At 41.9% G+C, this 72,089-nt stretch overlaps 1 protein-coding gene across 1 annotated transcript; it reads right to left on the bottom strand.

Moving 5' to 3' along the window:
• Positions 1-21,722: 21,722 nt before the first annotated feature.
• Positions 21,723-65,759, bottom strand: LOC142143440 (alcohol dehydrogenase 1-like). Its single transcript, XM_075201287.1, has 11 exons — positions 65,656-65,759; positions 46,635-46,801; positions 42,371-42,404; positions 39,055-39,156; positions 34,582-34,723; positions 32,097-32,184; positions 28,805-29,024; positions 26,646-26,906; positions 25,252-25,387; positions 24,049-24,187; positions 21,723-22,099 (listed from the first exon to the last, which is right to left on the bottom strand). The coding sequence occupies exons 3-11, from the start codon at positions 42,386-42,388 to the stop codon at positions 22,075-22,077; spliced, it is 1,131 nt and encodes a 376-aa protein (XP_075057388.1). The 5' UTR covers positions 42,389-42,404; positions 46,635-46,801; positions 65,656-65,759; the 3' UTR covers positions 21,723-22,074.
• Between the last annotated feature and the right edge of the window lie 6,330 nt (positions 65,760-72,089).

Genomic DNA, 72,089 nt, shown 5'->3' with positions numbered 1-72,089 from the left:
AGTCTTCTTAGGTACAGTTAGAACAAAGCAGACGTATGCAGATCTGTAGTGTGCTTAAGAAGCAAGTGATTTGTAATAGTCTACAATACAACGTAAATTGGATAACCTGCATAAGAGAATTTATGCTAACCTTTATGAACATAATCTATTTGTAATCTATTTGTACTTCTATAAACCTATGTTCCCATCATACTGTTTTTGAAATATAGCCTTGCAGCTATAGCAATAAACCAATGATAAGGACCAAAGTACAGCTCTCTAGATGTGTAATAAAGATTGTGGCGGTCCAGTGATATGATGTCCTATTTCTCTGTGCTATTAAGGATCCTACTCCTTCCACCATCAAACTCTCAATCTTGGACTTCCTATCATTCCCCTCCACACATCAAGATACTGCCCTTGTCAAATGCAGCCCTGTCCTCACTAACCTAAATGCTTGTCCACAAATGTGCATTGCTAGGGTTATATGAAATCTAAAACATTAGGGTGTCATAATTCAGCCAAATCTGATTGATTCCGCACAAATTTAGCTTGGATTTTAAAGGGGAAAAAAATAAAATAAAATGAAACCCCAGACATCAGCCTCATTTGTGATTTCCCAGGACCATTGCTACTTAGACTGCATTATAAAAAAAATAAAAAATGAAAGGCCTATACTTTTAATGGGACATGTTAGGCATAGCAGTGCACTTCCTACTCTGCATTGTGTAGAAGAGAGATGTCCAAGCTCAGTCCTCAAGGGTTACCAACAGTTAGGTTGGATTTCCAATGTAGCAGTAAGACCATGGGGTAAATGTATGAACCTCCGGATTCTTCAACTCTGGCGAGTTCAGCGTCTTCAGCGCTTAAATTTAAAGCGGCGCTGCCTTGTAAAGGGAAGTTTCCATTTACCCCCATGTGTCAGAGGAACTCCTACTTTGGTGAAAACCAGACACTTTTTTTTTTGCACAAAAAGACATTCAAGTGTCAGCAATTAATCATGGGACCTGGGCTTAAGTGAGTTATCTTTTATGGCCCAACAAATAGGTGACCACTGTTCTCCTTCAGTGTTAACCAGACTTCCTAGAGACTCTCTCTGTACTCTGCTGTAACCCGAGGTTGTGGTGGATTTAAAGTTACTGTCCCCCATGATGTAGGTACCCAATTCAGTTAGGGATTATTATCTGGAACCAGCCCCACAAAGGTCACACTACCAATTAAAAGAGAGAGCCCAGGCATCCACTCTTTGCTGTAATACCTACTTTGGCAGGCTGACTAAGGGGTACAGCTCCTGCTGGACTGGTCTGTGAACATTTTGAGCATTGAATCTGCTAACCTGTCGCAGACTTTGCTTCTTTGAGAACCTGAAAAACATTGGGCTTGGTACTAACATTGCAGCAGAGGGGTGAATGGCGTGGGTTGGTGGCCAGGACAGTGTTCCAGAGAAGTGGTGACTATAGTCCATTTAGGGTTAGTTAATCTAGCAGGCGCTCTGTGCAGTGAACCTCTTGGTTGTTATTAACTGTTCCCTTTTCCTGTGTGATTTTGTAAATACCGGCAACTATTTTTTTTATATAAAATAAAGGTACATTTGTATCTTTACACATTTTTTTGTGCACATGCATAATACGGAAATACACAGTACAGAAATGCATATATGTCCAAATGTAAATGAAACCAGTGTGTGTGTGTGTGTGTGTGTGTGTGTGCACACCGCAATACAACGAAAAGTAAGTGAATGTAAGGGGGTAGGAAATCACCAGCCAATATTAGGGTGGAATTGGGAGTACAGGTCCAGGGGCGCACGCAGGGGGGTTTCTGGGTCCCCAGAAACCCCTCCCCTCCGCTAACGAAGTGCCCCACATAGCAGCACTGTATTATACAGCAGCCGCGGCGCTGTCAAAGAAGCGTCTGCGGCGGTGCTGTATTGTATACAGCACCGCTGCGGATGCTTCTTTGACAGCGCCGCGGCTGCTGTATAGTACAGTGCTGCCGAAACGGAGCTGCGCATGCGCAGTAGCTCTCTCGCTTCTTTTTTTGGGGGGGGGGGAGAAACCCCCCCTAAAAATCCTGCGTGCTGAGGGTCAGTTCTGCCAAGTTCACAGTAATTCTTTATACAGTATATACTGTATATAAACCAGCTACAGTGGAACATGCCCCAGAATTTCATACCAGCCACAACTATAGGATACTGGGACATGTGAGAAAAAGATTATGATGTTACAGATATGTTTAGTAGATTTTACTTTTTTTTTTTTAGTAGACTTCACATCCAATGTCCAAAGTAACAAAGTAATTCTATATCTAGTATCTATAATTCAGTAAAAAAATAACTCATAAAAATCATATACTTAAAGCACTTTGAGGCTCATTTAGATTCAGAAATAAGCCCATTTTTTTAGCATAAAATACACATTTTTGACTTGCACAAGCCCATGGAAAATGTGTATGCATATGGTATTTTTTTGTATCCCTGATTTGTGTCTCTTTGTGTCAGGACAGACAGTACAAGGGTAGGAAGGGATGTGCAATTGCAGGACAAGCAGAGTATAACTCAGTCCCAGCCATAAACTGCGTGGGTATGCTGAGATTTGTAGAACTGGGAAAAATATTGTTAAAAAGTAGCACACACGGTAGTTAACCACTTTTAGGTTTTATTGATGAACCTCAATGCAATAATGATTTAAAAGGAAAAAGAAGAAAGAAGTGGATCCCTTTGGAATAAAGAGTACAATAAAGTGATATATTGGTATATACTAACCTACTAATGTTAATAAAAGATTATGCAAACGTTATCAATCCGAGATAAATATGAAATATCATAAAAACAAAACATGTAATAATAGACAACGTTGTTTTCACATGTCAAGCAATGAGGAACAAGTTGGTTACTATCACCTTATTGCAGGCAAGAAAGGCTTGTTCACAGATAAAAGGATGCACCCCTGGTGCGCCCCCAGAGGAGCTGTGCCCCCGTACTTCCCTACACTTAGGGCGCCTAGTCGTAGTGCTGACCCTGACAGTGTACTACTTAAAATATAAATATTTTGCTAAACAAACATATATTACTCAAAAAATGCCACTTTATAAATAAATTACAGTCAAAGTGGCTCCAGGAAAAATAGTTGTCTTTAACATAAAAATTGTTTGAGCAAATGAAAAATCAGGCAAGTGTTCATGCACGCTGTCCACAAGCAGAGTAAACTGTTAATATGTAACCAGCATTTATGTGTTATTGTTGCAGTCACTGAACACTCCAAATATGGCAAATGTAAATAATGAATGATAGTGTTGCACAGTTCTGTATCAAACACTGTATGACGTTGCTCAGTAGTTGAAAATACTGAGCACAAGTATCATACACAAAGGAATGTTCAGCAATTAATCATCCTTATTATAAAAGACCTAACAATAAAATATATAATTTAACTCATTATTAAGGCCATTAGGATCAAGTTAATGTGAAAATAACATTGCCTACATTTAATAGTCTTGGATCATGACATCTCTTTTATATTGGATTAATAAAGCTTACATTGTCTTGTTGCAGCCTTTTAGCACAAATGCAATGTTCTGGCATAATGTGCCTGCTTTGTATGAATGTGCCCAGTTATGTAAGTAAGCACGTGAGTTACTGAGCCAAAATTTCAGCAAAAGTAGCAACGCAAAACATCATTTTATCATGTCCTTGGTGGTGATAGAGTGCAGGAATTGGCCTGTATTTTTCACCAACCAGACACCTTTTATGTGAAATAGTACATTAATGCAGCAAAACCACTGATATAAAAACATTCCAATGAGAAACGTGACACATGTAATAAACACAATCTCAATATTCCCTAACTTTTAAATATACTGTACTTTACTAGTGCTAGGCCAAAAAGTAGGCACATTTCATAATAATTGAATGTGCTTGCCCTCTGCATATTAATAACTGATTCTTAGAACCTAATCATTTAATGCATTACAAACATATAAAAAAACATTATAATCAGTAATTAGATGGTTTTCCCTGCCTTCATAACCAGGCAGTTTATGACCGGGTAGGCCCCCACAGATTTAGGGATTTTCATAGAGTGAAATTCATTTTAGATGCATTTTAGCATTCTATAGTATAAAATAAAACATAGTAAATGATGCATGTTTCACTAGTAGCCTTTGGTTTTAAGTGTTCCCAATTCTACCCCAACCACTCCCCACAGCAGAATTAGTTGTCCTTTGTCGTCTCAGCTCAATTTATTCTACAAATTGAGAATTTTAATAATACAATGTGGAAATGTCATTGCACGGACTGGGAAAGCAAACATAAAACTTTGATTGTACCAGAAGATCATTGTTCCTCTGTAAATTGTCCAGTACTGTGACTCCCAGTTTGCACATAATTCTGCCTCACTTGCACTCATCACTAATTGAACCTAATCAAAAGAGTGTATTGTCAGTGGTGCAGTCAGTACTCTGCTAACGAGACAGGGATATCAAATTGTGTGAATAATTTGGTGTAAACTTAATTGTATTTTGTGGCCCCTTCGCTAGTTAAAGACTGACAAAAACCAAGGTAGGTGCTGGACGAGCAGGGGTTTTATTTTTTATGTTGCTTTGTTTAAACCCCGGTAAATTGCCCCCTGTGAATAAAATCATTTGTGAGCTTTTTGCACTAGATGTTTCAGAATGTGGTGTGTCTGCTGCTGTGTACCACAGGGGATGGCGATGAAGTTAATCCTTCTTCTTAGTAGAAACGATCTGACTAAAAGATACAGCAGTTAAGTTATTTCCATAAAAAACATTTAAAGGGTCTGACACTCAATTCATTATTCCTGCTGATATAAAATGAAGAATATTATTAATGGGGTTATTCCCCTTCAAGTGACTGTAATTTACTAGCTTATACATATTACTAAATACGCTGCTTTTTCTTCTTAGCTTTCGCCTGTACTATTCATCAACAAGCAGATATGTTTATTTTATTTTATAACAAAAAACAAATTCTCTTGGTAAAACGATTGCCATAGCAGAGCTGTTACAGTATATTCATCATCATCTATTTATTTATATTGCGCCACTAATTCCACAGCGCTGTACAGAGAACTCATTCACATCAGTTCCTGCCCCATTGGAGCTTACAATCTAAATTCCCTAACATACACACACACAGACCGAGAGAAACTTAGGGCAATTTAATAGCAGCCAATTAACCTACCAGTATGTTTTTGGAGTGTGGAAGGAAACCGGAACACCCGGAGGAATCCCACGCAAACACAGGTGAACATACAAGCTCCACATAGATAAGGCCATGGTCAGGATTCGAACTCATGACCCCAGTTCTGTGAGGCAGAAGTGCTAACCACTAAGCCACAGTGCATATTCCAAGGCAACAGAAGTCTGTATTGCCACCTTACGACATAACTACACAGTGTAAAAGGAACAAGAAAGAAAGAAATATAAGTATGAATTTCTTTCCTAAAAGTATTTTTAGGTACAGTTAGAACAAAGCAGAACTAATGCAGATCTTTAGTGTGGTTAGGAAACAAATGGTTTGTAATAGTGTACAATACAATGTAAAGTGGATAATCTGCATAATCTAAACTAACCTTTATGAACATAATCTATTTGTACCTCTGTAAACATGTGTTCCCATCATACTGTTTTTGAAATATAACCTTGCAGCTATAGCAATAAACCATTGACATTGGCAAAAGGACCAAAGTGCAGCTGCTCTAGATGTGTAATAAAGATTGTGGCGGTCCAGTGATATGATGTTTTATTTAACTTATAGCATATATTTGACTGTTGGCTGTTTACCAAAGAATCATAGTCATAGTTTAACATGGAACTAAAGTTTTAAAATTGAATAAGGACATTGCTTAACTTGTTTCCATAAATTTGAATGTTTATGATTGCCTACATTGAAGTCACACGAAAGTCTTTAAACATCAAGTTTTTGTTTCACCATTTCTGGAAATGCTATTCCACACTGTAATTTTACATTTGAATTTAGCTGAAATTTGTTGAAGTAAATTTTAACGAAACTAACAGAAATATATATGAATTCACATAGAACACTAATATATAGAACCAATGTATTATTAAGACCTGTGCTTTTAAGAAGACGAACTTTATCCTAGTTTTAGCTGAAAAACAACTAATGTAATATTACTAATGAAACACAGGTTTTAGTAATTTTCCAGTTCTGCACACTTCAGAAAGAAAAACAGATTAGATCATGGTCATATGATTTGTATTGAGCAACCATCTCCAGATATGTCCATATGCTGATCATCCAATAGAACATGTTATTTTAAAGATAAAGTGCCAGCAGTGATGTAAGCTGGAAAGGTGTGTTTTAAAGTAAGAAGGCGTTGCATATCCTATAAAAAGAATAAGTTGATCAAATATAGGGGTCAATTGGCATTTTTTTTGAGACCCTGGATGTATTGCTTCGTCCAGTATGGCTGTATCTATGTATTATATCTTTTTAATAAATTATAGAAATATTATATTTTGGAAACCTGCGCATCTCATTTATTATTTAAAGAGACGGAAAAAAAATAACTTATACAAATTCTAGTCTATGAATATTGATGGGTCAACAGTAGTTAATTCATTGTGCTATGTGATGTTATTTGGATAGGAATAGGAATGGAAAAATTCAGTCAGCTTGTCACGTGCCGCACATTCGGCTTCCATAACTGAAGTCCCTGACTGACGCCCCTGACTGAACTGCGGGACGAGACTGGCACCCCCAGGAAGGGGAAGGAGGGCATCATGGGAGTCGTCACAGGCAAACTCTACTCCCCTAAGACTACAGATGGTGATGCGGCTGAATCCTTCCTGTCAGGTATCACTAACCCTATTGATCCTACAGGTAGAGCAGCCATGGACGCCCCACTCACCTTGGGGGAGCTGCACTCTGCCGCTAAATCCTTTAGGCCGGGCAGGACCCCGGACAGTGATGGCCTCCCAGCGGAGCTCTATGTAGCGCTGTGGGACCTCATTGGCCCGGACCTGCTAGAGCTGTATGAGGAGATGGTGGTGGAGGGCAGAATGCCTCCGACTCTGAGAGAGTGCTTAATCACGATTTTGTATAAGCGCAAGGGAGAGAGATGCGACCTCAAAAATTGGAGGCCCATCTCCCTCCTGAACGTGGACTACAAGATCCTGGCCAAGGCACTAGCCAACAGGCTAAAGGTTGTCATTGGGCGAATTGTTCATCCTGACCAGACTTGTGGCATTCCTGGTCGCAGGATTGCAGACAGCCTTGCGCTGCTGAGGGACACGGTTCATTACATTAAAGACCGCCATGCACATGTGGGCCTGGTCAGTCTTGATCAGGAGAAGGCCTTTGATCGTGTTTCTTATGGTTTTATGCGTAAGGTTCTGTGCAGGTTTGGATTGGGTGATATGTTTTGTTCTTATGTTAACCTGATGCACCTTTTTACAGCTCGCTGTTGGTGAATGGCTGGAAGACTGACCCCTTCTCCATCATGTCTGGGGTCAGACAAGGCTGCCCTCTTTCACCTCTTCTTTTTGTCTGTTGTATAGAGCTCTTCGCGATGTCCATCAGGCGGAATCCAGAGATCAGATGCATCACCGCACCGGGTCCAGACCATCTAGAGGCCAAGTGTTCGCTCTACATGGACGACGTCACTGTCTTCTGCGTCTTGGAGTTTGGTTTACTGGAGAGGAGGCGGCCCTAAAGTGTTGGGAAGAGAGACTGGCAACAGTCAGACAAAAGATTGGACTGTGGAGCATCAGAGACCTTACCATCGAAGGGAAAGCATTGGTGCTGCGCAACGAGATCCTTCCCGTTCTGCAGTACACGGCCCAAGCTTGGCCACCTCTCGCTGCTGTCTGTAAGACCATCACGAGGACAGTCTTTCACTTCATCTGGGGCTCCAAGATGGACAGAGTGAAGCGGTCAGTTATGTACAAGGACCCCCTCAAAGGTGGGAAAGGGATCCCCGATATCCCCACCATGCTTTGTTTGCAACTGCATCCGCAGGACACTCCTTGAAAAGAACATTTGCTCTGCTGGGAAGTCCATGTCCAGCTTTTTCCTGCTGCCTCTTTGGAGGAACCTTGGTTGGGACAAGTGGGACAGCTCCTTCCCTTACAACTGGACTACACCTTGGTTTTACCTGGATGTTGGACAATTTGTGAGGGAGCACCATCTGGAGGGACTTAAACCAGACTTGTGGAAATCCAAAACTATCCACAAGCTCATCAGAGCAAAGGACGTTATGGAGTCTGTTCCAGGGCTCCCTGTGGCTACGGCCAAACACGTCTGGGAGAATGTGGCCTCTAAGAGGTTGACTAATAGACATAAGGACATTGCATGGATGGCTATTCAGGGGGGTTGCCTCTCAGGACATTCATGCACTCCCGGAACCTGTGCAGATATGTTCACTGCCCCTTTTGTATCACCAGAAGGGAGACTGCTCAGCATATCTTTTGGGACTGCCCCACTGCACAGGCATTGTTGGATGCCCGGGAACATGAACTTAAGGACAGTGAGCCCAGGACTTGACTTTCATACCATTCGGTATTTTATAGATTATTTCCTGGGACACACACCGTTGGGGCAATCCAGGAGGCCTGGTGCCTTATGAACTGTTTAATGATGCTATGTGGCTTGCCAGGAATCGCCTCATCTTGAAGCGGGAGAAGATGACCATCCAGGACTGTCGCAGGCTGATCCACAGCCTGCTAAGAGACTATAACACCCTTGACAGTCCTGAGGAAGATGAAGACGACGATTGATTGTTATTGATTGTTGTCTCCCTCTTCTCCTTCTCCCCACTGTGTCTATTTATCAATAAAATCTTTGGTTTGTGCTTCCCCTACCTTACCCCCTCCAACCCACTCCCCTTTCACAGCATGAAGTATGTCACTCACCGGACCGTGAGTGCCTCTTCCCGGACATTTAGGAACCGTGGCCGTCCACCATCCTGAGGGTCTGCGCATGCGCAGCCCTTTTCTATACTTCAGTGTATACCCCTTTAACTTAATTGGCAGATCAGGCAACCTCCCTATATTAAGCACCTGTGGTCACTACCACGTTGCCTGATCTTGGAGTCTCATTCCTCATGAGTCTCTGAAGGTGTTCCTGTATTACTTGTGTATTCAGTGCTGCTGATTCCTGTGGTTTCCTAACCACTACTACTACTGTGGTTCCATACCACTTCTACCATCAACTGTATCATCATGACTGTTTGCTGATTCCTATCCGCTGCCTCCGTGCACTACAGTCTTCTACACCACTTCATCGTTATTTTATATCTAAGTGACTGTTTACTCGTTGCTATCCGCTGCCTCCGTGCACTCCAGCTTATACCTCACTCACCTGCTTCTCATCAAGTCTGTTTGCTGATTTCTATCCGCTGCCTCCGTGCACTACAGTCTCCTGCTTGCAACTCGCCTGTGTTCAACATCGTGACTGCCAGCTGACTACTATCAGCTGCCTCTGTGCACTACAGTCTCCTGCTTGCAACTCGCCTGTGTTCAGCATCGTGACTGCCAGCTGACTACTATCCGCTGCCTCTGTGCACTACAGTCTCCTGCTTGCAACTCGCCTGTGTTCAACATCGTGACTGCCAGCTGATTACTATCCGCTGCCTCCGTGCACTACACTCTCATCTCATCTTTGCTGTGTCTTCCTCGAGACTGCCGCTTTTCATTACCATCTGCTACACTTCGTGATCTACAGCTCCTGCCCTGCGCTGCACTCCTGTTTCCCATCGCTGTTGGTTCCTGTGGTTGCTACTGGTTACCTCCGTGTGCCGCTGAGTCCTGCCGCTGTGGTCAGCGCTATCGTCCATCTCCTGCTGATCCACTCTCCACGCCTTCACGTGTTCCACTGGCCTCTACCCTCCTGTCAGCATTGGATTTGTATCTCTTCTACTACCCTCTGCTGGATCATCTCCATTCTCCTGGGTTTCCTATGAGTCCAGTTCCACGTGTTGCTGATTCCTGTGGATTCGTGTCCCTGTCGGTCTACTCTCCTGTGCGCTGCACCTGCTAGACCGCTGCTTCTCCTATCCAGGGACTTCCTATCCAGTCGGTCTCCAGCCGCTCAGGTACCGCTGCAATCCCATCTGACTGCTACTACTGAACCACGGTATGCATACTTCTCATTGACTGTGCTGTGTATTGCATATCTTGCTGGACTGTGTTTGGTTCTCTCTGGAGTCTGCTATCCGCTGAGTCTATTGTCATCATTGACTGTGTTATCATTGTGCTGGACTACTTCAAGAGACTTTCTAGATTGCAGACCTGATCAGTCATTTACATATATATATACCTATATTGTGCATATTACTGTGGATCGTGTATAAGGTGCCTGTGTATATCCTGTGTTGCAGTCTTCCCCCGTGCACCTCCTCACATATATATGCAGTGGTACAACTTGCTGATGTCAGACCACTGATCCCTGTTTCCGGTATCACCTGTTCCATTATCCTCTCACATAGCAGTGGTACAACTTGCTACCGCAGACCACTGACTACCTGGATACCTCCACTTGGATTCCATTCCTTCACTCAGACAGCGGTACAACTTGCTACCCGCAGACCGCTGACTCTCATCACCTCCTTGTCTCTGTTGGACATTCCTCCTCACTATAGCAGTGGTACAACTTGCTATCGCAGACCACTGACTACCTACACGTGTCCTTGTCCATACAGTTCCTTGTGTATCATTACCTCATTATTACCAGTGTTGCTAGTCATAGACTTTCCTGAGCATCTCATCGGTCATCATTTCATGTTCCGTGATCACCCAGCTACCAGAGTACCCTATTACCATCTACATTGCTCTGGTAAGCCTACCATCTGGTGATCCCTGGGTAAAGACTCCTAGTGCCCGTGACAGTAAGATCAGGCCATGACAGACCCAGATGTGGAACCTACCGCCAAAGAGATGCTGCAACATCTGGTTAGCCGTGTGGAGCAACAGGATGCCCGCCAACAGCTGTTACTTCAGTGTTATCAGTCATTAACCTCCCAAGGAACATCTGGACAGACTGTGACAGCTACTACTGAAGCTCCTGTGCTTTCCTCCGTTTCCCCATTGCCATCCCAGGTGTCTATAGCTTCCACGCTTCACCTGCCTACTCCGTCAAAGTACGATGGAGACCCCAAAACTTGTAGGGGTTTCCTTAACCAATGTTCAGTCCATTTTGAGCTCCAACCTCAAAATTTTTCTACCCATCGTTCCAGAGTGGCCTATCTTATCTCTTTGTTTTCAGGACAAGCCCTGGCTTGGGCCTCCCCTCTGTGGGAGAGGAACGATCCAATATTACAAGATAGTGCCAAATTCATTTCTACATTCCGAAGTGTGTTCGATGAACCAGGTCGTGTGACCTCCGCTGCTTCCAGCATCCTCCGTCTGCGACAAGGATCTCATACTGTAGGCCAGTACGTCATTCAATTTAGGATCTTAGCCTCTGAACTTCAGTGGAACACTGAAGCCCTAGTTGCCGCCTTCTGGCAGGGGCTTTCCGATAAAATTAAAGATGCACTGACTACCCAAGAGCTTCCTTCGTCACTTGAAGATTTGATCTCGCTATGCCATCGTGTTGATATGAGATTTCGTGAAAGAGAGGCTGAGAAAACGACTTCTGCTAAAGCACCTTTTCGCTCTAACCCTCAATTTCGTCCAGTGTCACCCGCTGTGATTCCCATGGAGATTGGACGTTCCAAGTTATCTTCTGAGGAGAGGAGACGAAGAGTCAAGAATAGACTCTGTATCTATTGTGCTGATTCCACTCATGTCCTCAGCTCCTGCCCTAAGAGATCGGGAAATGCCAGGCCCTAACTAGTTCTGGAGAGGTGAAGTTAGGGTCCCTGGAGTCCTCTCCATCGTCTATGAAATCTAAAGTCTGCGCTTTTGATGTGACTATTTCCTTTGCTACCAAGACCTTTGAGTCACAGGCATTGATTGATTCCGGAGCAGCAGGAAATTTTATTTCCAAATCGTTAGTTAATCAATGGTCTCTACCAATGATTACCTTAAAAACTCCCATTACTGTGACGGCTATCGATGGATCACGTCTCATCAACGGTCTCATCACCCAGAGTACGTCTCCAGTAACCCTTCAGATTGGTGCTCTGCATCATGAAGAGATATCGTTTTTAATTCTTCCTGTTACGACAAGTCCGATTGTCCTAGGCCTTCCATGGCTTCAGTGTCACTCTCCCCAGATTGACTGGCGCACCCCTCAAGTCACGTCTTGGGGGCCTGAATGTCACCATCATTGCCTTTCCCAAGTCATTCCTCTCAAGGTACAGCAAGCTTCCATTTCAGCTATTTCACCGGGACTCCCTCCTCAATATGCTTCATTTACCGATGTTTTTGATAAAGCTCAGTCTGAACGTCTTCCTCCTCATCGTTCTTGGGATTGTCCGATTGATCTTCTTCCTGGCAAGACTCCTCCCAGAGGCCGGGTCTATCCACTCTCGTTACCTGAAACTCAAGCTACATCTGAATATATACGGGAGAACCTCCAGCGTGGGTTCATTCGACCTTCCACCTCGCCCGCTGGAGCTGGGTTCTTCTTTGTCAAAAAGAAGGATGGATCATTACGCCCTTGTATAGATTTTCGTGGACTCAATGCCATTACTATCAAGAACCGGTATCCCATTCCGTTGATCACTGAGCTATTTGACCGCATCAAGGGAGCCCGTATTTTTACTAAGTTGGATCTTCGTGGTGCTTACAATTTAATCAGAATCCGTTCCGGTGACGAATGGAAGACGGCGTTTAACACCAGAGACGGGCATTACGAATATCTGGTAATGCCTTTCGGGCTATGTAATGCCCCCGCTGTTTTTCAGGGCTTCATTAATGAGATTTTTCGGGACTTATTATATGTATGTGTCGTCGTCTACCTGGACGACATATTGATTTTTTCACAGGACCTGCCTTCTCACCACCAACATGTGGCAGAAGTCCTTTCCAGGCTACGGAAAAATTCATTGTTCTGTAAATTAGAAAAATGTTCATTCGAATTACCCCAGATTCCATTCTTGGGGTATATTGTTTCCGGAGTTGGTCTGAAGATGGATCCTGACAAAGTAAATGCTGTACTACATTGGCCCCAGCCAACTACTCTTCGTGCCATCCAGCGTTTTTTAGGTTTTGCCAATTACTATAGACGCTTCATTCAAGATTTTTCTTCCATTGCATCTCCTATTGTGGCCCTGACTCGTAAAGGGGCTAATCCTAAGCAATGGTCTACTGAGGCTATTCAAGCCTTTCAAACATTAAAAGAGTCCTTCTCTTCGGCTCCAATCCTTCGTCAGCCTGATGTGACACTCCCTTTTTTCCTAGAAGTAGATGCCTCTAATGTGGGCTTAGGAGCTATTCTCTCCCAACGCTCGGAACAGCAAAAATTCCACCCTTGTGCCTTCTATTCTCGGGGTCTCCTACCCGCAGAGAAGAATTATACCATCGGAGACAAGGAATTACTGGCTATCAAAGCCGCATTAGAGGAATGGAGATACTTGTTGGAGGGAGCTCGCCATCCGGTGACGATCTTCACGGATCATAAGAACTTGTCATATCTCCAGTCTGCCCAATGCTTGAACCCTCGTCAAGCAAGATGGTCTCTTTTCTTTTCCCGTTTTGAATTAATAATTACCTTCAAACCAGCTGCCAAGAACAAAAAAGATGATGCCTTATCTAGAGCCTTTGCTACGTCCTCTGATATAGAAGAGGTTTCCAACCATACCATTCTAGACCCCAAATGTATCTCACTGGCTGCTTCATCCACCAAAACGCTACCATTTGGGAAGACCCTCGTGCCTTCTACTCTAAGGAGGAAAATCCTTTCGTGGTTCCATGCCTCTCGGTTTTCTGGACACGCCGGTGAACACAAGACTTTTGAGATCCTCTCTCGAAGTTACTGGTGGCCTTCAATGAGGAGAGACGTCAAAGAGTTCATTGCTTCCTGTGAATTATGTTCGCAATTCAAATCCTCCCGCAGAACCCCAGCAGGGTTGCTGCGACCACTACCCATTCCGTCCAAACCATGGACCCATATTAGTATGGATTTCGTTACTGACTTACCACCTAGTAAGAACCATAACACTATTTGGGTGGTAGTGGACAGATTTTCGAAGATGGCTCATTTCATTCCTCTGTCTGGTTTGCCTTCCTCGTCTATCCTGGCTGAACATTTCATTAAAGAGATCTTCCGTATCCATGGATGTCCATCTGAGATTGTGTCTGATAGAGGAGTACAATTCGTGTCCAGATTCTGGCGAGCCCTTTGTAAAACCTTGGGCATACGATTAGCACTCTCATCTTCTTACCATCCACAATCCAATGGACAAACCGAACGTGTCAATCAAGATCTTGAGACTTTTATAAGGATATTTTCATCAGCCAATCAAGACAACTGGGTAGAGTTACTCCCTTGGGCTGAGTTCGCCCATAACAACATGTACCATGAGTCATCATCCAAAACTCCATTCTTTGTGGTTTACGGTCACCATCCGTCTTTTCCGGAATTTCCTGCCCTCCCGCCCACCCAAGTTCCTGCGGTGGAGACTGTTTGTCAGACCTTTAAAAATATCTGGTCTCAGGTTAGAACCTGTTTAAAGAAGACATCTGTCAAATATAAATCTTTCGCTGATAAGAAGAGGCGGGCTATTCCACCACTAAAAATTGGAGATCGTGTCTGGTTATCCACAAAAAATATTCGTTTGAAGGTTCCATCCATGAAATTCGCCCCTCGTTTTATTGGTCCATATAGGATCATTCAAGTTATCAATCCAGTATGTGTGAAACTCCTTCTTCCTAAGAGTCTTCGGATTTCTAATGCCTTCCATGTATCTTTGCTCAAACCTCTTATTATCAACCGTTTTTCAACTCCTCCCTCAGTTCCGCAGCCAGTTCAAGTCCATCAGGAGGAGGATTTTGAGATTACCGAGGTACTAGATGCAAAAATTTCGCGAGGAGTCCTCCACTTCCTCGTTCACTGGAAGGGCTTTGGTCCTGAGGAGCGCTCTTGGATCAAAGCTGAAGATCTTAATGCTCCTGCCCTTTTGAAGAAGTTTTACTCCAAAAATCCGGACAAGCCCGGTTCCAGGCGTTCTGTGCCCACCTTTAAAAGGGGGGGTACTGTCACTCACCGGACCGTGAGTGCCTCTTCCCGGACATTTAGGAACCGTGGCCGTCCACCATCCTGAGGGTCTGCGCATGCGCAGCCCTTTTCTATACTTCAGTGTATACCCCTTTAACTTAATTGGCAGATCAGGCAACCTCCCTATATTAAGCACCTGTGGTCACTACCACGTTGCCTGATCTTGGAGTCTCATTCCTCATGAGTCTCTGAAGGTGTTCCTGTATTACTTGTGTATTCAGTGCTGCTGATTCCTGTGGTTTCCTAACCACTACTACTACTGTGGTTCCATACCACTTCTACCATCAACTGTATCATCATGACTGTTTGCTGATTCCTATCCGCTGCCTCCGTGCACTACAGTCTTCTACACCACTTCATCGTTATTTTATATCTAAGTGACTGTTTACTCGTTGCTATCCGCTGCCTCCGTGCACTCCAGCTTATACCTCACTCACCTGCTTCTCATCAAGTCTGTTTGCTGATTTCTATCCGCTGCCTCCGTGCACTACAGTCTCCTGCTTGCAACTCGCCTGTGTTCAACATCGTGACTGCCAGCTGACTACTATCAGCTGCCTCTGTGCACTACAGTCTCCTGCTTGCAACTCGCCTGTGTTCAGCATCGTGACTGCCAGCTGACTACTATCCGCTGCCTCTGTGCACTACAGTCTCCTGCTTGCAACTCGCCTGTGTTCAACATCGTGACTGCCAGCTGATTACTATCCGCTGCCTCCGTGCACTACACTCTCATCTCATCTTTGCTGTGTCTTCCTCGAGACTGCCGCTTTTCATTACCATCTGCTACACTTCGTGATCTACAGCTCCTGCCCTGCGCTGCACTCCTGTTTCCCATCGCTGTTGGTTCCTGTGGTTGCTACTGGTTACCTCCGTGTGCCGCTGAGTCCTGCCGCTGTGGTCAGCGCTATCGTCCATCTCCTGCTGATCCACTCTCCACGCCTTCACGTGTTCCACTGGCCTCTACCCTCCTGTCAGCATTGGATTTGTATCTCTTCTACTACCCTCTGCTGGATCATCTCCATTCTCCTGGGTTTCCTATGAGTCCAGTTCCACGTGTTGCTGATTCCTGTGGATTCGTGTCCCTGTCGGTCTACTCTCCTGTGCGCTGCACCTGCTAGACCGCTGCTTCTCCTATCCAGGGACTTCCTATCCAGTCGGTCTCCAGCCGCTCAGGTACCGCTGCAATCCCATCTGACTGCTACTACTGAACCACGGTATGCATACTTCTCATTGACTGTGCTGTGTATTGCATATCTTGCTGGACTGTGTTTGGTTCTCTCTGGAGTCTGCTATCCGCTGAGTCTATTGTCATCATTGACTGTGTTATCATTGTGCTGGACTACTTCAAGAGACTTTCTAGATTGCAGACCTGATCAGTCATTTACATATATATATACCTATATTGTGCATATTACTGTGGATCGTGTATAAGGTGCCTGTGTATATCCTGTGTTGCAGTCTTCCCCCGTGCACCTCCTCACATATATATGCAGTGGTACAACTTGCTGATGTCAGACCACTGATCCCTGTTTCCGGTATCACCTGTTCCATTATCCTCTCACATAGCAGTGGTACAACTTGCTACCGCAGACCACTGACTACCTGGATACCTCCACTTGGATTCCATTCCTTCACTCAGACAGCGGTACAACTTGCTACCCGCAGACCGCTGACTCTCATCACCTCCTTGTCTCTGTTGGACATTCCTCCTCACTATAGCAGTGGTACAACTTGCTATCGCAGACCACTGACTACCTACACGTGTCCTTGTCCATACAGTTCCTTGTGTATCATTACCTCATTATTACCAGTGTTGCTAGTCATAGACTTTCCTGAGCATCTCATCGGTCATCATTTCATGTTCCGTGATCACCCAGCTACCAGAGTACCCTATTACCATCTACATTGCTCTGGTAAGCCTACCATCTGGTGATCCCTGGGTAAAGACTCCTAGTGCCCGTGACAAAGTATTATTGAATGTCATGTCTATTTATGCACCCTTCCCTTTGTGTCTGTCCTCAATAAAAACTTTTTGCTCGTGACTCCACCACCCTACCCCTCTCACCTACCCCCCCCCCTCACATCCAATGTATTTTTATTGCAATGCGATATTGGTTAATGTTTGAATGGTTAGTGCAGTACTTGATGTATATAGTGTAGGATGTCATGTCTTGTACTTTATGCCCTGTATTGTACTAAAATGTATGCATCATCATGTCTTACAGTGTACTGTGTACACTTGAATGAAATGTATGAACTGTGTTTTTTGTACTTTATACAAATAAAGCTACTTTTTCAATCAAAACTGAAGCCTGGAGCACTTACCTGCTCCCCGCTGACAGCCACGCTCCGTTCCGGTCGGCCACCATCTTCCTTTCGGGTCTATGAATGCGCAGACCCGATCTCTTTATGTCCTCTGCTATTCCATTGGCTGCTCAATTTGGCTCCAAATTTAAAAGGCACTTCCCCCAGCTGCTCAGTGCCTGTTCTTCAAGTTTCTTGCTAGGTGCTAGACATGGCTCCATTTCTCCTGCTGTGCATTTCTCTCCCTGTGGATTGTATCTTGCAGTAACCTGTTATCCGCAGAGCTGACTCTTCATGGTGTACAACGCCACCATTCCAGCAGTAATCTGCTGTCCGCAGAGCTGACACTTCTTCCTGTACTAGCACCACTATTCCAGTGGTAACCTGGTGTCTGCAGAGCTGACACTTCATCGTGTACAACGCCACCATTCCAGTGGTAACCTGCTGTCCGCAGAGCTGACACTACATTGTGTACAACGCTACCATTCTGGTGGTAAACCTGCTATGTTTAAACAGATTCACCTCTCTGTATTCCCCTATAGATCTCGCCTGATACTCCCAGTATGGACCGTTGCGGAGCAGACGCAGTTAAGACCAAAAAACCTTGCGGCGGTCCCTGGTGAATACCTTCTGCCCGTTAGATTCCGTGCCTTACTGGAAGTAGTGCTAACTCGGGCAGATCTAGGATCCAAACCTTCAGAACCATGACACAGCTAAATGGGCAAAATTATACGGCCAAATGCTGAATGAGGCAATACTGAACACTGAACAGTTTTGAAAATTTTGCTTAAAGTTGTTCAGCTGCATTACCATCTAATGTGGTAAACATTTTCGTTCACCAGTTTAAACTGGATGCAGAAAGTGGTTTCAGAAGGAGTACCAATCAGAAGCCGCGCTGTTGGTGATTGTGGCTTAGGATAGGTCCTCACACTCCTCACTCCCCCCTCCACAGCAATTCAGAGCACCGTTTTACAGCCCGATCTGTAAAACGGACCACAGAGCCCCATGAAACGTTTCATGGAGCAGTGCCCAGGTCTCCAGGGAGGGGGTGGAGGAGCTAAAAATAGACTATGCATATATAGTGATTAGTATTTTGAAAAATAATCTCAAAAAGTCACAAATGGAAATGCAACTAACATTATTAAGCCATCAATTCAAAAATAAGCACTGAACTGCAATAGTTAAAACACCATACTAAAGCAAGTGTTCATATCTCTACCAGTTTATAACTTTACACTTTTTTGTTGCCTTACTTAATAAGCGCTGTATGTGTACAAATAACAATGTATGTATTTGCAAGAACTGCCACAGGCAGTCTTTGGGATACTGTGTTACAGGAGTGTGGCTATTTCATCTTAAAGATTGTATATACATTTTCAAACACATGGTGTAGCGCCCATTGATGTGTATTCAAGGGCCGGCTGGGGGGAGGGGGGCATCTGCCACCCGGGCCTGTCCCATAGAGGGCTACCTTGGGCTGGGTCACTTCAAAAAATTTTTCCTTTAAAATGTTCCTAATAGGCTGCTGAGTCGAGTCTAAAATTTGCCAGACGATCCTGTGTGTATTACACTTAGAGGGAATAATGAAGACCCATAGACAGAATGTAGGCTTCTATACTCATTTCAGAGCACTCCATGATTGTTACTTGTTTCACTTTATTAAACATGCTTGGGAAAATAAAAACTGGACAGAGTCAATGGTCCACGTGGTTCTCATCTGCAGCATTATTCAATAGTGGATGTACCAGTATATCAAGCAACGTACTAATGTGTATGCAAAGCAATCAGTAATGGAAACACAGTCCTGCAGGATACAAATAAGTAAGTAAAATGGGTTGGCCATGTTTGTTCGGCTGCAATAATCTCAACAAGAGTTAGCCCGGAATAAATATTCCAAATAGTATCAACCCAACAAGGTTTAAATATACTACATAATTACTATATAACTGACATAGAACTTTTCCTACATGCTTAATTGCTGCCAGATATAAAATGCAGCTGTGTAAAATCTCTGCATGAGGAAATAATGTCAGTTACAATGGCCAGAGTGAGATTGCCGGGATTATTACAGCCGAAAAAGTGAGTACCACCAAATTTTGGTTTCCCTCCACACCCATGGGGTGACCTAGGGACCACAAAGAATAACAAGCACAGTAAGCGTAACACACTTTTAGTTTGATGTGCACTCTGGCTAATCTATGACATGTATACTACGTAAAGTAGAATACAGTATTGGTAATAGAGAATTTAAGGGGGATATTCAATTGTTCGGAAATCCCGCAGTGTAAAAAAGTTAGCTGGATTTCAGCTTGCGGCTCAGGGAGCTACGAGCTGAAATCCAGCAAGAAAATTACCTTAGTAACGGTTTTTCCACGCACTATTTCTGTAATAACGGCAATAGTGCGCGGACCGCGAGATTTTCGGCGTTTCCGCCGACAATTGAATACCCCCCTAAGTGTGGTTACCCGCAAGGATTTTGTGTATTAAGAGCCATAAAGGAATGGTGTAAAAAGCACAATGAAATTACTTTAACATCATATGAACACAATTATATATTTCATATACATATTACATTACTCTCTTTTGTCAGACAGCTAACAAACTGATGTATGTAGCAAGCCTATAATAAGATAAATTAAGATAGTTATATAAGAAGAGGCAGGCCATTTAATAGGCACAAAAGGCACCTGTCTCAGGCTTACTTAGGTGTTGTCACATCTGCATCCTGCAGCTCCTGTCTGCAGGTACTTTATTGGACCTTTGCATATATTTGTATCCTATCTGTAGTACCACTGTCCACCAAATTGGCCACTGTGGTACTTAGACTGCTCTTACCTGCCTTGTTATTGCTGGAAGCTTAAACACCTGCTTCTGGCCTATATAAGCCTGCCTGTCCCAAGCAACCTTTGCCAGATCATCTGTTGCATTTACCTGTGTTGCTGTTCCTGTTCCCTGGATCCTGTTCTCTCAGTTTCCAGCACGCCTATCTGCAGATCATCTCAGTCACTGTGTCTTCTCCAGTATCCTGTGGTGCCGCCTTGCATATTATTGCTACCTGTTCTCTGAATCTTCAGTGCCTTGCTCCACAGACCGTCACACCTCGTGTGCCATCCCCACTACTTTGTGGTAAAGTTCTGTGGACCACCGCATTCTGCATCTGTTATCCACTGTGTTCTTTAGCTATTTCTGCCATACCCTACCGTACTGCACCTGAAACCTGTGCAACCGGTGTTAATAAAAACCACTTAATTTCACTACGTTCTCTGTGGTTTTTATTGGGAGTCCTGAAAGGTGTGAATGGAGAAATTATTTTTTTCTTATTGTGCCACTGGAGCTGCTAGACACATCTGAGTGACTGCTGTACTTGGGTGGTTAGACTTTTCTTTCCAATGCACTCCATGAGACAGACACAGAAGGTGTTGCCTGTAGCACAGTCAGCAAGTTCTGGCCTGTGTAGTGCAGCCAGGCTGTCAGCATTGAGTCATATAGACTTGGTTATGTATTGCACATTGGCCAACAGGGAATGGGCTCTATATTGCTAACTGATCACCAGGGAATGAGATATGGGTGGCACGATGGTACAGTAGTTAGCATTGCTGCATCACAGGCCTGGGGCCATGGGTTTCATTCTGACCAGGACACTATAGGTGGGGAGTTTGTATGTTCTCTCTGGAAGCTCCAAAGGGGCAGTGACTGATATGAATGGTTCAATATTCTCAGTAAAGCGTAACATAATGTGGTGGCACTATACAAATAAATGATAAAAAAAAAATAATAATTCAACTATATTATATGATAGCCCCAGAACAATGTCCCTGTATTATACACTAGCCAATAGACTTTTAGCTCTGTATTGGGTTGTACACAAGAGTCTAATATATGGGCTGTGTTTTGTATAGTAATTACCAGACAATTGGTTTCCTATTGTATATTAGGGCATTATTGTAAACTAGCCACCAAATAATAAGCTCTGTATTGTCAATTAGTTCTGTATTATGTACTAACCAATAGGCAATGGGATTTTTACTGGTACTGTATATTATGTGGGGCAGAATACTGTTCTGGTATATTGTATGGAGTCACTTCTGGTTTAATGCTCATTGTCTCCGTTGGGTTTAGTAATTGGTGTATAGTAATGGTGAGAATGTTAAATGGGGGCTCTTTTGCAGTGAGATGACCCATTTTACTTTTGTCGTCAAAGCACTGTGTAAAAGGCAGGAGGGTTACGATTTATAAAACAATATTTTATTATTGACATTTGTGTACAAAGTGCAGAAATAATTTCACAATAAAGGGTAACTGTCTTATCATTGTTTCTTTATTGTATGAAAAATATTTATTTCTGAATTTCACACAGGCCTTGGTCTCGTACAGGTATAGATCTGCAGCACTGCAATTAGGGTTTCTATAGCTTTCAAGTGAAAAAAAGATGTTGCTGTGACATGATGTTTGGACAATCTATGAATCACATGATTCCTTTTTGGCACCACATAAAGCAAACAAGTTGTAGAAATCTAACTCAACTTCTGCAATTATTCCATGCGTATCACAAAACTGATTGAAAATAATACAATTTGAGGACTTCCAGTGGCAAAATCATAAAATGTCCTGAAAAGGCCAGTACACATAGGAGCTTCATCTTTGAATGTAAACTACAATGTCAAAATGGTCCGAATGCTGAAAAAAAGACATAAAAGAGTCAGCATGAGAATAGATATGCTTTATAACATAGAACACCACTTACATTTATTGCATACAGTAAATTGTAATATTTACAGAAATTTAAGGCAATTTGTATTTTACATCACACAACCTTGCAAGAAATACCTCAGGAGGAAGTTAGGAGAGCAGTTTAATTACTTTTATATTAGTCTTTCTGTATACAGGTGCAAGTTGTGATATTTGTAAATAAAACCAAATATAAGAGTGCAAAACAAATTCAACCTGCTAGACTTTTTTCATCCTGAACATGCTTCAAAAAAATCTAAGAGCACATGTTTCACAACAATGTATTTCCAGTAGTGATAACTGCTAGTTATGCATATAAACACACATTTCATATACAGTACATACTTGCTTAAACATTACTCCATCAAAGAGGGGGATTATACAGACCAATCTTTGAAACATGCCCATTCTCACTCATGCTATTCAACCATTGTCCTCCACCATGGTTTTAACTGTCTTGTCTATTCCATGATGCACTCTCCCACCCCATTGTGTTCCCCCATCCCTTTCTTCGCCCATGTGTGCAGTCAAGTTCAGGTGCTGTTTGGTAAAAATGTGGCCAATTAGTGACAGAGCCAATGTCATCACCAGATAAGAATGAAAACCTTCAGATATGCAGCTCTCTTCCAGCCGACCTCAGGCTCTTGGCTCCCTTGCTAAGAACCACAGAAAGCAAGAACTTGACTCAAGTTCCCATAAAACAAGACCTGATATGTCAACAACTGAGTGTTTAAAACATTAAACCTAGCAGGGCCACCTGCAGTGTTTTCAAAACCTCTGCTCCTGTATATTCATATTTTTATTATTTTTATATTAAAATATAAAAGACACCTTCCTACCATTAAAATCTGTCTGTAAAAGTTAAAAGATTAGGAGTTTCTTTCCCAAATGAGTGTCGCTTTGCATATTATCTCTTACATCCCACTGAATCACTAAAACACTCACCCATTAAGTACCAATGCACAAACTGTACACATGATTGCAAGCACTTCCCCTTTCTCATTGGGTACCCTAACGAAAGTATGGTCCCACTATAAGCGACAATCAGCACCAGGTTATTCCAGGCTGGGCTGGTCTCACTATAAAAGGTAGACACACAGGGTAGGGTCCCCCATCATAATGTGAATACAGCCTCAGCCCTGTCAACACAGGGAAGAATTCCCTAAGCGATTGTGGTCAAAGAAAATAAAAAGGTGTGGGGCAAACCACTCATCATCAGCTAATTATATAGTGCCACTAATTCTGTAGCGCTGTACAGAAAACTAACTGACATCAGTCCCTGCCCAACTGGATCTTACAATTACAATCCCTAACACACACATACATCAATTTAATAGCAGTCAATTAACCTACCAGTATGATTTTGGAGTGTGGGAGGAAACCGGAGCATCCGGCGGAAACCCACGCAAACACGGAGAGAACATACAAACTCTACACAGATAAGGCCATTAAGCCACCATGCTGCTTGAAGAGCACTGGGGCTCTTCCTGGCACCGTTAGGGTAGTGGTTGCAATGGTGTATAGTCAAAAAAAGTACTGTTGTAGAACAGCAAGTCCCAGCAAGCCCTGGCAGTCCTTGACAGCTGGGGCATGCTGGTGCTTGTAGAATTACATGTACAAGCATAAAATACCCAAGGAACAGCGTAAAATCCGCAGATGCACCTAAATCTCAGCCAAGGTACATCGGTTTGTAGAGCAATATGACAGTGTTTGCAGGGGAGATGAAGTTTGCACTGGCTGGTGGGAGGAGTTGGGAACCAAAATCTAGGTGCATCTGCAGTTTTCTCACTGTGCCTCGAACATTTTGTGCGTATAAATCAGTTTCATTTACTTAATAATCATTCAGTAGTACACACATAATTTAATCTGTCAGGAAATATTACAGAAACAGTAAATACCTTTTTCCAGTGCGCATGAGCTCAAATCCTTCATTGATTTGATCAAAGGGCAACTTATGTGTCACCAGTTTATCCAAGTCAAACTTTTTCGCATTGAAATCTGAAACCAGCTTCGGGACACTGTCTTTACTCTTCATACCTGAAAATCACTCTGATTTAATTAAAGAATCATAGAATAGGTGTAAAACATTCAACTGTTCTGCTGCCTATACGGCAATTACAAATGTAGTTTGCATTGCCAGGTGAAACCAGCTAAGTTAAATAATTGAACTATGAGGACTGTTACATAACATTAGGATTACCATGTGTTCTAGTTTTCCCAGGACAGTGCCCTTTTTTCCACCAAAATTGTTTAAACACTTCGAGACCACTCACTGTCTTTCTAATTCATTTTGGTGCCGCTATTAATAAACTTTGGCTCTGAAAGACAGCCCAGTGGTCTAGGTGTCACAAGATGCTGTGCAGCTGGGTCTGTGTTTGGAAGCCTGGTCCTCTGCTCCAGTCCTCCTTGCCAGTGAGACTCCTGCACGCTGTGCTACATTTCTTGTGGATTGCTGCTGGATTTCTGCCTTGCCTGCTGTCTGTTACCTGTCCTCCCTACGTTTTACTGGAATACGCTTGTCTGCTACCTGTCCTGATCTTTGGGTTTTACTAGAAAACATATTTATGGTACCTTTGGCTAGTATCTGGTTCTTTTGCTCCTGTTTGTATTGGTCTCTGTCTCCGTGTTGTTTGCTACATGCAAAATGATCCGGCCTTCAGAGCATAAGAGTAAAGTAAACTGGTTCGGTCTCCTTTCATTCAATATGTTCTGAGATCTTGTGTATTACAGGGCAGGATAGGGCTCATAGATGCCAGCTCTGAAAGTGCTTGAGAAGTCATAATATTTGTATTGCCGCTAACCATGTCCAACCAAGCATTTTTCAGTCATATGGGGAAAAGGGTAAAACGAGCAACCCGATAATTTTTAAAAGTTGGCTGCTATGATAGAGCTAGATGCCTGTTGTTATTCTTAACAGTAAGTAGGTACCAGACATTGATCATGTGAGTGCTTGGTTGTTATTTGTTTAGTTATAGCTCACAAGAGATGTATGAGAGTGTACAGTCAGAAGTATCAAAGCTAAATATGGTTTGAAAAACACTGTTGCTCAATGTTAGCATCTAAGAGCTGAATGAAGTTCATACCAATTAATACTACTATACCTCCAAAGATTGCGCCTTTCACTGTGCGTCCAGTTATCAGCAACATAGGATCAAAGGTGATGGTTTTTGATACTCCTGAAATTCCAACTAGTACTGTAGTTCCATATGCAACATGACTTGAACATATGGCAGAAACCTGTATAACACAAGCAGTGTACTGAAAGACAGACTTTCCCAAGAAATGTCACATTTTACAAACACTTATGTTGTGAATTTATCAGTCAGTCTATATTCAAGCATTAAGCAGCCCATAAGTGAATAAGACAATTGCAACATTTCATTACATTAATGTGCTTGCTATTATATATGACAGCTGTAAAACTATTTTTTAAAAAGATGAGTGGTTACTTTAGAATTTAAAAATTTAACCAGTAGCATGATGATTGTATTTATTTAAACATTATATTTTCTGTCCTGTTAAAAACACAGTTATCAAAGGGTCTTGTATGAAGTGATTAAGGTTACAAACATAATCCGTAAACATTTAGCAGTGAGAGTTGGTACTTTATCTGGAGTAATTGTTATGTCTTGTAGGGGAACTAGTGTTGAAGATTTAAAAATAATAAATTCCTTTTTGCTGTGTTTTATGCAACAAAATGGGAGACAGTTGCATTTGAACCAGTTAGAGAAGTCAGAAGAGATGGGATAGAGATAGAAGAGAGATTTGCGTATTCACACTAATGATTTAGAGTTAGGAGGACGTCCAACTAGAAGGTGCAATTTTGCAGCTTGACAAATCTATCTTGTGCTGCGGGAACGGGGTGGGAGGGACACATATATAAAATATGAAGACAGATTTAGAGTTGGAAGGGGGGGCATTGTTTAGCTCAACTCTAAATCAAAATGTTATAATAAAGCTGCCCAGACAGGCAGTATTTTCTCTACATGCAAAAACTAATTTGCATTTGCAGTGCAACATGATTAGTCTAGGTGAAAATTTGTACCCTTACCTACATTTGCTCCTAGCTCTAAATGAGACCCTAAACCTCAAAGGGATTAATCAGTTGACCTAAACCAGATGAATAGAGGGAAAAATGAATTTCCAAACACAGAGTCCAGTGGAAACCAACAGACAAGAGATGACGAGGTAGCTGTAAAGTAGGAGACACAGAAGGTCCACTAAATAATAAAGGAATGGATCCAGGATAGTGCAATCCAAATGTTGAAAGAGTACAGAATGGCAAACTTTGATCACTATTCAACAGATGCAAATGGATCAACAAGAATCAGTAGGAAGAAGTGACCTGTGAATATTGTTTATTTGTAACAAATATAAACATATATTATTGTAATAACTTTTAGAAGTGAATTGCAGAGACTAGATATTGTGTATCTTGTGGTGTTTTAGTGGAACAATAATGCCATATAGAATTGCGAACCTGATATTTACTTACTATAGTATCAGTATTGCCAATGCATTCAAATACATAGTCTACTCCACCGCCAGTTTGTTCAAGCAGCAGCTGGGCGATATGTTTATCAGAATCTTTGGGGTTAATACACTCAGTTGCTCCAATTTCTTTAGCTTTCTCAAACTTATCTTTGTTGACATCTATTCCAATGATGCGTGATGCACCTGATAACTTACAGGCCATGATAACTGCAAGGCCAACACCACCTAACCCAAACACAGCACATGAGGATCCTGGTTTTACCTGTACAGAAATACAACACATGGTTTATAAAATATTGCAGTGCGGGGGGTGAAATCAGGAGCTCAAAAGAGTGCAGGCAGAAGATTGTGCTTCAGCTTATAAGACCAGTTTTGCCCTCACATTGGATATCTTAATTAACCCTTTCTCAATGAACCCTTTCGTGCATGTTGACATTCATAAATGATATGTTATAAATATAAATTTTCAGTATGGCATTTGTAAATGTAAGGCTAATCATGGCAACTGTAGACTCTTCAGTGTACTGTCCAATCTCTAAATGCTCTGCACAAGCAGTCCAAATATTGTTCCAGAAACCATCCACATTTTAATATGGCAGTCTCTGTGACGTCACCATCAACTCTCTCATATAATTAGGCAGCCACAGATGAAACCTGACTTTGGTCACCTATGCAAGGCATTACTTATATATGCAAAGTGAAATGACTCTAAATATAACTACTGTATTAGATTTTGTTTAGTGTGCATACCTATCAACATACCGGATTGCCAAATCAGGATATTTTAGGTCACTCCCTAACCCACTTAAACTATGCTCTGAACCACCCAAACCACACCCAATTCTTGGTAGGCCACACCCATTTATCTATAGGCCACACCCCTTCAAGATTGTTCTGTTGAAATCAGGACTTTCAGCATGTATAAGCATGAAACTATTAGAGGTAAATGTGGAGAAAAAGAAATGTAAAATTCTTAGTAAAGTACACATATTTAGTATTCCTATGAAGTAGTTTACATTTTGGGGTAGTTTTATGAGTATGCTATAAGTGCATAAAAGTAACCAGTGAAGAATAGAGAAAACATGTTATTTTTGTCGGTTTCTCACTATCCTGAGCATAGTATTGGACAGGGCAGAGAGTACATTTGCCCTGTTCCCAAGAATTTATAGGGCCCTGTTGAACAGCATTTTTTATGAACCCTGTATAAGCTCAATATAGTTAGATTTTACTGTATGTAATTGGAATACTAACTACTATTTGTCATTTAATCCCTGAGTGCTGTAATTTGTAGGTCCCCCTTGTGCCGCCAAAACTGTTCTGACCTGTCAAGGCACAGACTCCACAAGACCTCTGAAGGTGTCTTGTGGTATCTGGCACCAAGACGGTAGCAGCAGATCCTTTAAGTCCTCTAAGTTGTGAGATGCTGCTTCCATGTTTCGGACTGCTTTTCCTAGGACATCCCACAGATGCTCAATTGGATTGCGTTCTGAGGAATTTGGAGGCCAAGTCAACACCTTCAACTCTTTGTCATGTTCCTCAAACAATTTCTGAACAATTTTTGCAGTGTGACAGGTTGCATTATCCTGCTGAAAAAGGCCACTGCCATCAGGCATGACCATTGCCATGAATGGGTTTACTTGGTCTGCAACACATGACAGCATACTTTCCTTCAATCTGCTGTTCACTGGATGACCAGAGTCCCTAATGGTACTCACAGCACTCTGCTGTCTAAGCTTACCATTTGTTCCAATTCAGACAGGCTGAGCATCTCCCCTGTGAAATTACGTCTCTCATCAAAAGGAGGTTCATGGGGAGGGGTATCAACCCTTACTCCTGTTTGATACAGACAGAGCAGTAAGCTTAGAGACGAATGTGCTTTAGAACTGTTAGAGCCTTCAGGAACTCCAGCAGATTCAGTTCACGATCGTGCTTCCAAGGTAAGCATGGTTTTGTTTTTTTATATTAACATTTATGTATATTTAACTCCACAGTAAACTAAAGTTTTCAATTTTCAGTTTTTCTTATAATAAATGTTTCATTAAAATGGATGTGCAGTGCACTGAGTCACTGTCTAAAAACTGTTCAGATCCACCTAATTAGTTTGCTTGCTTTATGCTAGAACATTCAAATAGACACATATTTACAATACATATATTGTACCTCTGCAGTCTTTACAACAGATCCATATCCAGTGGTGAAGCTACATCCTATAAGGCAGACACTATCCAGAGGTGTATTGTCTTCGATTTTAGCACAATTATTTTCATTAACAACCGTGTATTCAGTGAATGTGCCTGTGTTTGTGAATTGATTAATTTTCTTCCCTTTGCAAGTAAATCTTGTGGATCCATCCGACATCATGCCGACAGCTCTGCCTGCTCTAGTTTAAAATAAAAAAAAATATATATATATATATATATAAGGAAAGCAACATATTCAGAACTATTGCTAATCCTGTGGCTAATATGTACTTACTACAACATTGCACCAGTTGTAACACAAAATTTCATGACGGCATCAAACTTGCATTTTTGCATTGACCCTTTTTTTTTTTTTTTTAAAATGTGGGACTGATTTTTCCATGACCTAATAGGATTGAAGGTGAGCGAGCAAACGTTTTTCTATAAATCCTGTTGAAACAATGCTAAGAGAACAAGCCATACTTGACAACTTGTTAAGTGGCGCCTTAAATATTGTCCATGAAGCAATACCACAATTGCATTATTTTTCAAAGGCATGGGCCTAAATTAAGCAATCTGCAGAAAATTGCGTCATGGAGGCCCCCATCCCATCCACTTCACTAGGAAGTGGCCAGGGTGCAGGAGAATGGCCTGTTCTGGGAGATCTAACCAGACTTCGGGAGTCTTCAGGACATTCCGGGAGAGTGGGAAAGTATGGAACAAGCCACTGCCATTCATAAATGTAACTTTTGAGTATAGTAATTTACATTTAGAACATAATATGGGCTTGTGCCTCCACAGAATGGCCACTTGCTAGCATTTTCCTGAAAATTTTAATCTACAAATCCTATGCAACTGTACTGTTGGTGATTTTTATTAATCTTTATTTATAGGGCGCCACAAAATTTCCGCAGCGCTGTACAGAAAACAGACAGTGGACCGTACAGGGTAAAACAGTGCAGAACAGTGAACAAAAATACCAGTACTTCAATAGTTCCAAACATAGCTAGCATAGTGGAGTTGGGGGAGAGAAAAGGTAGGGGGACAGGAGGGAAGAGGACCCTGCTCGCAAGAGCTTACACCCTAAAGGGAGGGTAAACAGACAGGCGGCACAATGGGGTATCAGAGGAATGAGGAGAGAGTAGCGGGACAGGGGATGATAGGAGAGGAGATAAGGAGTAAGGGTGGTATGCTTTAAAAAAAAATTATATAGCTATGACACAAAGCTATTTGAGCAAATCTTCACATTTGTAGAATACTTATTTTAATGTCATAGCCTGAAACTATCATTGTTTCCATTACTATTTATGGAGAGATCTAGTCATTTGACAAATGCATTCCATAGACAGCAACTCTGTGGAGTACAACTGCAGTCTAAAAGAAGATACTGTGCTCCATTTTAAAAAAAGAACTATATTAAGGAGGTGTAAATAAACACATAATGACAAGTATGCATAGAAATCCATTTCAAATGTATATTACATTTAACTATACACAACATTTAAATAAACATAATTTCATATAACAGTAACCGTATGGTGCAAACAGACTAATAATTCACTGTAACCATTTTCAAGGGGTAAAGAAGGGTTGACCACAATACTTCTTATGAGAATGCTCAAACAAAGGGCTTGAGTCATTAAGGAGAGCAAAGCATAAAAAAGTAGTAACTTTGCATCTGGGCAAAACCATGTTGCATTGGAGAGGGAGGCAAATTTAAAATGTGGGGACAGATTTATAGTTGGGGCAGGGCATGTCTTAGATTAACTATAAATTTCAGTGTAAGAATAAAGCTATCAAGTATTTGTGTGCTACATGATAAAGCAGCCAGTATTTTTCTTACGTGCAAAATAATGAACTAATTTGCACCCCTTGCATTATAACATGGTTTGCCCAGGAGCAAACTTACTCTTTTTTTTGCTTTGCTCTCCTTAATGACTCAGGCCCAAAATGTTTAAATGACTGCTTTGGATGTAATTACTTGAGGAAAGCTTGAATTTCATCTTTTAACTGTGAATCACAGCAACTAGACATTTTGTACTATATAATAGTAATAAAACTCACAGGACCTAATTTATGAAGGCAGCACACCGCAAAATGCCTTGGTTTTGAACCGGTATGTCTAGATGGTTTACCTGTTGCAAAGTGCATTTTTATTCACTGCTCCCGAGAGTTCTCCTCAGTAAGGAGCTTACAGCGTGCCGCGGAAGGAGGACTGCACTGACAGGTAAGTGCTTGGGGGGGACCTCACGGGGGGCGGCGGGCGGCTCACATTGGGGGCCTCATGGGGGAATGGAGGCCCCCTTAGCCCAGGGGCCTCCATTCCCTTAATTCGGCCCTGCTCTTGAGAGATGCTTTGTATACTCTAAATGTACCTAGGTTTGCGGGGAGGTGGGAAAACTTTGATAGATGCACTGTACAAAAGTGCAAATCTTACAACATCCTACCACTTTAGAAGCATCCCTTTAATTAAAATGAAATATTTCTGTTTTTAGCCTAAAAAATTCTGTTTATCCTAATTTATGGCTTAAATGAATCATAAGAGTGAGGGTGTATCGGGCCTGTCTTTATAACATGTGGCACTTGCGTGTTTGAATTTTTTTTTTATTACATTGGGAAAAGTGCAGCTAGAAATTTGCTTCTCCACCAAAGTGAAACTAGAAGATACCTAATGTGTCCCATGAACATTATAGGCTGAGACCTGACCTCCGCCAACTCAAAGCTGCTGGAAAAAACATGATATTGCAGAGTGAAAATGGCTGTGCTCCCTTCCTTAAAAAAAGCAAACTCTCAATCCCGTTATCTAACCTCACAAGTCTCAGGTCACAAGATCAAATATAATGTTTGATATATCTCTGCACCATATTATTAAATAAATTTACAAAGCATCAATCTTTTTATATAACTTTATATTGTGGTCCATCAACATTGTTGAGGAGTATTGTTTTTGTTGAAAGATGGAACATTATTCAAAGTTATACACAAATCCATAAATATTTTGATTTCTTTATTTACGCTCTCAACAGCTAATGTTGTGTATGTAATAATTACTATAGAGGCAGTAAAAACAATATGCACACTTACAGACTATATGCAGATGTTATACTTCATCTACAACAAAAAAGGGATTTAATTATATAACTAAACATTAAAAAATTGTAACATTCTAAAAATTTTAATTTTACATGGGCTATTAAAATAGATTTTATGGATTGTCCTACTTGTCATTGTTCTTTTACAAAGATTTTCTTAAACATGATTATATGACTTACTTTTCTGCAAAACAGATATTGCTTCTAGGGTCTTTGCAAGTGGGACACTGGTTACACTGAGTTGCAAATAGTGGAATTACCTTATCACCTGGAAAGTAAGACAAGATCCTTAAATATCACATTGACAAGGGTATTACTACCATTTTTGCTGCCTGAACCCTCTGGCATTGTAGCTCCTCTCATCTTTGCTCAAACTCATCAATCCATCCAATCTGAATCAATTTTACAAGCAAAATAAATATTTTATTATCAGTATCACTTTTAAGTACAGCAGTTGATTCTCAATGCTTCCCAACATTCCCCTCTCTCACCTGTACGGTGTGATTTCTCCCCCTGTAACCTCAGTCATCATACATTGACTGCAGGAGGAAGTTCAAGATGATTTTCAGTGTGTGACTTAACTACAGTGCACTCAAACCCACAAGCAGCACTGTTACTGTGAAAGGCCTAGAGCAGTGCTGCATAGCTCACAGCATTCCAAATTGGAAAATAGGGACAAAGTATCACATGTCCGGATCTTCCAATGCCTCACCTATTACCTGTGATGTCATGCTTCTTTTCAATTAGGCCATACCAATTAAATCTATTAAAATCAGGGATAATGGGAGGTTGTCTGCTGGGAGCCAGCAGTGAAAGAATAGGTTTTTTATATGCAACAATTCATTGTTTCATAGGAGGGAATTCAATTGGCCGTATTATTGCCAAAAGTAACGCTATTACCGATATTCTAAAAAAGCGAGCAGAAATCAGGGTTAAAATTACCATAATAGCGGTAATAGATTTAGCCACGTGTTAATTTTGCCGCGAGTAACGCGCCGTTAATATGGTAATTTTAATCCTGATTTCGGGAGCCGCGAGCAGAAACTAGCGTTAAAGATTACCGGTAATTATGCGTAACGTCGGTAATAGTGCGCAGGCAGCCAATTGAATTTCCCCCCTTAGTGTTAAAATTTTGCTATCGGAGACAAGGGTCTCACTTCCCTACTGCACCCTGAAGTTTTACATTTTAAACACCTACCTCAATGTCAGTCAATAATATGATAATAATACTAATCAAATATGATGCTACTGTTAAAATAATTTTTATTAAAAATAAACCAAGATGTTTGGTAAAAATATCATTACTAATGAAGGTGTGGCTTGCAGTTTAAAGGGTATCTGTATTCCTTTTACTGTGTACAGGGCAAAAACTATGTGATTTTCATATGACGTGACATTTTCTCGCATTTTAAATTCCAATGTAGGCTTTATATAAGGGATATAAGTGCAATGGAACAGATTTAGGTGTGTTCGTCTCACTATAATCCTGTAAATGAGGCTGCACCAGGAGTTTCAATTTTATTCAAAGGAGCATCCTGACTAAAAGATTCCAGTGGTAAAAACTAAAACTACCCTAAAAATCTAACTTTCTATCGAGTACACTTGTGAAATGGAGGCTGTGATTGACCTCAAAGCAATCACCCAGTTCTCTACATAGTGTGGGTACAGAACTGATCATCACAAGTATTAAATTATGGATGCTGTTAATTACTTTGATATTATACACCGACAAAATCTCTAGGTCAAAAATTGTCACCTATGTATATCATCATCATCAACATTTATTTATATAGCGCCAGCAAATTCCGGAGCGCTTTACAATTGGGAACAAACACTGATAAGACAATACTGGATAATACATACAGACAGAGAGGTAAGAGAACCCTGCTTGCAAGCTTACAATCTATAGGACAATGGGAGTTTGAAACACAAGGGCATGTGCTACATCATATTGCACAATGGACCAGCTAGAACGCAAAGGTAAAAGTACTGAGTGGGCTGTGTGTGTTGCAATGTTGGTCAGAGGGTTGTTGTCTTGTGTTAGCAGTGCAGAGGATGGTAATAGGGTGATCTAGGGAAATTAAGATGGTGGTTGAGGAATATCATAACCTTGTCTGAAGAGGTGGGTTTTCAGTGAACGCTTGAAGGTTTGAAGACTAGAGGAAAGTCTTATTGTGCGTGGAAGGAAATTCCACAAATTGGGTGCAGCCCGGAAAAAAAGATGTATATCATACATGCCAACTCTAATTCCGGGTCGGTCTCCCGAATCCCGGGATAGCTGGCAATTCTCCTGCATCTGCCCACTTCAGAGCCAGTATGGAGGGATGTGTGGGTGGAGGGGGTGGGACTTAGAGAATTGCAGCATTTTGGCCCCGCCCCAGTGATGTAATGCCTGCTTTGGGTCTTTTTACAGTGGAGGCATTACATTACTGGGGGTGGGGCTAAAATGATGTTATTCATGAAGCCCCGCCCCTTACACCCTCCCCCCCTCTTTAGGGATATCGCCAGGCAAAAGTAGGCAAGTATGATGTATAAACTCTACATAAACTTTATACTGACCAGGTACTGTCATTCTCTCAATATGTAACAGAGACAACTGCAGGTAATCAAAAGATGACAAATGCCACTGTAAGTACCTTACTTAAGTCAAAGTAAATTCTCGTACCTGGTTTGAACTCTGTGACACCCTCTCCAACACTTTCCACAATGCCTACACCTTCATGACCAAGAATAATTGGAAATTGCACTTCTTTGAGCTCTCCGGTGACTCCATGTTCATCTGAACGACATATTCCTGTAGCCACAATCTGAAACAAGAGATGTGGATGAGTACAAAAAAATCATTATCAATACTTACAGGTGTACCTTTCCTTTAAAAAATATGTATATACCGTTATTGTTAATTATGTGATTTCACCCTCAACTAATTTAGAGTTGGACGCATGAACGTGCATATATTGGGTTGCATGCATCTGAAGATACGCTAGAATTTGTATCAGACGTTCGTCAGGAGTAACACTATAGTGAATAGATGTGACAGTGTTAGTAGTAAATGCTAAAGTCATATTACCCTATTTGTACACAATATAATGTAGTGAAGTGTCATATATACAAGAGAAAATAGTGTTTTGACAGTTATTAATATAATGTGAAAGTTATATTTTCAATATAAAATGTAATTAAAACAAACCCACATCTGTTGTTTTCCCTTTCAAATGTCAATTAAGTAATGAGAATAGATGGTCATGGTGTAATATAATATAGCTGCGATGTTAATGATTTAAATACTTTCAGCTTTAGGGGTCAATATGTAATGAGTCAGTTAGTGCTGCTGATCATCATTATCATTCATTCATGGCTTATCATTGCACCAGGCCTCCAGTACCCACAAGAGATAAACCTTCTAAAAGACATGTCTATTGATGTGTCCACATCTAATTGTGTTGCAACTATGTGAACATGCTTTCACTGTACTCAACCTAGGCTTGCTGCCCTTGCCTGCCCACGTTCCACCTCTCCAGGTGTTAGGGTATATAAATGGATATATGCATACAGATTTTTGGTGCAGATGCGCCATACAGAGATGCTGATAACAGATGATTGATAATTATCATGTTTTTAGATGATATTAGTGAATTCCTTTACTTCCTCTGAAGAAATCACCTATAGCGCGATGAAACGCATGTACATGTGGAGAGGTCTGACAGCAGGGTCATAACGAGGACGTTAGGGGCGGTGTGACCGCTCAGGGCGCAAGGCCAAGAGGGGTGCCACATCTGCTAGCCTGTTACATGCCAAATCCCTACCAATGTAGCGGCACTTTAGTCCTGCAGCTGAAGCACCGCAGGACTACACTGCTTTTGAAAGAGGGCCGGCGCAAGGAGAAGGGTGATGACCCCTTGTTCCTGCAGCATTCTGGCATGCAAATAATGACGTCAGGACAGTGTCAGAATACAGGAGACGAGTAGCCGGCACAGAAGGAAGAAGTAGGATTAAGAGGACACAGAAAAAAGATACAGAAAGAAGAATGAGAGAAGCTCAGGAAATTAAATTACTACAGGAGTGAGAAGAGGGGGCTGGAAAGAATGAGGTGAGGAGTCTAGGGAGAACAGGATGCAGGGCTGGAGTGAATGGGGGGTCTGTATAGAAGGGGTGAGGAGTCTGGAGAGAACAGGAGGGATAGCTGAAGAGGGGGTTGTCGGGAATGAATGGAGGGTCTAGAGAGAATAGAGGGTGGTTTAGAGGACAGGAGGATGGAGAGGAGGGGGAGGTTTCTTTGGAGTACATACATATATGATACATATTATGAAAACATAAGTAATATTAAAAAAAATCTGTAAAATATTCATTAGCAATAATGAATAATATTAAATGTGGGGAAGTTTGTAAGCCATAATTTGACTGTGGGGCTGGTGGGTGCTATAGACGTGTATTAAACAGAAATGTTAATAATTTAATGTTGGGGCTGGTGAGGGTCTGTTTGTTAAATATGGAGGTTATTAATTTAATGCTGGGTTTGATGAGGAATAATATGGTCTATTAATTTAATGGTGGGGTCTAGTGAAGTAGGTCTATTAATTAAGTGGGAATGCTACTAATTTACTTAATGTCTGGGCTGATGGGGAGTATGTCTGTTTATTAAATGGGAATATTATTAATTTAATGTCGGGCTGGTTAGGGAAAGGTGGTCTATTTATTAAATGTTGTTGCTGTGTTGGAGGTAAATGAAGGGAAATAGACATTAAATGTCAATGTTATTAATTTGATTCTGGAGCAGATTGGGTGAAAGGAGGTCTGTTTCTAAACTGAAAAAAGTTACTGACTTAATATCTGTCTGGTTGTGGGGAGAGAGACCTAAATCTTCACTCACTGCTCAACTTTCCAGGAGGTGAATAATAACTATCTTTTTTCCTAACAGGACACTAATATTCCATGATCCAGCAAAGCAGCAACAGAGCATAACATACCATCAGGCAGAAGACACTGTCATGAAAGCCAGATAATGGGAATGGTCCTGACCTCTGCTCGAGTGACAGTCTACCCTCAGAGAGGTGCGGAGTCTAATGGAGGAGAGCTCACCAGGGATTCCCGCAAGGGAATATGTTCTTAGCTGCTCTCAACTGCAGGTCGTAGTCCTGTAGGGGGCGCAGAGCAGATAACGTGCGGGACCACCGAGCCATTGTAAGGCAGAGGAGAGGTAGTAGTGAGGAGATGAACTGCAGAGAGCTGGAGCTCTGAGATCCACACAGGTGTATAACTCTGGAAATGGACCGATGATGAGCGATGCTCTGCAGTGAAGTCACTGGTCTTGACTGTGAGGTAACCTGAACCAATAAGGCGGTGAAGTGATGAGCTGCAGAGAGCAATAGCACTGAGATCCACACAGGTGTATAACTCTGGAACTGGTCTGAGAATGAACGATGCTCTGCAGTGATGTTGCTGGGAAGCGATGAGCTGTACAGGTAATGCTGGGCAGGGATGAGCCGCACAGGTAATGCTGAAAAGCAAAGAGCTGCATCGGTAAAGGCTGAGAAGCGTTGAGCTGCACAAGTATAGCTGGAAACAATGAGCTGCACAGGTTATGCTGCGAAGAGCTGCACCGCTATAGGCTGAGAAGCTGTGAGCTGCACAGGTATAGCTGGAAACAATGAGCTGCACAGGTTATGCTGCGAAGCGAAAAGCTGCACCGCTATAGGCTGAGAAGCAGTGAGCTGCACAGGTATAGCTGGAAGCAATGAGCTGCACAGGTAATAATGCGAAGCGGAGAGCTGCACCGCTATAGGCTGAGAAGCGGTGAGCTGCACAGGTATAGCAGGGAGCGATGAGCTGCACAGGTAACGCTGAGAAGCGGTGAGCTGCACAGGTATAGCTGGAAACAATGAGCTGCACAGGTTATGCTGCGAAGCGAAAAGCTGCACCGCTATAGGCTGAGAAGCAGTGAGCTGCACAGGTATAGCTGGAAGCAATGAGCTGCACAGGTAATAATGCGAAGCGGAGAGCTGCACCGCTATAGGCTGAGAAGCGGTGAGCTGCACAGGTATAGCAGGGAGCGATGAGCTGCACAGGTAACGCTGAGAAGCGGTGAGCTGCATAGGTATAGGCCACGATTTAGGAACAACAGGAGTAGCTAAACAGGAGTCAGAGGAAATGCTTCCTATCAGGTAGGGAGTCTTGATGATCTGACACGCATTAAATGGAGGAGGGTCCTTATAAAGGGAACTGGCTGCAGATGATCCAATCACCGCTGAGTAGAGGTTTGAAGGATCCCGGGGTAGCGCCTACGCAGTACACTAGGCAAGATGACGTCCGATGAGAGAGGAACACTGGGATGAGTAACTGCTGAGAGGCAGCCTCTACTTCCAGAAATGTACACTGTTGGGAAGAGGGGGGAGGGCACCAGTGTCCAGTTTTGCTCAGGGCACTAAAATGTCTAGATACAGCTCTGTCTGATGGGCATGTGAGGGGCATGTTAGGAGGTCTGAGAAGCTTATGCGGAGGTCTGACTGGCATGTGTGGAGGCTGGAGTGGCATGGAGGGCTGAGTTGCATGTGGGAGAATTTTGGAGTACATTTGGGACCTGAGTGCTTGTGGGGGTCTGAGTGCATGCGCCTGCATTTAGTGGTAAGTGGGAGTTTAAGAGTATATGAGGCTATTTTGCAGCAAGTGGGAGATTTGAGTGGCATGTGGAGGAAGTGGGGGGAATGTCATTTTGAGATGAGTAATGTGGGTCTGCTGTTGGTGTTTCCAGGCTGTTTTTTCATTCTTGAACTTTAAGACAATGTTCTTCTCTTTTGAAGTTTGGAGGAAGGCACATGAGGTCCTTGAAGTACATTGAGTTGCCCATCACTGCTCTAAGTGCAAGCTTTTTCCTGAATTGTTTTGATTTAAATGCTAATAAGTTTCTTTCTAATTTTGTAGGAAATGTGAATGTTTTCTTTCCTAAAATGCTTACTATATTATATACATTGTGAAACATTTTGCTATATTTTTCCACCACAACCTATTTAGAGGATATATCATATAAGAACAAAAAGAAAAACATTGGCCCAATAATATCTGTTTTATAATTTTTCATTTATAGGTGAAAAATGTAACTACATCTTAGATCTTATGTATCAGGAGAATGATAAAAACTTACTTTGATGCGTATCTCATGAGCTTTAGGTGGATCCACTTCAATTTCTTCAATAGAAAATGGTTGATTTGCTTCCCATGTCACAGCTGCCTTGCATTTGATCACCTATAACAATGTCATGAAAACTCTTTAGCTTTAATATTTTAATCAGTGATCACAATATGTATTATATTATCTATTGTTTCAAATATAACAATTAAATCACTTTTTGTAAGATAAATAAGTTTAGAAAAGGCTAACATGATCCATTTATTGTAACAATCCTACCTGTGTTTGTTACCTTTCCCTGTACCTCTGCATTCCTGTGTGGATCACATTCACTTGGCGGGTCATTCAAGCCTGCTCTATTTAAACCTGATGCTGACACCTGTTCAGTATCAGTGCAACTTGTTTGCTAGCCTGACTCCATGGACTCCTGTGTATTCTTCTCTGATCCTTGTGTATTCCTGAACTCTCCTGTTGGATTACCTGTGGGTGACCCTGCTTCATCAAACAAGTGCTGGTAGCACTATCTTTGGGACTCTTCTGTTTGCAAGTATCTCTATACATCATTTTACAAGACTTTGTTTATTATGCGAAGTATACTACTGTACAAGAACTTATTTGATACCTTCCGGGCTGTTCCGCTGACGCTGCTATTCCTACACACTGTGGTGATCAGACCCTTACATTGCATATATGTTGTAGTGCTAATCTCTACTAATTACTGGACCCCTGTGGTATCTTGAACATCGTTACTCACCATCCCTACTGTATACAGAACTTTGCTAGTCCTTGTGATTTCGTTGCATTTGTCTTCCATTACTGCAGTGTGTAATGCTTAACCATTCCTTGTAATGTTATATATGACAATCTGCTTTCCCCAACAACTCATTACAGTTGTGCTTCATTGTTTATCATGTGGTGATATGTACTAATGTTCATATTCATTGAAGTACTTATTAAACAGAACCATTGTCTTGTGTTCTTATTCTCTAAGCATTGTATCCTGACTCAGCTGAGTCACGTGAACAGGTCTTTGTGGGACCTGCCCACTAGGCCTGATATTATTCCAGTCCGTAACATTTATTTAGACAAATTGACCATTTTGCAACCATCTAATCAGCTTTTTCATAAGTATGGATAAATCAGACCCAAAAATGGAAAGAAAGAGCGCTAGGTAGGACTTCAGTCCAAAAGGGAGTTTATACCTTTATAAGATGAACACCTAGTGGTGCCTTATAAATAAAAATTAATAATAATAATAATAATGAACAGTTGGTAGATACAGAACATGCATTTTACCTCCTTTTTGGATAACCATAGGGTGGCAATCCAAAACATGTTTTCAATTAATAATGACTAATCATTTAGAAATATTTTTCTGAGTTTGTTTACAACAGTTAGCAAAAGTCCTTATTGTACTATATTCAATATATACTTTATTATTCCCCCACATATTTTATTTACATTTTTCAGATAACTAGAAAGGGGAAATACATTGTGAAAACAAAATAAATACACTGTCTATAAAAACAAAAAGCATTTAGTTGCAACTACTTTCCTTATAAAAAAAAAAATATATCACAATAAGACATGAGCTCTAAATGTTGCTATAGAGACAGGTTAACAGAGGAGGAGATTAACAACACCTTCAGTTATTAGTCTCAAAAGTTAATGCTTTCTCAATATTGTCTTTGGATCAGGAGAATCTGAGGTTAGTAATCACTTATTGGTATGCTCTTTACCAGGGGCTGGCTGGCGGATTTTAGCCCCAGGGCATACCTCATACTTGCCTACTCTCCCGGAATTCCCGGGAGGCTCCCGAATTTTTTGGGGAGTCTTAACGGACTCCCAGAAGAGTAGGCAAAGCTCCCACATTTGCGGAAATTCACGGCATTGAATGGAGGGGGTGGGACTTAATCGCGTCATTAAGCCCGGCCCCGCTATTCAATGCCGTGAATTTCGGCATCTTATGGTGATGCAATGATGCAACAATGTCACCACGCCCCCCTCTTACCCTTGTCGCATGACTTCTCCCCCGGATCTCCTGGGGGAGAAATCTTAAAAGTTGGCATGTATGGCATACCTTTGTCCCTGGCAGCAGGACAAGGAGTGTTGCGTGGATATGGTGCAACTGGGGCATGACCACCAATGGGACAAACCTGTCTTCGGGTAGGACAGTGGGACAGAGCCCTAGAAACAGGACTGACCCCTGAAATCAGGACAGTTGGGAGGTATGCTGGGGAGGAGGAGACTTGGATAAACAGCCTATTAGTAACATTTAAAAAAAAAAATGCAGGTAGCCCAGTGACCCAGCTCAAGGCCCCCCTGCCCCCCATCCCAGCCAGACACTAATTTTTACCGCGCCATTAATTCACTGCTAATATTGGAGGACTAACTTCATTGCAGTTTAGATCCACTCATTAAGTCTCTCTGGTTCTACAAGCAAGTTCCTGATATTTGTGTAGGGAAGAATCTGCACAAAGTGGATTTTTTTTCCTCACTAACTTGAATCTGAGAATGTGTGTTCCTAAAATATAGAGTTCAAGCTTCCTCATAAGAGGACTTTTTCAGCACTTTAATACCTCTATGAACTTAATATTTATTGTCTTTATCATTGTACTAATTGTAACACTTGCAGCTGACTACTCATATGCCTATGAAAAGTCCTTTGTTTTGTATTTTTTGTATTATGTTTATGATATTTCTGTACCAGGTGATTTTATTCATCTAGATTTCCTAGATTATGTATAGATGTATTTAGTTATATGACGCATTAACTTATTTTGACAATTATATAACCCATCCTTTCAAAAGCATCAGTTGATTACATGCATCAGCAATAGTAGCCCCAATTATTTTTCTGGTTTAGCCATCAATGTCTCCAGGTGTGTAACTTTAATTGTTTTCTCAGAAATATTTTGTATTGTTTTGTTTGTTTTTTATACTTATCTGGAATATTTTAATTTAAGTGGGGTTTTTAGTCATTTTTTAATGTACCTATTATATTTTGAAACAGTAGTAAATTATCATAATTCAGATATCATTAAATCATGTAGATGATAGAAATAGGCTTAAAAACAAATATTTACTGTACAATTTATCCATCATTGTTGACAGTGCACCATAACATTATAAACAATTTACTAGAAGTGAAATAGTAAGATTGGTAGAGCTAGGTTTATCGTTTGAGATATAATTGTTTAGTCATTAAAAAAGTGTAGTGAGTAGTCTGAAAACATATGCTATGCATGAAAACAAACACATAAATATAATAATGGTATAATAAACGGCGGTATACCTAATATGTTAATAAATAGACCACATATGTACTTACCTTGCCTGCTGTCTCCATCTCTGTTAATGCTAACCTAAAGAAGTAAATGATCAAATCAGTGGGTTAAACTAGTGCTAAATGTATCACAGTGACCTACATGTGTGTGAATATATAAACACATATGGTTAATCATTCTACTATGCAGTTCAACTTCATATCCAAAGTTGTTCAAGGGTCATGAAACCACTGTTTACAGTTTGTAAAACATTCTTATCTTTGAGGTTTTGCAGTTACATTTTGTATTGAACTGTCATAAAACTGTGCAAAGTATTACTTGCTGACAGTACTAAAATAAATTCTTAAAAATGTCTGATTATGGGAAGCTAGATGACAGTCACCTTTCAAGTACAATTGTTAAACAAGTTATTTAGTTAGATTTATATTTATGATTAGATTTAGATATTTTCAAGTAGAAGGAAAGGTGTGGTAAGGGGTATGAATCAGAACAAAAAGTACCCATCATTGTTAAAAAGGAATATAAGTTAGAATGCTCAATAAAATCCTTATATCGTATGCATGTTTTTCTGTACTGCTACTAAAAATGTGTTTTGCTTTTATGTTAAGCGTTTGTGTCATGGTAACAATAAGAAAATTACTTTTCCTTTGGTTGGATTCCAAAGTCTGGGTCTCTTTTATAATACCTGTAGGTGCATCTTGATGACCTCAGCAGGAAAGAATGAATTAGAATGTCTGCGCATGCGCAGAATCACTGGCAAGGCTGCTAAGCAACAAAGGGGGCTGGATGTGACTTCCATCAGAGAGCCTGAGGAGACAGGCGAAGACAGAAGGGCAGTAGCGGAGGACAAGCTGCAAGAGGTGGTTTGACCTAACAAGTAAGATGCGGCATGTCTGGAGCAGGGATGGACATGTCGCAGCTGCAGACCTCACTGACCCTTACAGTATTCCTTTCCTCAATAAGCAACCTCCAGGCACTCCAGGCTTGGTTGAATGTTGAAAAAAAACAAACATTCATACCAATTTGGGAGCATTAACATTTATATGTATACATGTTTGTGTCGTTGCTCTGTCGCTTAACATCCAGCCAGCTCGCTGCAGTATTTAGCTGAAAGTGTATGAAAAGCATATTGTGACCTGTGAGATGGTAAAAATTTACTGGAAATGACTGGAAATTAGTGTTAGTGAGGTTAATAATAATGTAGGTACAAAATAATACCTAAATTATGTGATTTTAGCCCAAAAAATGGAATAGCAAGACAAAACCAAAACACGCAAGGGCGGTTTTGGCAAAACCAAAACCCGAAGGTAATCCAGATCCAAAATCAAAACACGGGGGTCAGTGAACATCTCTAGTTGCAATATGGTTTTGCCAACAATCAAAGTTACAATTTTTTTTTGCTTTCCTTTCCTTAATGAATCAGGCCTATAGAGTCTAACATCTCTTGGAAAGTTGTGGCCACAAATAGTATCTTGAAATTAAACTTATAGGGGCATATTCAATTAGCTTTTGGATTCGCGGTAACGCGCCGGAACAGCCGCGAAACGTAATACACGGTACCGCAATAACGTGGATTTTCGTTCGCAGCCCATAGGGTTGCGAACGAAAATCCGCGTTAATGCGGTACCGTAATACCCGCAAGAACGCGCACTTTTCGCGGCAACGCGCGTTACCGCGAATCAAAAAGCTAATTGAATATGCCCCATAGTCTTATGAATTCCAAGGTGACCCACTATTTTGGAGTCATGACATAATTTTAAGATTTATTGACTTAAAACAGAGGTTGATACAAAAATCCTAAGAAATTGAGTAAGGTATCCATCTGTGGGCTTTTGTAACTCAGGGTATTTTACCTTTTATGGCCTGAGGGTAAACAACAGCTAGAACCTTTTCCATGTGTAGGAAAGGCAAGTCTTTTTGCAAATGCTCTGAAGATCTTTCAAACAGGGCATCTGCTTTACCATTACGAGAACCCAGCCTATAGCTTACTACAAAGTTAAATCGAGTAACAAAGAGGCTTGTTGGGATTGGAATTGAGTCTTTTTGCGATTTTTAGATATTCAAGACTTCTGTGGTCAGTGTAAATTGTGATGGGAATGTTAGTGCCTTCCAGAAGATGATGTGACTGGCAAGTAGTTCCTTATCTCCTATGGAATATCCCCAGCACACTGCTATAACCAGCAAAGGAGATGCTATTTCTACTTGTACATAAAAATGCAGAAATATTAGTATTGCCATTTGGAGTTTTTTTGGGGTACCTCCTGATAAGTTAGCTCTCAATTTAAAAACACATATTTAGGGCCCAAATATAGGAACTCACTTTGTTTAGAGTTAGGACCACCCTATTATCAGAAGTGCCTTGATGAGGCAGGTGGCTTACCATGCATTGGCAAATATGTGCAACTGAGATTTTTGCATTTTTATGTGCAAGTATAAATAGCAGTTCCTTTGCTGGTTATAGCAGTGTGCTGGGGGGATTTTTCTCTGTTTGTCCCTTTCAGGTTATGAGATGTAAGACTGCTGTCAAGGTAAATGACAATAAATTGCTGTAGAAATGTCTCAAAAAATGTTGCTAACAAAGTGTTGTAATGTACCTGGAGCATTTGCAAGCCCAAAATGACTGTAATGGGTACGGAAAGCAGTCTTCCACACGTCCCCTGAGCGAATCCTAACCAATTGTAAGCATCTCTTAGATCTAGTTTAGTACAAATATGAGTGGAAAGTCTTTTGAATAATTCAGGGATCAGAAGTAATGGATAGCAGTTTTGAATGGTAATAGCATTTAGTGCTCTCTAGTAAACCTCCGTCTTTTTTTCTACAAAGAATATAGAAGCACTGGCTGATGAGGAGGTAATATTTCTGTTTGTTTTTTTTAGCAAAGACATTGGTAAAATCTAGATATGAATCAGGGATCCCTAACTGAACCATCTCAATTGAGTTACATGCCTGAGTGACTAAGCAATGAGAATTGCAAAACTCGGAAAAAAATATCAACTATAAGGTTAAGGTAATGATTTTGATTAACTTTAAGTTGTTCGGGTACTTTTACCTTGTTGACGGGATCTGAAGTGATAAGGCAACCATCAATGGTTTCCCAAGGTATAACAGTGGACTTAGTGTTAGTAAGGATGTTGTGGAAATTAACTAGGCCACCATCAATATAATTACCTTGGAACTGGTATTAACTACGGCTACAGTTTTGAGTAGATTATTTTCGGAAATGTATTCCAGCTGGAGAAATATATAACAATAGAGACTGGTCTTAGTAAACCTAGACTGATTGATGGTAAGATGGTAGTGAAGAGAATGACCCAGAACTGGTGTCTGGAAGTTTCCCTAAGACAGCAGGGTTCTACCCCAAATCAGACACTCTGTCGAGAAATGCTTAGGAATGGCACAAAAAAGACAAAGTTTGAATTCCCTACTTGTCCATTCTTGAGGAGAGAACTGACCGCTAACACTCCCTTTTTGCATTGGCTAATCAGATTTAGTAACTAAAGGCCATGATGAAGTGGTCAAGAGAGTTACTACTGAACAAGGACACTGGATTCTGTGTCTTTCTCTTCACCATTCCGTGAGACGGTTTTTAATAGACATGCATCTATCCATGAATTTTTCTAGATCTTGAGGAGAGTCTATACGGGCCAATTCCTCTTAAATTTCGTTAAGTCCCTTGAGTTCCTGATATCATTTGACTGCAACATTTCAATCAGTGTCCTCAAACCACTGACGGAATTCAATGGTATAGTCTAAGACTGACCATGGGCCTTGCTGCAGGTTTGATAAAATTGATTCAACAGTGTCACCGTATGTGGGTCACCAAAGGTTTTACTGAAAGATTGAAGAAATGACGTAAGGGAATCCAACATAGGATTCTGTCTTTCAAAGAAAGGAGTGGCCCAGGCTAATACTTCACCTTTAAGCAAAATGAGCATTAGCCCTACTATTAAAGAGTCAGTAGAATAACTTCAAGATGCATTTGAAAAACTAAACAACGTGAAGCCATAAAGGAACGATACTAGTTGCGATCTCATCCAAATTTTTCAGGCAATTTGACCAGTGACTCGGGATCAAAATTGGCTGTGGAGGGCAATAGTCCCATTGCAGGAGCTGAATGGGCTGTAAGTAAGGCTTGGGCAGCTTGCATTTCGTCAATGCGTATCTGCATTACTGTCAGTTGTCCCTGGAGGGAATGTATGGCTTGAATCAAGGCCACTTCTGGAGACTGAAAAAGGGCCCCAGTGAAATCCTTATATTTTTGGGCTACGTAATTCTGTCATGATAACAATAAGAAAAGAGTCCAGTTACCTTCTCCAGTGGTTGGATTCCAATGGCTGGCAGCAGGCGGATTTGGAAGGTAGACAGATGGAGTTACAGGAGGGTCAAATATTTGCCTGCAGCATGTTAGGTGTGTAGAAAGAGGATCCAGAGTGGTGCTGAGATGAAGAGGTCCAGAAGCGTGGTTCCTGATGAAGCTGGATAATGAAAACAGGGTAAGAATAAGTAGGATTTAGCTTCACAGTTTATAATAACACAGTTCAGACAATTGGCCAGGTAGGCACACGATGCAGCAATATGAAGCAAGCGGAGTCCCAAAGGTTTATACAGTAACAAGTCCAATAAACCAGAGCCAGGGCGGTACAAAATATAGCAAAAGTCAGTAAACAAGGTTCCAATGGTTTAAACGAGTCAATACACAGAAGAATTAAACAATACAGAGGCTGGATAGAGCTAACATAATTACAATGTTTGTATGAAGAAGGGTCCCTTTTATAATACCTGTAGGTGCATCTTGATGACATCAGCAGAAAACTTCAAAGAATGAATTAGAATCAAAGAATGAATTAGAAGGTCTGTGCATGTGCAGAATGTCTGGCAAGGTTGCTAAGCAACATGGTACTGATGTGACTTCGGTCAGAGATTCTGAGCAAGACAGGCGAAAACAGAAGAGCAGTAGTGGAGGGCAAGCTGTGAGAAGTGGTAATGTAAGATGAAGCATATCCGGAGCAGGGATGGACATACAGCAGCTGCAGACCCCACTTGCCCTGACAATTTGTGGATCATTAACATGATCTTTTTCATGATTTGATATAATTTGCATTGTGTTCTGTGCTTCATATACTATCTCTAACTATAGAGTCAAAAGAATTGAGATAGGTGTGAGTTAATATATACGACATTACACTAATTTATAATTAAAGGGAGATTAAATTTGTATATCTAGCACATAAGTGATATTAATTGTATATATGTCATACAAGACTTTAATGTTGTTGTCATGCTTGACCTACAGTATAAAGAAAGCTTTAAAGCACACATACTGTATATGCACATTATATTAAACATTGCGGGTTGAAAGCAAGTCCCATTTTTTAGCATAAAATATGCATTTTCATACCACGGTTATGCACCTAAAGCCAGACATACTAAGGTTTCTGCATATCCCAGACTTGTGCCTCCTTGTGCTTGGAGAGGTGGAACAGGGATTGAAGTTAAGGGGTGTTGGGAGGATCCTCACTGCTTTTAGCACAGGATTTTTTTTTCCAGGGTGGCGTATTTTTTTTGCAGGCCAGATTCCATGGGAATTCAGACCAGTGCTGAACAGGTTGGGGCTGTGTCAAATTATGACAGGAGGACCCACACTGCAGCTTTTTGAGCAGACCCCACACGATTTGCCCCCAATAAATCACTGCTACCACCAAGGTATGGATGCTGGTGCTTAGATCATTTGCATTTGTGAAGATGCTTTTTTTTTATTATTTAAACATTTCTTTGTTAACAGTGAAACGCCATTCATCATCATCATCAATGGTGATGAATAATGTCTCAAGTATGCAGCTGGATCATAATACACTTTAATAAAAAACTTGATGCGCTCAGGGCCATCTTTTCCATTGGGCACGATGGGCAGCTGCCCAGGGGCCCCACGGGCAAGGGGGCCCCATAGGCACGACTCTTAATGAGAATAAATAATCCTGCAAAAGAAAAAACCTGCAAAAAAAACCTTCAAGGGTCACTGAGCAAGTACATCTATCTATCTATATCTATATCTGTATCTGTATACATCTATATATCTATATCTATATCTAGGGGCCCCGGTGCACTGCTTTTCCCAGGGGCCCATAACGTTGTTAAGATGGCCCTGGATGCGCTTCAAATATATCTTCGTGCAGTTGCATTTCTGAGACTTAAGTATGTAAAATCAATTTTTTCTATTGAGACTGCAGAAGCTGTATAAAGACTGTAAAGTGAGAAAATCATTTGGATCTTTCTGGTGGGTAAAGAAAAGCCATGCAAGTTGCCTTGATGAAGAGCCTAGGGTGTATGATTGAACCTGAGGACTGTAAGATTGATTGGGGTTCCCAAGCTGTAAATTCAGGGAATCTTTTATTTGTGTCAACCTTATTTTCCTAACTTAACCAAATATTTTTTCTATATTCTTCTTAGAGCAGCTAGTTGGGTGCTCCAGAGAGCCGCCAACTTACTGCACCTACAGTCCACAAGCCAGTCTCCTACCTTAGACTTCTGTTGTGTAACTTTTTCCAGTATTCCTTTTTCTCTGTCTTCCTATGTGTAAACATGGAATTGAAATGCTCTAACAGTCGAGATCTGGGAGGGGAGAGAAGTTTAACACAGAGGCAGGCTGGGCGTATTTTGCAATCACTGGGTGCCCCCATAGTAACATTTAGGTGGGGGAAGTACTCTGGTGGTGTGGCTCGTGCACAGACCTATGGCAAGGCCTGGATCAAGGGGCTAAAAATAGGACGAGTGGTTGACTGTTAGTGATAAAGGACAGACTAAAGTGCACTACAGTCAGCTGCACTGACAGTGACTCACTTGGTGTATGTAAGTGAGATCTACACTCCTTTTGAGTACATTATTCTTCTTTAATACATATATAATTAAATTGAAATTGAAATCTCATTTATAGCACCAGAAGGAATTTATATTCTAGTACTCTGTATTGATTATAACAGAACACGTATTGATAGGCATTGGAAGAGCAGTTTACTAACCAGACATGAATCCTGACCTATGCATACAGTCCAACATCCATCTGCAGACTGGCAATTTATGCCAAACATGGCCTGGCTTCCTGTAGCTGCAGCTGGGTGGTTTCTTGATGAAACCCTGGCCTATATACCTAACTGCCAGACTGATGTAGCATCAGAACCACTCCCTATGCTTCCGAACGTCTACATACCACCAGAGGCCCCTCAGGAGGCCTGCCTGGAAATTATAGTTTATAGAGAAGCATATAGAGCCTCTGGCAAAGCAGCCTGTGTAGCAGGCAAGATGCACGGACTCCTGTACACCATAGAGAGGCCTAATATACAATTTTCAGAATCTACACCGATTTGGCCTAACTTGTAACTCACTCTCTGATCTCATTTGTGGTCCCCATTGTGGCCTCACTCTTGGAGTCACAGTTGCAGCCTTTTTCCCAGCTTAAGCACAGCCGCCATTGCAGCTTAATCTGAAACCAAACTCATGGGCATAATTCCACCCTAGGTACCCATTCCGGCCTAACAACTGGCCCAACCTGCAGCCTAATACCTGAACTGTTACAATGGCATCATGGCCCAACTACCGTTACGATCGTTGACCTCCAAACTAGCCTATCCAGCAGTAACTATTGCTACCTACTTTCTGGCATGTTTTGAAGTTCCCATTATGGCATATTCAGTCTACAGACTGACAGTCGACTCTGGCCTTCTTCAAGACCTCTACTGAGGGTAAACTAAGCTCCCGCTATACAGCCTACCTATCTGCCTGATTCAAAACTTTTATATCAATTTAACTAATGGACTGACTCTCCTGAAGGGGTTTGTCAGCGACTTCCACTGAGGCTTGGATTCCAGCTTATTTTTCCTTTGAAGCAATAATTCACTGAGCCTTGATTCAAAGTCTTTGGCTTAACAAGAAAATGTACCTCCATGTCAACAAAGAAATTGAACTGAATTTGAGGCCCAAGCACCAACTTGTTTTCTGGCTTATTCAATGCGCTCATCAATAGCCTTAATTAATGAAGACTGGATTACAGTCACCAGATCTTCCAAGACTTGATTGGACAAGACATGATACAGATATGATAAGCACTGCTCATGTTCGAACAAACCTCTCTGCTGCACCTCTTTTTTTTTTCCTTTTTTTTAAATGTCTGTTTTATTGATTTTCAAGTAAAGTACAATGCATACAGGCATCAAAATAGTGTCGATCAAGCACAAAACATTCAAAACATTTTTAGACTATAAAATCCTTAAGGTTATTATAATACAAAGGAAAATACATCATTATATCTCAATCAGAGCAATTTAGAAATAATGGAGTACTGATGCAATGGCCTTGTGTAGAGATATTCAAGCACAGCAAAATAAAACAATAAAAACACTTAATCAAACTACCAGTGAAACGTTCAGTGAATGTCCCGAGTAGCTATAAATGACAAATATTGCTGTATACCAGTCCTGCTAAGCAAACCTCAACCTGCAAGCTAGGTCACACAAGTCCTCATATTCCCTCACAGAAGAGGGAGGCTTGATCCAGGGGGAGGGGGGGGGGTGGTAGTCGGCGAAAGCAGGGCCCAGTTTTAGGCTATCCTTGCCCAAGTCCCAGAAATTGGTGATGAGCGTACGTTGGTGAAAGCTAGGATAGGTCAATACAGGCTGTGCCATCCCCAGCGCCCTATACCATAACCAGGTGGTGTTGTCAAAACGTTTCATGACACTATTTCTTCGATCAGGGGATGTCGAATCGATATAGGGGCCCCATTTAGCATAGAATTTTTGTCACTCCCTTCTCAATATCAGGAAGGGTTGTCCTCCTGTCAAAATATAATGACTCTAAAAGTTCAGTTTTAACTTTAGAAAAGGAAGGCGGAGTAGCAGTGATTCAATGTCAGAGTATGGCTAATTTGGCGATAGTAAGTACCACAGTAAGGAATGGTTTGACATCTTGGATCTCCCTTGGGGGTAGTAAAGCGGTCCAAAGATCAGAATTAAAAAAAAGGAAGGTAACTTTGTCAGGGAGTAGGGAGGTACCTAAAGAGATATTGAGGAAGTTCAAAATCTTATTCCAGAATTTTTGGATTTTCCAGCATTCCTATATATTGTGAATAAAAGCAGCTTGTGAATGTTTACATTTGGAACAAGATCCCGATTCCTCTCTCACATAATGTTTTCTTTGCTTTTGCATAAGCTCTGTTTAATATGTTTATGTGTACCTACTGCAGTCAGGTTGAATGTAACCATTTCCTGACATTATCCTGGTATTTAACAAGATTAGTGGAGGAGGGGAGTGTTACAGAATCTTTGGCCCAAGCTATATTTGTAAGTGCCCAAAGTTTAGACAAATCTTGTAGGAGAAGATCATGGTACAGATAACGAATTTTGAATTTCTGGCTCTCTGAAAAACGTAATGAGTTATCTAAAGCACTGGGGACAGGCAGAGTCATCTTCCCCTTGGTGTGAAGCATGACATAATGACGCCATTGTAAGTACATGAAAAATTGGGTATTGCTAAGCTGGAATTTTTCCTTAAGCTGTTGAAATGAGAGTAGGGTTCTTCCAGGGTCAAAGACGTCTCGGATTGAGGAGATACCTTTGTTTTTCCATCAGGAGAAAAGCTTGTTGTCCATGCCCGGAGTGAGTGCAGGGTTGCCCCATATAGCTAAATATTTAGTAGTGGCTTGAGGGTGATCTAGTTTCCTTGAGGTAAATGCCCATGCTCTATAAGTATCATGAAAAACAATGTTTTTTTAGGACCCCATTAGGTTATTGGGACCTAAAGAGATGTATGAAAGCCGTGGGAGAATACGGATTTACGAAATATTCCTGCCTTAATAGCCAACCTGAGGCGTATCTAAAGAGTGCTGAACACATGAACGCATTGATGTCAGGATATCCGATTCCACCGTGTGTCCTAGGCTGTCTAAGCTTGTCTCTCTTAATTCACGTTTTTTTACCACGTCACAGGAACGTAGTAAATAAAGTTGTACATTTATGAATGTTGAGCCAGGTGAAGCAAACAGGGAGCATCTGCAACTGGTAGGCCAGTTTGGTTAAGATAATTGATTTGAACACAGTGTATCTGCCTAACAGAGAAAGAGGTATTTTCCAATTCATTAGGATGCGTTTGATTATCCGAATAATTGGGGGTTAGTTATGTTTATAGAGCTCACTGAGGTTGGTGGGGATATAAATGCCTAGATATTTCAATTTGTGTGTGTTACGGTTCTCAGGAGTTTTCTATCAGTCAGTATTAGCGCTGGCTTTCCTAAGGCGCAGAGTCTAACGAACCCCCCGGTTTTCACCAAGAACCGCCGCAAGGCAGGATGGACTTTGCTGCCAGGGGTCCGCAGGTTGCGGACAGACGGTTGGTAAGAGGTCCGGCAGAAAAGAGGAATAGACTCTGTAGAGGTAGTATAGCAATGCACAGAGGAGCAGGATCTGTAGCTGAAGAAACACAGCACATGCAGAAGAATCCTAGCCGTATGCAGTGGAACTCCGGTTCGGATACACAGGGGAGCAGGCAGGAACATAGTCGATAAGGATAGCCGGGTCAGATACACAGGTTCACAGGCAGCAGAGTAGTCAAAGGAGAGCCGGGTCGGATACACAGGAAAACACCAGAATGCAGCACAGGATACACAGGGAGAGCCAGATGCTAAGTGGTAACTTGTTGCTCCGACAAAGCTGCAGTGTCCAGGTGAGCTTAATATAGTCTGTAGATGTTAAAAGCCGCCCCCCAGCCACGATCATGTGACCACCCAAACCAGGAAGTGTTGCTGTACACAGAGGCAGGAAAATCAGCAGCACGAAAGCAAGTAAGTTTGTGACCGTGTGAGACACATCTGAAATGCGACAGTGTAAGCAACTGTTCGGGGGTAAGTGGTTTTTCAGTAATAGTTAGGATTTCAGATTTTTGGAAATTGATTTTGTATCCCGCAAACGTCCCATACGTGGAAATCAAATTGACTATTGAGCGGATTGATTGCTCAGGTCGGGAGACCAGCATCATCATGTCATCCGCAAACATAGCTAATTTACACTAATGGTTGCAAACAACTACACCTGAATAGTCAATGTCTGATCTAAGAGCGATGGCCAAAGGTTCCAACGCCAGTACAAACAATAAAGTGGACAAGGGTCAACCCTGACGGGTGTCATGTTGTATTGTAAAGGGGTTAGAAACTAGTCCATTAGAAACTATGTGAGTTTGGGGGTTAATATATAATGTCTGCAGTGTAAAGATAAACTCCTTTGGGAAACCAAACCTTCAAAAAATTGAAAGAGATGATCCCAAATCACTAGATCAAAAGTTTTTTCAGCATCCAGTGATAAAAGGAAGTGTGGGCTATGGTCCCCAGAGGAGTTCAAGTGAGATTTAAGTGTTAATATTTTTAGATATTTGTGACTGAATTTCTCCCCCAGACAAAGCCTGTTTGGTCTTTAGCTGCACCTCCTCTTAAGCATTTAGCCCTTTGCTGGATTATAGGTGCCTATTGATCTGACCCCTTTTTTTCTTAATTACCTCAGGTCAATGTTACCTAAGCCAAATGACCTTATCCTTGCCCTCCTATCACATCCTCTATCCTCTGCAGGAAAAATTAAAGTTAATATAAAACAAACTTTTGCCTTTTACAAAGCAGTCCTATGACAAGTTCACTCCCACTTTAATGCCTTTACTAATAGTATCACATAATGTTAAGGGGTTTCAAAGCCACCAGAAAAGAGGAAACTCTTTACCACATTAAAAACAGTTAATGGGGATCTAATTTTTCCCAATACCTTCATCATGCATTGCACTCTAAATCCTACCCTACAATTTTCCATGTATACAAGGGAAAATAAACCTGGCATGATGATTTTAATAGCTAATACAGAGAAAATTCCAGAGAGAAATCCCCAACACACCTATGTTAACCAGTAACAACGCTGCTATTTCTACTTGTACATAAAAATGCAGAATCCTTAGTTACACACATTTGCAAATGCATGATAAACCACCCACCACATCACGGTGCTTCTTCTATTAGGGTGGTCCTAACTCTAATCAATGAGAGCTCCTAAATATGTGTTTTTAAATTGAGAGCTAACTTACCAAGAAGTACACCAAGAGACTCCAAATGGCAGTATAGCACTAGCACTCCCCATCAGCTACTGATTACTAGAGCATGCCTCTCAAATGTGCTTTAATAACTATCCACATCATCATCATTTATTTATTTAGCTTCAACATATTCCGTGGCGCTTTACAAATGGGGAAAACAGACAGAGGTGAGAAGGCTTTGCTCGCAAGCTTACAATCTATGGGACAATGGGAGTTTGATACATGAGGTTAAGTCTACATTTTGCATTCCGATCCAGCCAGACTGCAAAGGTAAAAGTGACTCATAAGCTAAATGATCCTGTCTCAACAATGTTGGTCAGGGGTAGTTGTCTTGTGTGAAATTGTGTAACGGATGGTAATAGGGTAATGTAGTGAGGTTAAGAGGGTGGTTGAGGAATATTATAAGCTTGTCTGAAGAGGTGGGTATTCAAAGAACGCTTGAAAGTTTGTAGACCAGAGGAGAGTATTATTGTGCGAGGCAGAGAATTCCATAGAGTGGGTGTAGCCCGAAAAAAGTCCTGTAACCGGGAATGGGATAATGTAATGAGGGTGGATGAGAGACGCAGATCTTGTGCAGAACAGAGTTGCCGAGTTGGGAGATATTTTGAGACGAGAGATGTATGTTGGTGCAGCTTTGTTGATGGCCTTGTAGGTTAGTAAAAGTATTTTATATTGGATTCTGTAGAAAACAGGCAATTAGTGTAGAGACATACAGAGTGATTCAACAGAGGAATAACGATTTGCAAGGAAAATCAATTTTGCTGCTGCGTGCAAAAGAGATTGTAGGGGTTTGGGGAAGACCAGTAAGGAGGTAATTGCAATAGTCAATGCGGTGAGATTTATGGTATTGTTATCAACAGAAATAAAAATGTCAGGTATGCTCTTGTTGGTGGGTGTAAATATTATTAACTCTGTTTTAGAAAGATTGAGTTTGAGTTGGCGAGAGGACATCCAAGATGAAATGGCAGAAAGACAGTCAGTTATACGGGACAACACAGATGTCGAGAGATCAGGGGAGGATAGATAAATTTGGGTATCATCCGCATAGAGATGATACTGAAATCCAAAGGAACTTATTAGATTTCCAACAGAAGCAGTATAGATAGAGAACAGCAGAGGACCTAGCACTGAGCCTTGCGGTACTCCAACTGATAAATGAAGCGGAGCAGAGGTGGCCCCAGAGAAATTAACAGTGAAAGAGCGATTAGAAAGGTAGGATGAGAGCCAGGATAGAACAGTGTCTTGAAGACCTAGGGATTGCAACATTTGTATGAGAAGAGAGTCGTCAATGGTGTCAAATGCAGCCGAGAGATCCAGGAGAATTAGGAGAGAGTAATGGCGTTTAGTTTTAGCAGTGATCAGATCATTGACCAACTTAGTCAATGCAGTCTCTGTGGAATGTTGAGAACGAAAGCCAGACTGAAGAGGATCCAACAGGTTGTTTGCAGAAAGGAAGCGTGTGAAGCGAGTGTAGGCAAGTCTCTCTCTAGGAGCTTGGAGGGGCACGGGAGCTGAGAGATGGGATGGTAATTTGAGAGAGAGTTTGGGTCGGAATCTTGCTTTTTTAGAATAGGAGTAATCACTGAGTGCTTGTATAGTGATGCAAAGATGCCATTAGAGAGCGAGAGATTACAGATTTTAGTTAGAGGTGAAATGAGCACAGGAGACAGGGATCTACCAAATTGCGAGGGAATAGGATCAAGAGGACAGGAGGTAGAGCAGGAAGATAAGAAGAGAGCAGAAATTTCCTCTTCATTTGCGGGGTCAAATGAAGAGAGGGTGTCAGAGGGTAGTGGGAAGGAATTGAGCTGATTGCTTGTCGAGGAAGAGGATACCATTTCTAGTCTGATCTTATTAATTTTGTCCTTGAAGTAGGAAGCAAGATCCTGAGCACTGATAGTAGATGGAGGGTTCGGGGTAGGATTGAGAAGATATTTAAATGTATTGAAAAGGCATTTGGGGTTAGAAGCCTGAGCATAGATAAGAGATTGAAAGTATGTTTGTTTTGCAGTGTCCAGAGCCTTTCGATAGGAGCGGTAGATAGAAATATATGTGAAGAAATCATTAGAGGTGCGAGATTTACGTCAGTGATGTTCAGCTTTACGGGAAAGTTTCTGAAGATTTCGCGTTGCTGTTGTGTGCCACGGTTGACATCGAAGTCGACGTGTAGTATGTAGTGTCGCTGAAGCCACTTCATCAGGAGCCGTTGCTAAGGTTTGGTGAAAATAAGGTACTGCCATCTCAGGGGAGGAGAATGTAGAGATAGGGGAGAGAGGTGGAAAATTGTTGAAGATTAATAGAATTGAGATTTCTGCGGGTATGAGGAGGCTTGGTAGAGTTAGACAGTAGAGAGGTTAGAGCAGTGGGGGTGAGCGTGTAGTTGATAAGGTGATCTGAGAGGGGGAAGGGTGTGTTGGGGAAATTAGAAACTGAACATAGTCTAGAGAAAACAAGATCAAGACAGTGGCCATCCTGATGAGTAGATGATTCTGGGAGAGGTCAAGTGAGGAGGTTAGAGAGAGCAGTTTGGAAGCAGCTTTGGAAGGTGGGTTATCAATGTGGATGTTGAAATCACCCAGGATGAGGGAGGGGATGCCTGAAGATAAGAAGTGAGGGAGTCATGCAGATAAATCCTCAATAAATTGTTGGTGTGCTGCAGGGAGACGATAGATCACTGCAACACGTAGAAAGAATGGATTCAAAATACAAATAGCATGTACTTCAAAAGATGTGAACGTGAGTGATGGGACATTTGGTAGAACTGAATGTGCACTGTGGGGAGAGAAGTAGTCCAACCCCACCTCCTTGTCTGCCTTCAGGTCTGGAGGTGTGGGTGAGGTAGAGGCCACCATGTGAAAGTGCTGCAGGTGAGGCAGTATCTGATTGTGTGAGCCATGTTTCTGTTCTTGCCAGAAGGTTGAGGTTTTGTGAGAGGAAGAGATCATATATGGAGGTAAGTTTTTTACAAACAGAGCTTGCATTCCAACGGGCACATTTAAAGGACTTTGGAAGAGAGGGGAAACAGGTGATGTGTTTGAGGTTTGCTATAGAGCGGTAGTGTTCTGATGTATGTGTGTGTGAGGAGTGTGGGGGACCTGGATTAGGTGATATATCACCAGCTAATAGAAACAGAGTGAGAGAAAGATAGGTAAGGGGATTGTAAGATGTGTGACCTTTTAATTTCTGGCGACAGGTGGAGGCTGTACTTGTTAGAGATAATAAATAGGACAACAGTTCATGGGTGTTAACTTGAGGAGAGTGGAGTAATGAAGATACAATGTGGACAAATGTTTGTGTTGGTGGAGGGGTGAAAGATGATACCGTCCTAAAGATAATGCCATGAAAAGAGACCAAGAAAAGCAATTTGTTAAACATTGTGATAAAAGAGTAAAAGTGAAAAAGTTCGAACTCTCAGACATTCCTAAGAATGAAGAAGTTAGATTCTTAATTTTCATTGGTAAATTTAAAAACCTTCTTTGCACACTGGTGAATATGTGTGCCCCTAAACAGAATCAGCATAGATGTTTCTTTGAGTTAGGTACTAAACTCTCATCAATTAGAAAAGGCAAGCTCATAGTGGCAGGAGACGTCAATGCAGTTCTAAATGCTAATTTAGATAGATTGTCCCATGTGGCCTGTCCCCAAATGAGTTGGATATTCAAAAATCTAAAGCACTGCTTGACTACATTTATATGATTTTTGGAGAAAAATTCAAGTAAAAAGAAATAATTAAGAGCTGAAGGGATCACTCATATGCACCCTAGAAATGTATTATGTGATATACACACAAATGATGAAAACAGTGATAACAATAACAAATAATAAATAATATACTTAAATTGAATTGGATGTGGTCTAGATGGAATCTTCCTTCTATCTTTCCAAAGTGATATCCAGATTTATTAAAGACAAAAGAAAACAATAATAGTGTAATTCTGATGGTAATTTATAAATATCTCAAAACAGTCACTATAACGTTTTTAAAGTGAAAGAAACTGATAATTAAATCCAGTCCAGATGGAAAGATGCGGTAGGTTAGCTTGTTGGTATAGCTTAATTTACACCCTGCGATGCATTTCAACCTGTAAAAATTCTTAATATAATATCCTACCTATGATTCTTGAAGAGTCAAGGAGCCACTAACCAGGGAATATACTTGTTACTCCCCACAAATTGACCCTAAACAAATTTCACCTTAATATCAAAAGATCTGTTGGATCTAAATTCTCACCCCCACCAATGCATGTGAATAATTAAAAGTCCTCCTTCATAGGCCCATAGTCAATACACAGCTACAAGAACTCCTGACTGAACACTTCACACTTGACAAAACCCAAGACATTTCCCCTGGGGTTGTGTCGAGAGCTCATACAGCAGTGATGAGGGGACATTTGATAAACATAGCTTCTAGACCTCAGAAAGACAAACTATTTAGAACAATGGATATAACTTAACAGCTTCAAAATCTTGAAGATGAGCATACACTTTTACAGCTATCCTACAAAAGTTCAGGGTAATTAAACTGGTTGAATGTCTCTGACCAAATGACCCATACACTTAAATGGATTAAGCAAACCATTTGTGAAATGGGAGATGAAACAAAATAAATATTAGGTCAGAACCAAGAACTTCAAACATAAGCTTCTAACCATCAAAACCTACTCTGGACAATTTACAACACTAAAGCCAGTCATGAAGAATTTCATAACTATACCAATTTAAATGTCTTACCTCATCATCCATATGTTGCCTCATAAAATCCCAATAGATCAGTATGTCAAAGGGGTTTGTTTTCGAAGGTTAAACTCACCCAACTCTGCCAATCAGCAAAAAAACCTCAATGGTAATGTCTGCACTGAAGAAATATCCCATGTTCTTAAAGAGCACAAATCTGGTAGGTCCTCCAACCCCGATGGTTTTTTGGTGGGTTAAAACAAAAAATTCCCTGATATCCTGATACTCCACTCCTTGTTTAATGTAGCACTCCAGAGCTTTCCCAACTCTATATTTGAAGCCTGCATAGTAGTTATTCATAAAATGGGAAAATAAAACTGTGCAAGCCACATGACCTATTTGCCTCCTGAATAAAGACATCAAACTTTATGCTAACATTCTTGCTAATCACTCCAAGCTAGAAATAATACAAGAATTAGAAAATCCCAGCGGTTCTTCTTTCACTCAGCAAAGACAAGACCTGCAACATAATTCTCTGTTAATTTATGCTTTAAACATTAAGAAAATTCGGTCTTACTCTCAATTTACTGTCAAGCATACAGGTAATCTATACCTCCTCAACAGCCAGAATAATGATAGTGGTCCACATCAATAATAGCACCTGACAGGGCTGTCCACTAACTCCTTTGTTTTTTGCCATGGCGATTAAATCTTGCTGCCTTGATTAGATCCTCTGCAGATGTGCATGGAATGGAGGTGGGTGACACCAATTATAAAATATCATTGTTTACGGATGACATCCTTCTCCAGGGCAGGACTGGGACTAAAAATTAGCCCTGGCATTTAAAGTACACAGGCCCACCTCAGTTCCAGCAGGAAAGAAACTGTGTGTCGCCGCGCAGAGGTGTCGTCGAAAAGGGCGTGACCACATTGTGTTGTGGGTGTGGCCAACATGGGGCATTGATACATACATTATAATAAAACAATACATTTATCATGCCCTCTCAGCCACATCACGCCATCCCCTCAGGCACATTATGACACCCCAGCCCACTGTACTTATCTATGCTTCTGTCACAGTTAAATACAGGAATACAGCTAGGAGCCACGAATATGGTGAAAAACACTCTATGATTATTTGCAGAAGTGTACAAATAGCAGGTAATCATGAGTTTATAGTAAATACCAGGTGCAAGCTGATGCAGGAAGCAGGAGGTATGGAAAGATCCCAAGCAGCATGTAACCAGAAGCATATCAGAAGGCAGGAACAACAAGTGACAACAATAACCAGCAATGTATGCTGGGAGTGACAGGTTTAAGAAGGGACACACCCAGGTGCAAGGAATAATTACAGGGCAGGTTAACCCCTGATACAAACAAGTAAGGCACAATAGCAGCACCTCTGGTGAATAGAGGTACTGCTGCAACACATAAAAAGAAACACAAATAATAAAGTCCAAAAGTCCAGGAAGCAGGTCGCTACAGCTTCTGGTACTGCTGACATCCATAAGGGTGGGAACTTCCTGTAGAGTGAGCAGGGAAGCTCTTTGTCTCACGAGATTACCAAATCTTGTGATACTTGAAGCTCCTCGGCTTGCTCTGCAGGCTGTGTCCTGTCCGGGAACTGGGTGCAACTATCAGTTCCCTTCCCCTAACCAGCGGTGGATTAAGGCTCAGGGGGCCCAGGGTATTTAAGACAGCAGGGCCCCTATTATGTAAGATGGTTATCATTTTAGACAAATACATAGGCAATACTGTGTCTACTACTGTTAGAAGCACACAGCTCTGCCTTCACAAGCAGTACGTTGTGAAGCAGGACATACCTCCCAACTGTCCTTGCAGTCGGACCAAATCCTGACTAAGTGTGACAGTCACCCAAATTAAAGACTGCCCCACCAGATTCAGGACAGTTGGCAGACTGTCCTGCTTTCTCCTACCTGTCTGGGTCACTTTCACCACTTGTAGCAGCTGGATTCTTTAGCTCAGTTTCTTCTTGTCTTGATCCTGGAATATTAGATGCCCTATTTTGAAAAAAAAAGTGGGTAAATGAGATTTAGAAACTCCAACCAGCCCCGGTGTTAAATCAGTAGCACCCACATTTTATAGATAGGCCTCCCTCCATCCGCCACAATAAAAATATTCACATTTAAAAAGTTATTTCCTTCCAACCAGCCCCAACATTAAATTAACAATATACCCATTTACTCAAAACATATTTCTCTCCCTCCAAACAGTCCCAGCAATAAATTAAATAGCATTAAAGTTTAATAAATATAGCCATTTTCCACAACCATCCCTGGCAATTAATAATTCATATTCACATTTAATAAATAGCCCTCCTCCCCAAAATCAGCCCCATATTCAATTGATATCCCTAAACCACCCCAGCATTAAATAAAAGGTTCCTTCACCTCACCTTAAATAATTAGCCCCCACCTACACTCCACCATTAAATAGCCTACCTCCCACACTATATTAAGATCCTCCCTTCCCTCACATATTATATTAAAATACTGCACGCACACTATACGAAAATACTGCGCGCACACAAATACAGACGCACATTATTTGAAAATATTGCGCACACACTGTATGAAGATGGCCCCACACGCACACTGTATGAACATGGCCCCACACGCACACTGTATGAACATATGAACATACACACACTCACACACTCTCTCACTTTTTCACTCACTCACTCTCTCACTCACTCACTATGAACATGGCCGGTGGCCACACACTTACCTTGTTACCTCCCTGCACGCTGCTCAGCGGACAGAGTTTCAGTGATGTGCGGCCAATGCAAGTAATCACATGAGACGCGTATCACGTGACAGGTGCTGTCCCATGTGATTAAAATCACATGGCCGCACATCACTGAAACACAGTCCGCCAGATGGCCAGTCCGGCCCTGCTTCTCACACAAACACGAATAACCCTTCCTAACTATACAAGCAAATCGCTGACTATGGGAACATTTTTTATTTGGATCAACAGTGGTATTTATAGTTGTCTATCTGAACATGTGTGTTTTGGTGCAAATGCTTTATTTATTTATTTATTTATTTAATTATTATTGTTATTATTATTATTATTATTATTATTATTATTATTAGCATTTATTTATATAGTGCCACAAAATTCTGCAGTCAGTATACAAAATGCAGAGAATTTAAGAAGCATAGATGCAATAAAGCCAAGACACTGAGCTTAATACAGAAGGACAGTAGGCAAGGTTTAGAATAAACAAAAGAAATAGTATAAACCATGCAAGGATGCACAAGTGGATGAGATGGGAGCAGAAAAGACAGCATGAGAGAGGACCCTATTCCTTAGAGGATACAGTGGAATCAGGAGGAAGACTGGTAGGCTTTGATAATTAAGTGAGTTTTAAATGAGTGTTTAAATCTTTGGAAGCTTATGGAGACTCTATGTGAAAGTATTATTTCATTAGTGGGGAGTTTTGGAGGTAGTTACGGTAAGTAGTTTGGATTCTGTAGGAAACAGGAGCCAGTGTATAATTTTGCAGAATGAGCAGGTGGAATTCGCATGTTCATTTTGATTGTCGACTTTACAACACTGTACACACTTCACATGTTCACATTGTGACTGTCAATATGTCAACTACATCCCCAAAGAACAGTGCCTATTACTTATGGTTAGAGAGATATTGGGGGCTTGGATACTCTAGAAGGATTGAAAATGATGAGCTCAGTTTTGATATGCTGAGCTTTAACTAATGTTGGACAACCATTAGGAGATAGCAGAGACAGCAGGGGAGAGGTTGGGTTGGAGATATGGATTTGAGTGCCATCAGCGTAGAGGTGATACTGCAGACAGCAGAGTTGATTAGCCCACCAAAACAGGAGATATACATTGTGCAGAGCAAATGGCTGAAGACAGCTTTGTACAACCACAACAAAAAGAGGTAGACTTAGGGAGGATGAGCTTAATAAGAAGCAGTGGTTGGAATGGTAGGAAGTGAGCCAGGAGAAAACAAAAGCCAAATGAGTGAAGCATGCACAGGAAGAGCGGGGGTAAGATCAGCATTGTTGGATGCATCATAGAGGTCTGGGAGGAGGAGAAGTGACCACTATACTTAGCATCAAGAAGATGTTGGTGACTTTAGTCTTAGTGGAGTGAATGGGATGGAAGCAGAGTAGTTTGGAAGTGAACAGGAGAAGAAAAACTGGGTGTTAGTTGGAGGAAGAGGCAGAGTCTAAAAGGCTTTTTTTTTTAAAGATAGGTGAGATCAGATCATGTTTAAAGGACATGCAGAAGATATCAGTGGAGAGGGATAAATATAAGATATGGGATAGGTGCTGGCAAACTTTGGGGGAGAGGAAGCAGAGAAGGTGGAGTGGGGTGAGGGAGACTGGTATACTGGAGGTATGCCTCTTCTATTCGCCAGCGCCGCCTCATTTCCCAACCCTGGCACTCCAAACTCACCCATTTCCTCCAAAAGTGCTCTCGCACTGCTGAACGCCTCTGGAGGAAATCTCGCTCCCTGGCCGACTTCCTTCATCTCAAATTTATACTCACCTCTTTCTGCTCTGCCCTCTCCCTGGTTAAACAATCCTTCTTTAAGTCCCTGATTTCCTCTCAGTCCTCCAATCCCCGCCGCCTCTTTGCCACTTTCAACTCCCTCCTCTCTCCCCCCCCCCCCTCCTGTCCCACCTTCCCTCTCAGCTTCCGACTTCGCCACTTTTTTCTCTTCCAAAATTGAAACCATCCGACTGTACATCTCCTCCTCCCATCCCTCTCCCGCCCTTATCCCTTCTCCCTCCAACATCCAACTCTGGTGCTCCTTCTGCCCCACATCGGATGAAGAAGTTCGCTCCCTCATTCTTTCCTCTCCACCCTCCACATGTCCTCTCGACCCTATCCCCTCTCACCTCCTTCGCTTTCTCTCTCCTACTGCCTGCTCTTACCTTGCACACCTTTTCAACCTATCACTCTCCTCTGGTGTAGTCCCCTCTTCCTTTAAACACGCTCTTATCTCTCCTATCCTCAAAAAAAACAATCTTGACCCCACCTCTCTTGCTAACTATCATCCTATCTCACTTCTCCCCTTTGCCTCCAAATTACTTGAGAGGATTGTCTGTAGCCGCCTCACTAGACACCTCTCTGACAATTCCCTCCTCGACCCTCTTCAATCAGGTTACCGCCCCCTCCACTCCACCGAAACTGCCCTGGCCAAAGTTACTAATGATCTACTTTTAGCCAAATCCAAGGGTCACTTCTCTCTGCTCATCCTCCTTAACCTCTCTGCGGCCTTCGACACCGTGGACCACCCCCTCCTGCTTCAAACACTTCTCTCTCTTGGCCTCTCTGGATCTGTCCTCGCCTGGTTCACCTCATACCTCGCTAACCGCTCCTTCTCTGTATCTACGTCTGGCTCCTCCTCCACCCCCTTCCCTCTCCCTGTTGGTGTCCCTCAGGGTTCTGTTCTTGGCCCTCTTCTCTTTTCGCTCTACACCTCCTCCCTGGGGGCTCTCATCTCCTCCTTCGGTCTTCAGTATCACCTTTACGCTGACGACATCCAACTCTACATCTCCTCGCCCGATCTCTCCTCCGCCCTCCTCTCGCGTGTATCTGACTGCCTCTCTGCCATTTCCTCCTGGATGTCCTCGCGCTTCCTCAAAATTAACATCTCCAAAACTGAACTCATTGTCTTTCCTCCCCCTAGACTCCCCTCCCACCACATCCTCTCTATCACTGTTAACAATACCACCATCTCCTCTGTCACCCAACTCCGCTGCCTGGGCGTCACCCTCGACTCCTCTCTCTCCTTCGCCCCCCACATCCAATCCCTTGCCCAAGCCTGGCGCTACCAGCTACGCAACATTGCCCGCATCCGGCCCTTCCTCTCCCATGATGCCATTAAAACTATCATCCACGCACTCATCATCTCCCGCCTTGATTATTGCAACCTCCTTCTTACCGGCCTTCCCCATTCCCATCTCGCCCCCCTCCACTCTATACTCAATGCGTCTGCAAGGCTCATCTGCCTTTCTCGCCGCTCCTCATCCGCCTCCCCTCTCTGCCTTGCCCTACACTGGCTCCCCATTCCTTACAGAATTCTTTTCAAACTCCTGACCGTCACTTTCAAGGCTCTCTCCCAGTCTACTGCTCCCTATATCTCCAACCTCCTCTCTATTCACACCCCTGCCCGCTCCCTGCGCTCGGCCAATGACCGTCGCCTCTCCTCCACTCTGATCACCTCTTCCCACTCCAGAATCCAAGACTTCTCCCGTGCTGCCCCCCTTCACTGGAACGGTCTCCCTCGCTCCATCCGTCTCTCTCCTAATCTGTCCTCCTTCAAGAAGGCACTCAAAACTTACCTGTTCCTAAAAGCCTACCAACCTTCCACCTAACCCCCTCATCTCATCTCCTCCGCCTGTTCTCCCCCTCTCTCCTCCCAGCCCCCCTGTTCTCTCCCCACTTCTTCAACTTGCTCCCTGTGTGCCTGAGTTCTGTCTACCCTCCCTTAGGATGTAAGCTCATTTGAGCAGGGCCCTCTTCCCTTTGTGCTCCATACCTGTTCTTCTGCTCCGTCTTTACTGCATTAGCCTGCCTGGAGTCTCTGAAGTTTTGGTATTTTTTGTTTACTGTGTGTAATGTTTCACCTTGTTTAGTCTACTGTTTGTGCTCTGTACGGCGCTGCGGAACTCTTGTGGCGCCTAAAAAATAAAGGATAATAATAATAATAATAATAATACTGGAGGAAAAGACAACAGAAGAGAATAAACCTGTCCCTATGCGATGTCAAGGGCAGTAAGGTAGGGGTGGGGGAAGGAAGGGAGAGCAGAGGAGATCATTGAAACTGGAGAAGAGGTGACAGAGGTTTGGATGACTGGGTAAGAGCCTTAGGGGCATATTCAATTGTTGGCATTACAGCCAAAATTCTCGCGGCGTACGCACTATTACCATAATGACAGTAATAGTGTGCGCGCCGCTACCGGTATTACGGCACTTTTCTTGCTGTATTCAGGGAGCTGCGAGCTGAAATCCAGCTTACTATTACCATAATACTGGTAATAGTTTTTCCGCTGCGGAAACCGCGGACAATTGAATATGCCCCTTATGGTAGGTTTGTTTAGCAACAGAAGTATGTAAATGTGATTTCCCCCAGAAGCACTAAATGGTATGGGTGCACACTTGCATATAATTCTGGCGTTTAGCGTGCCAGTAGATATGAGATATGTCAGGTGCAGTCATATCTAGGACTGAAGTAAGAGTGTGGTTAAAGAAGAAAGCCACCAGATTAAGGCATGATGAAGTGGTGATAGAAGAGAGGAATGGTTCGTGTGTGAAAGCAAAAAGGATTGGGATGAAGGTAGAGGCACAAAAGGGAAAATACATGATACAGTGAGATACTATTACAGTGGGTGGGAGAGAAAATCCACTGGGATAGGCCAAAACAGGAAAAGAGTTTTCAGGAGCTGAGTCAGGAGGTTATCAATAGGAATGCTGATGTCAGCTAGTTTAAGGGAGGGTAGAGATGGAAAATAAAATGAAGAGGCAAAGTGTACAGTGCAAGTATTAGTTTAACATAGTTTAAAAAAATAAATTGCAAACTATAGGTATTCTGGAAGAAAAAAAAGAGAAGTAAAAGAAAAGAAAAGAAAACACCCCTGTGCTGTAATGAGTGGGGGGCCAGATTTGCTCAGCAATGGATCTTGAAGAAGGGAGGTAGGAAATGAGATTACAATGGAGAGCATCCTGGAGGAGGGTGGAGTGGTAGGGGTGGCAGGAGAGTGATGGGAAATGGAGATTTTGTGTCTGATAGCCTCAATTTTGGAAGTGAAAAATGAGACAAGGTCAGTGGCAGTAAGGGAGGATGGGCAAAGGTTTGTGTTGAAAGTGGCAAAAAAGCAGCAGGGATTGGACTACTGTGAAGAGATGAGAGAATTGAAGATTGTTTGTTTAGAGAGGGAGAGGGCGGAACTATAGGATGGGAGGATGAACATGAAATGAAGGAAGTCTGCCAACGAACGATATTTCCTACAGTGGCGTTTGGCAGTACATGTGTATTTTTGAAGGAAGCAGGTAAATTTGGAGTGCCAAGGTTGGGGTTTGGAGCAGCAAAGGTAGACAGAAGAGGCGGGGCAGCAGAATCAACAGTAGTGGTGAATGTGTGGTAGAGGGAGGCTGCTTAGTTGGGGCACACCAGGGTGAAAAGTAGGGAGAGGAGAGCTTCAAGTGAAGAGGCGAATATAGCAGGATCAAGAGCATCAAGTTTGCATCTAGAAAGGGTAGATTTACGTGTTGGGAGAGGTGCAGGAGATTGAATGAGAGAGTGAAAGAGTGAATGAGAGAAGACATTGGTCAGAGATTGTGAAGGCAGAATTGGAGAAGTCAGAAAGAACACGTTGATGGGGGAAGACAAGGTCAAGCCAATGACTGAAACAGTGGGTGGGGGAAGAATTACAGTCAAGTCCATAAATATTGGGGCATCGACACAATTCTCATATTTTGGCCTCTATACACCCCCACAATGGATTTGAAATGAAACAAACAAGATGTGCTTTCAGCTTTTATTTGAGGGAATTTACATCCAAATCAGGTGAACAGTGTACGAATTACAGCCTGAAGTCTGGAACCCATAGACATCACCAGATGCTGGGTTTCATCCCTGGTGATTCTCTGCCAGGCCTCCACTGCAAATGTCTTCAGTTCCTGCTTGTTCTTGGGGCATTTTTCCTTCAGTTTTGTTTTCATCAAGTGAAATGCATGCTCAATCGGATTCAGGTCAGGTGATTGACTTGGCCATTGCATAACATTCTACTTGTTAGCCTTAAAAAACTCTTTGGTTGCTTTTGCAGTATGCTTCGGGTCATTGTCTATCTGCACTGTGAAGCGTCGTCCAATGAGTTCTGAAGCATTTGACTGAATATGAGCAGATAATATTGCCCGAAACACTTCAGAATTCATCCTGCTGCTTTTGTCAGCAGTCACATCATCAATAAATACAAGGGAACCAGTTCCATTGGTAGCCATACATGCCCACGCCATGACACTACCACCACCATGCTTCACCGATGAGGTGGTATATTTTGGATCATGAGCAGTTCCTTTCCTTCTCCATACTCTTCTCTTCCCATCACTCTGGTATAAGTTGATCTTTGTCTCATCTGTCCATAGGATTTTGTTCCAGAACTGTAATGGCTTTTTAGATGTTGTTTGCCAAACTCTAATCTGGTCTTCCTGTTTTTGTGGCTCACAAATGGTTTACATCTTGTGGTAAACCCTCTATATTCACTCTTGTGAAGTCTTCTCTTGATTGTTGAGTTTGACACATATACACCTACCTCCTGGAGAGTGTTCTTGATTTGGCCAACTGTTGTGAAGGGGTTTTTCTTCACCAGGGAAAAAAAAATTCTGTTATCCACCACAGTTGTTTTCCGTGGTCTTCCGGGTCTTTTGGTGTTGCTGAGCTCTCTGGTGCGTTCTTTCTTTTTAAGAATGTTCCAAACAGTTGATTTGCCCACACCTAAAGTTTTTGCTATCTCTCTGAAGGGTTTGCTTTGATCTTTCAGCCTAATGATGGCTTGCTTCACTGATAGTGACAGCTCTTCGGATCTCATATTGAGAGTCGATAGCAAAAGATTCCAAATGCAAATGTCACACCTAGAATCAACTCCAGACCTTTTACCTGCTTAATTGATGATGAAATAATGAGGGAATAGCCCACACATGTCCATGAAATAACTTTTGAGTCGATTGTCCCATTACTTTTGGTCCCTTAAAAAGTGTGAGGCACATATAGAAACCGTTGTAATTCCTACACCGTTCACCTGATTTGGATGTAAATACCCTCAAATTAAATCTGAAAGTCTGCAGTTAAAGCACATCTTGTTAGTTTCATTTAAAATCCATTGTGGTGGTGTATAGAGGCCAAAATATTACAATTGTGTCAATGTCCCAATATTAATGGACTGTATATTGTAAGAGGTTAAAGGTAAAAGAAAGGGCAAGAAGATCGTTGAAAGTTAGGCAATGAGCAAGCCAAGCAGAAAAATTATGAAAAAATTGGGAAGTTAGTCCAGAGTGGCAGTAGATGACTGAGACAAGGAGATGGATGGGGTAAAAGAGACGGATAGAGTGGACTTTGAAGGAGGAAAATTAAAGGGATGGCACAGGGGAGATGACACGAAAGGTACAATTGGGGGATAGGAGGATAACCACCCTGCCGCCTAGGTTGTCATCAGGTCTGATAGAGTGGGTGAAAGAGAGGCCCCCATAGGAGAGAGGAGCAGGGTAAGCAGTATCAGTGGAAGAAAGGTGTCTGTGATGGCAAGAAGGTTAAGCGATTTGGAGATGAAGAGGTCATGGATGGAGGGCAGTTTGTTGCAGATGGATCTGGAATTCCAGAAAGCATAGGAGAAAGGGAGAGAGGAAAGTGTGGAGATATGGATGACATTGGCAAGTTTGGCGGTGTATGGTGGTGGGCTGGATCTGGGACGAAGTTGAGGTCAGCGGGTGAGGATGGGTATTGGACGGGAGCTAGGAGACATGGTGAAAGACTAGGGGCATAGGGAGAAGAAGAATAGAAGAAGAGAGGATAAACTAGCAAATGAGTGAGTGAAGGGTGCAGGGGTACTAGGAAGGGGATCAGTGGGAGAGAAGAATGACTGACGTGTGTAAAAACTGTCTGATGTATGTGTAACAGACTGAATGATATGCGTGAGACTGACTGACGGGTATATAACTGACTAACTGACATAACTGTTGTTCTAGCATTGAATTAATGATGGAGTAGACTTGGAGTAGGTTGATGTCGTCAGTAACAACAGCTATCATTGTACAGTAAGTGGAATTATGTGTGTCAATAACAAATATAAAAAAATGAATGTAGAACCAAAAAATAAACAACTATATATGTATCCATCTCTGTTTCATTGGTGTATACATATATGTGTGTATTTTGTTTGTTTTGTTGTTTTGTGTGTTACTTTCTGTTAGAAAATTGTGCATTATAAGGAATAATGTACGCCTTACTGTAATTGTGGCAAATGTAGACCTTAGTGCTCAAATCACATAAGTATTCTTTCAAGGGTAGTAACATTATCATTAATTGTAATGTGTAAGTCTGTGGAGGTTTTAGCTGAATGTTCTGCATACACTAGTATAATCTTATATTATTCTTAGACAATATTGTATATAAATAGACAATACAGTCCAAAATAAGTACATTTTAGAGTAATAATACATTGCCACAAACAGCAGTCTCTCAGACTCTTTGTAATAGTGTGATATTCATATGTTGTTGAATTTACATACAGGCTGTTATTGTCCAATTTTCTATAATAGTGTATATATAATATTCAGCTAAAACCACCCCAGACAGAAATATGACAATTATTGATAATGTTAATACCCTGAAAGGGATAGTTATGGGATTTTAGTGTTGAGGTATACTCAGGGCCGCCATCAGGGGGGTACAGCCAGTACTGATGTGAGGGGCCCGGACAGACTAGGGGGCCCGGACAGACCTCTCCGTCTGTCCGGACTTCCTGGACTGTCCGGGCCCCGCAGTCACTGACCGTGCCTCCCCTTTTTTTTTTTTTTACTTACCTTCTCCGCGAATCGATGCTGCAGCTCTGCCTCTCAGACTCTGATAGGCTGGGAGCGCGCCGCACTCCCAGTGTATCAGAGTCTGAGAGGCAGAGCTGCAGCATCGATTCGCAGAGAAGATAAGTAAAGAAAATAAAGATGTATAAAGAAAAGGTCATCTCAAGACCTATCCCTTGTATTGCATTTTCATGAGTTACTGCCTCAGTGTCGCGTTCAGCTCTGTACTTTCTTACAACTGCATAACAAAAAAAAAAATTCTCTCTCCTTATCAGTTTTAAGCATAATGAAGGAGAGTGTGGAAATCTTTAAATACCCCCTCATTCAATTCAGAATATTTCCACAGTCTTTAGTGACTAATGAAGTCAGTTGAAGTTAATCGACATATCATATATGCACAGTAATTCAGACATGCCAGAACATTGCATATTAAAATAGCTATAATTTTTCTTGAGAGGAGGGGGGGAGAGCCTAGGGGACCATAATTGTGGAGGGGGGAGGGGACAGGGAGAGCCTGGGGGACCTGATCTGTGGAGAGAGAGAGAGGGGGGAAGGGGGGGGGGGGGAGAAGGAGAAAGGGACCTTAACTGTGATTGGGGGGAGAAGGGGACCTTAACTGTGATTGGGGGGAGAAGGGGACCTTAACTGTGATTGGGGGGGGAGAAGGGGACCTTAACTGTGATTGGAGGGGAGAAGGGGACCTTAGCTGTGATTGGGGGGGAAGAAGGGGATCTTAACTGTGGGAGGGAGAGGGGGACCTAAACTGGGGGGGGGGGAGAGGGGGACCTTAACTGTGATTGGGGCGGAGGGGGACCTTAACTGTGATTGGGGGGAGAGGGACCTTAACTGTGATGGGGGGGGGGAGAGGAGAGGGGGACCTTAACTGTGATTGGGGGGGAAGAGGGGAACATTGACTGTGGGGGGAGATATGGGGACATTTACTGTGATTGCGGGGAGGGAAGAGGGGGACATTTACTTTGGGGGGAGGGGTACATTTACTGTGATGAGGGAGTGGGGGGAATGTACTGTGATGAGGGATAGGGGGCGCATGTATGGGGAGGGGGGCACATATATGGGGAGGGGGGCCCCACCAGTTTAATTAGTACTGGACCAAGGGGGGAAGGGGGGCCCCACCAGATTAATTGGTACTGGGCCCCACAGTTTCTGATGGCAGCCCTGGGTATACTTTATTTTTTAACTTGAAATGTTTTTATTGTATTTATGAAATAAGGCAAAACATACAAAGCAATGCATACAAGATACAGTGAGTAATATCAAAAAGTTATACAACCTGCATTGGTTGAGGTCTATTTTGAACACCTGTATTATTTGAGTTGGGATTTACCTGCCTGACCTTAGTAGCTATCATATATGACACTAATCTACAAACACAAGTAG

The sequence above is a fragment of the Mixophyes fleayi genome, chromosome 1 (assembly GCF_038048845.1).
Source record: "Mixophyes fleayi isolate aMixFle1 chromosome 1, aMixFle1.hap1, whole genome shotgun sequence".
NCBI classification, from domain to species: Eukaryota; Metazoa; Chordata; class Amphibia; order Anura; family Limnodynastidae; genus Mixophyes; species Mixophyes fleayi.
This window is presented reverse-complemented; position numbering and strand designations above follow the sequence as displayed.

Bases quoted from the DNA above. Each gene is read 5' to 3' on its own strand.
- LOC142143440 (XM_075201287.1), bottom strand. The intron at 26,907-28,804 runs GTACAATATATG...ATTTCTGTACAG, and splicing joins CTGTTGTAAAGACTGCAGAG to GTAAAACCAGGATCCTCATG. The intron at 22,100-24,048 runs GTATTTACTGTT...TCTTTTTTTCAG, and splicing joins CTCATGCGCACTGGAAAAAG to CATTCGGACCATTTTGACAT.